This window comes from Coregonus lavaretus (assembly GCF_964263955.1).
Source record: "Coregonus lavaretus genome assembly, contig: HAP1_SCAFFOLD_1891, whole genome shotgun sequence".
NCBI classification, from domain to species: Eukaryota; Metazoa; Chordata; class Actinopteri; order Salmoniformes; family Salmonidae; genus Coregonus; species Coregonus lavaretus.
Genome location: NW_028158327.1, coordinates 1 through 71,160, shown reverse-complemented (window position 1 = coordinate 71,160; position 71,160 = coordinate 1). Strand labels below are relative to the sequence as shown.

Sequence of the window (71,160 nt, the reverse complement as noted above, 5' to 3'; positions counted from 1 at the left end):
ATGATTAGACAGGGCAGGGGTGATGCACCTTTAATGTTTAGACAGGTCAGGGCAGGGGCGATGCACCTTTAATGATTAGACAGGTCAGGGGCAATGCACTTTTAATGATTAGACAGGGCAGGGGCGATGCACCTTTAATGATTAGACAGATCAGGGCAGGGGCAATGCACCTTTAATGATTAGACAGATCAGGGCAGGGGTGATGCACCTTTAATGATAAGACAGGGCAGGGCAGGGGTGATGCACCTTTAATGATTAGACAGATCAGGGCAGGGGTGATGCACCTTTAATGATAAGACAGGGCAGGGCAGGGGTGATGCACCTTTAATGATTAGACAGGGCAGGGCAGGGGCGATGCACCTTTAATGTTTAGACAGGTCAGGGGCAATGCACTTTTAATGATTAGACAGGGCAGGGGCGATGCACCTTTAATGATTAGACAGGGCAGGGGCAATGCACTTTTAATGATTAGACAGGGCAGGGGTGATGTACCTTTAATGGTTAGACAGGGCAGGTCAGGTCAGGGGTGATGCACCTTTAATGGTTAGACAGGGCAGAGCAGGTCAGGGGTGAGGCACCTTTAATGTTTTGACAGGTCAGGTCAGTTCAGGGGTGAGGCACCTTTAATAATTAGACAGGGCAGGGGCAATGCACCTTTAATGATTAGACAGGGCAGGTCAGGTCAGGTCAGGGGTGAGGCACCTTTAATGATTAGACAGGGCAGGGCAGGGGTGATGCACCTTTAATGATAAGACAGGGCAGGGCAGGGGGGATGCACCTTTAATGGTTAGACAGGGCAGGGGCAATGCACCTTTAATGATTAGACAGGGCATGGGCGATGCACCTTTAATGATTAGACAGGGCAGAGCAGGTCAGGGGTGATGCACCTTTAATGATTAGACAGGGAAGGGGCAATGCACCTTTAATGATTAGACAGGGCAGAGCAGGTCAGGGGTGAGGCACCTTTAATGTTTTGACAGGTCAGGTCAGTTCAGGGGTGAGGCACCTTTAATAATTAGACAGGGCAGGGGCAATGCACCTTTAATGATTAGACAGGGCAGGTCAGGTCAGGTCAGGGGTGAGGCACCTTTAATGATTTGACAGGGCAGGGCAGGGGTGATGCACCTTTAATGATAAGACAGGGCAGGGCAGGGGGGATGCACCTTTAATTATTAGACAGGGCAGAGCAGAGCAGGGGCAATGCACCTTTAATGATAAGACAGGCCAGGACAGGGGTGATGCACCTTTAAAGATTAGACAAGGCAGGGGTGATGCACCTTTCATGATTAGACAGGTCAGGGCAGGGGTGATGCACCTTTAACCTTTGACTCTATGCATCAAGAACATGTTTTCAATCCACAAATCCCATGAGCAAATTCCCAAAGCATGTAAAACTGGCAGACAGACAGACAGACAGGCAGACGGGACAGGCAGACAGGACAGACGGCTAGACAGACAGGACAGACAGACAGTTCCTCCACCACCACTGGTTTGCTTTATTTCCAGACTGTAAAAGGATATTGCTCCCCCTTTCCCCTCCCTACCCTCCATTCACTTCCTCCCCCGGCAGTACATGTCACCTAGTACCTCATGCTTACTGAACTGGAGAGACCCTTGGAGGAAATCTGTCTACCTCCTTGTAGAAACCAGACCTACAGCCCGACATGCTAGGAGGCTAGGCTGGGATGTATATCCTTCTATAATGCTGTAGATATAAGACGAATGCTATGGGGCATTGAAATGACCCCCCATATGCCCCCGCTGTATCCTCCTCTCCTCGCCTTCTTGTCATCCTTCCCCTCTCTTTTTCCTTTTCCTGTCTTTCCTCTTACCCCTCTAGACTGTATCGCTCCTAGTCACCTTCTCTTCTGAATAATATTTCAAACAGGCATTCCATGGAACAGTGCAGACAGTTCTGGATGTTTACAGCTCATATTTCTTTCTCTTCACCTTGTGACTTCCTCTCGTTGCCCAGGAAAGATTGGCTTTTCACGTGACTGAGCGCTGGCCTAAATTAGCAACAAGCAAGCGAGGTAGAGACAAGGGAATACTAGTAAAGAGTTTCACCTTCATGAAAGCCAGACCCGCGGCACAGATCTGTCCCATATTTTGGATTATTAAAGAGAGGATAGTATATTATACAGGATTATTAAAGAGAGGTGTGATGCGTGATTTGAAGGAGTCAGGCGCAGGAGGGTAAATCACAGTATACAGAGTTTATTCCGTAATCCAGCGTAACCAGTTCAGTGCGCAAAACAGGCGCACTGGAACAAACATGCACACGGGGAAAATACCCCGGCAATACAAAATACTGAGCTCAACCGAGCTACTAATCCTCACAATGAACAATCACCCACAAGGACAAGGGGGGCAGAGGGAACACTTAAACACATACTAATGAGGGGAATATGAAGCAGGTGTGTGTAATTGACAAGACAAGACAAATGGAATGATGAGATATGGAGAGGCAGTGGCTAGAAGGCCGGTGACGACGAACGCCGAAGCCTACCCGAACAAGAAGGGGAGGCAGCTTCGGAGGAAGTCGTGACAAGAGGATAGTATATTATAGAGGATTATTATAGAGAGGATAGTATATTATACAGGATTATTAAAGATAGGATAGTATATTATACAGGATTATTAAAGAGAGGATAGTATATTATACAGGATTATTATAGAGAGGATAGTATATTATACAGGATTATTAAAGAGAGGATAGTATATTATACAGGATTATTAAAGAGAGGATAGTATATTATACAGGATTATTAAAGAGAGGATAGTATATTATACAGGATTATTATAGAGAGGAGGATTATTAAAGAGAGGATAGTATATTATACATGATTATTAAAGAGAGGATAGTATATTATACTGGATTATTATAGAGAGGATAGTATATTATACAGGATTATTAAAGAGAGGATAGTATATTATACAGGATTATTAAAGAGGATAATATATTCGAGACAATGGTCTGCTTCTTTTTATAGACACTTCATTGTATTAAACATCTTAATAGTGTCCTCCCTTTTGTATCAGATAGACTTAATATGAGACACGTCACAAAAAGCTAAAGAACCAGCTTTACTGTATTTTTGGAGTTTGAATGGGGAAGGTTGAATCAGGTAGGTTTCTAGTGTAACGTACGTGAGTGTTTGTTTTTTTGCCTCCTGCCCAGAGAGCCTTTTGTGGCACAGTCTGTCAGACGCTCACCTCTAGACTGTAGGAGCAGCAGACAGTCAGAGTCCCTGTTGTATCTGTCTTTCTCTTACTGCACTCACTTCTTTCAGCCACTTTCTTCCCCCTCAGTGTCTGTAACATTTCTTAATGAGGAGAGAGATCATTACTAACGTCATAGAAGGCGCACTGTGGCAGTCTGTGGGTTAAAGGGGAGTATTGATTGTTAATAAGGGAACTTGAAGACAGAGTGAATGAATGACACACAGTAGCACTGAATTAAGAACCAATTACAAGGTGAAAGGGTCAGGCAGGTGAAAGGGTCAGGCAGGTGAAAGGGTCAGGCAGGTAGAAAAAAAGCAAAGTGGACTTTTCAGGATAGCTGATATTTACCCAGAACTGTACTTCAGGTTGAGTCCATCTTTCTACAGGCCAAGGCCACACACAGCATGCAGATGTGACGGAGCTAGTAACCTTGTAGAGCAAAATATAAGGTATGTAATTGAAAAAACACAATGCTCATATTTAGGTATAGAGATGGTAGGTGATTGGCTGCTGGCAGTTACTGAGGGAACACGACGACCCCAAAAAACGGACGATTATGTTATGTTGATGCGAGAGTAACTAACTGTACTGTAGCACATTGGGGGCATCTGTTTGTTTGATGGATGATGTCTCTGACCCAACACCCTCACCCCCCTGTCTCGTCCCCCCCAACCCTCAGGCAGACAGGACAGGGGGTAATCAGAGCCTCTCTTGGACCCTGCACGGAGCACGGAGGACCAGGGGAAGGATCATCTGGGTTAAGGATGGGGAAGGAGCTGGGATCGGAACGTGTATTATGATCGGAAATGTCTACTGCCCCGACGCAGTGACCCTGTTTTAGACTCCACGTCTGTCTGTCTGGATGTGTGTCTGTGTCAGGTAGTGTGTAAAGTAGAATAACACCTGTGTGTGTGTGTGTGTGTGTGTGTGTGTGTGTGTGTGTGTGTGTGTGTGTGTGTGTGTGTGTGTGTGTGTGTGTGTGTGTGTGTGTGTGTGTGTGTGTGCGTGCGTGCGTGCGTGCGTGCGTGCGTGCGTGCGTGCGTGCGTGCGTGCGTGCGTGCGTGCGTGCGTGCGTGCATGTGTGTGCGTGTGTGTGTGTGTGTGTGTGTGCGTGTGCGTGTGTGAGTGAAACATGGCTCAGACACACGTTTTATTACATGTTTTGATTGCTAATTACATGCCGGCCTTCTGTCAAGGTCACTCCTATATATCTTCATCGTTGGTACAACCACTTTACCTGGAAAGTCAACACCTACAGCACCCACTGAGTATTCCAGTATCAAGGCTGCATGAAAACAGTTATTTTTTGAAGTGTTAAATCTTGCTCAGGTAAGTTAAGTGTTAATTATTGCTCAAAGTAAATATTGCTCACTGGTCTGTGTGCACCAGGCTGCCTCTAGCAGTGTTATACTGGGATGCTGCCAGACTGATCCGGTAGAGCAGAGTGTTGTCTTAACAGATTGTTCTCTCCATCAACAACAGGTGCAGTTCAGGGATGGGTTTCAGTATCTTGCTGAATCCTTATTACATAGCTCTTTAATGATACAGATCGTTTCTCAGATTGTACTTTCCCCTAGGTAGATGATGAATGTACAATAGGATTACTGACTGTGGTAGAAACATGTCCTAACAATGGGGATCAATGCTGCTGAGGCATATCCTGTGTTTGGGTGGGAATCAGACCTGGGTTCAAATGCTATTTTAAATCAATTCAAAAACGTTATCTGTGATTTATTCATGTTGCCTGCTGCAATTTAACCAGTAGAAAAGTCCCAAAAGCACAAACCGTTTCACTCTGTCACTCTAGGCAAGCTAGAGAAAATGCTCAAAGAATTGTAAAGATTTGAAAAGTATTTGAACCAAGGTCTGGTGGGAATTGTCAAGTCTTGCAGGACTGCAACCGAGCTTGTCTAGCTGAGATTATGTGTACTGAATCTGTTGCCTAGAGAATTCTGAACAAAGTGAATGTTATTTTGAGTCTTTATGAGTAAACTAGGATCTATCACGTTACTTGTATTCAAGGAGTTTGGGATGATTTACATGGTTTACATGGTTCACACGGTTTACACGTTCACATAGTTTACACAGTTGACATGGTTTAAACAGTTCACACAGTTTACACGGTTCACACAGTTTACACGGTTCACACAGTTTACACGGTTCACACAGTTTACACGGTTCACACAGTTTACACGGTTCACACAGTTTACATGGTTCACACAGTTTACACGGTTCACATAGTTTACACGGTTCACACAGTTTACATGGTTCACACAGTTTATATGGTTTACACGGTTCACACAGTTTACATGGTTCACACAGTTTATATGGTTCACACAGTTTATATGGTTTACACGGTTCACACAGTTTACACGGTTCACACAGTTTACACGGTTCACACAGTTTACATGGTTCACACAGTTTACATGGTTCACACAGTTTACATGGTTCACACAGTTTACATGGTTTACATGGTTTACATCTGATGAAAAATAGAGATACACAGACAATAATACCAGTAACAGCAGCTGGAGGAAAACATAATTGCAATGAAATACCACTACCCAAGCCTTTGGCTACGTCTCTTATAATGGACCTTCCTTCATTGTAACTGAAAACGGATTGGGTCCTGTCCAAAGCATAGAAACCAGAGATGGTCTATAATTGTTGTAACTGGCTTTGTAGACTCCTTATACAGGAATTCTACCCTATTCTATGTCCATGCACTGGCTGTTTATCAACTGGTAAATTCCACCGCTCATCACCCTGTCTGTGTAATGCGTTTGTGGTTTGTTTGGCTTGAAGATACAGTTAATTTGTTAGATTCCTGGTCCTCAGGCACATCCTGGGTAAAAAATTGAATCAACAACCCACCAATGGAGCTTTGAGGCTATCCAATAATTGTCAGTACCCATATCTTGGATCCTACCACAGGTATGATTTTGTGTCACATCCAAAGACATACAGTTGAAGTCGGAAGTTTACATACACTTAGGTTGGAGTCATTCAAACTAGTTTTTCAACCACTCCAAAAAATGTATTGTTAACAAACTATAGTTTTGACAAGTCGGTTAGGACATCTACTTTGTGCATGACACAAGTAATTTTTCCTACAATTGTTTACAGACAGATTATTTCACTTATAATTAACTGTATCACAATTCCAGTGGGTCAGAAGTTTACATACACTAAGTTGACTGTGCCTTTAAACAGCTTGGAAAATTCGAGAAAATTATGTCATGGCTTTAGAAGCTTCTGATAGGCTAATGTACATAATTTGAGTCAATTAGAGGTGTACCTGTGGATGTATTTCAAGGCCTACCTTCAAACTCAGTGCCTCTTTGCTTGACATCATGGGAAAATCTAAAGAAATCAGCCAAGACCTCAGAAAAAACATTGTAGACTTCCACAAGTCTGGTTCATCCTTGGGAGCAATTTCCAAACGCCTGAAGGTACCACGTTCATCTGTAAAAACAATAGTACGCAAGTATAAACACCATGGGACCACGCAGCCGTCATACCGCTCAGGAAGGAGACGCCTAGAGATGAACGTACTTTGGTGCGAAAAGTGCAAATCAATCCCAGAACAACAGCAAAGGACCTTGTGAAGATGCTGGAGGAAACAGGTACAAAAGTATCTATATCCACAGTAAAACGAGCCCTATATCGACATAATCTGAAAGGTCGCTCAGCAAGGAAGAAGCCACTGCTCCAAAACCGCCATTGCACTGCACATGGGGACAAAGATCTTACTTTTTGGAGAAATGTCCTCTGGTCTGATGAAACAAAAATAGAACTGTTTGGCCATAATGACCATCGTTATGTTTGGAGGAAAAAGGGGACAGCTTGCAAGCCAAAGAACACCATCCCAACCGTGAAGCATGGGGGTGGCAGCATCATGCTGTGGGGGTGCTTTGCTGCAGGAGGGACTGGTGCACTTCACAAAATAGATGCCATCATAAGGAAGGAAAATTATGTGGATATATTGAAGCAACATCTCAAGACATCAGTCAGGAAGTTAAAGCTTGGTCGCAAATGGGTCTTCCAAATGGACAATGACCCCAAGCATACTTCCAAAGTTGTGGCAAAATGGCTTAAGGACAACAAAGTCAAGGTATTGGAGTGGCCATCACAAAGCCCTGACCTCAATCCTATAGAACATTTGTGGGCAGAACTGAAAAAGCGTGTACGAGCAAGGAGGCCTACAAACCTGACTCAGTTATACCAGCTCTGTCAGGAGGAATGGGCCAAAATTCACCCAACTTATTGTGAGAAGCTTGTGGAAGGCTACTCGAAACGTTTGACCCAAGTTAAACAATTTAAAGGCAATGATACCAAATACTAATTGAGTGTATGTAAACTTCTGACCCACTGGGAATGTGATGAAAGAAATAAAAGCTGAAGTAAATAATTCTCTCTGCTATTATTCTGACATTTCACATTCTTAAAATAAAGTGGTGATCCTAACTGACCTAAGACAGGGATTTTTTTTTCTTTTCGAGCTGTTATGATGATTTTTTTTGTCAGTGACCAATTGTCTGACTTGCACCTACTTGTCAACTGCATGAACTTTACAAAAATCATGTGATCAAAGGTTATGAAGTTTTGACTGCAAGTTTATGCAGTTGCTCTTTACCAACTTCATCCTGCAGCCATGGCCTGCATTGTGGGAGGCTCATAGAGATGGATAGAGGACTCGTCTTTATTTCTGTGCCATTATAGCGTCTGTGACAGCAGGCGCAGTGACAATTAGGCTACAACACATACAAAACCCCACCCACTTGACTACTTTAAAATGGCGGAAGCATGGTGGAAGCCCTCAATGGCGCTGCCCATGATAAAACTGCCTTTTGGCGACTAGAGATCTCTATCATTCTCTATGGGGAGGCTATATTACCAACCAATCATTAGGGAACCAACTTTGCCACGATTCATGTATACAGTGGATATATAGAAATTAATGTGATATTTGATGCTCTCTCTCATTGATTGATTGTACAAAGTAGACACATATGATTTCAGTTTGTGAGTGTTTGAAATGGGGGTTGGAGCCATGTTTATTTCGGCATTATAAAGAAAAAAGTTTACAGTGGGGAAAAAAAGTATTTAGTCAGCCACCAATTGTGCAATTTCTCCCACTTAAAAAGATGAGAGAGGCCTGTAATTTTCATCATAGGTACACGTCAACTATGACAGACAAATTGAGAAAAAATATCCAGAAAATCACATTATAGGATTTTTTATGAATTTATTTGCAAATTATGGTGGAAAATAAGTATTTGGTCACCTACAAACAAGCAAGATTTCTGGCTCTCACAGACCTGTAACTTCTTCTTTAAGAGGCTCCTCTGTCCTCCACTCGTTACCTGTATTAATGGCACCTGTTTGAACTTGTTATCAGTATAAAAGACACCTGTCCACAACCTCAAACAGTCACACTCCAAACTCCACTATGGCAAAGACCAAAGAGCTGTCAAAGGACACCAGAAACAAAATTGTAGACCTGCACCAGGCTGGGAAGACTGAATCTGCAATAGGTAAGCAGCTTGGTTTGAAGAAATCAACTGTGGGAGCAATTATTAGGAAATGGAAGACATACAAGACCACTGATAATCTCCCTCGATCTGGGGCTCCACGCAAGATCTCACCCCGTGGGGTCAAAATGATCACAAGAACGGTGAGCAAAAATCCCAGAACCACACAGGGGGACCTAGTGAATGACCTGCAGAGAGCTGGGACCAAAGTAACAAAGCCTACCATCAGTAACACACTACGCCGCCAGGGACTCAAATCCTGCAGTGCCAGACGTGTCCCCCTGCTTAAGCCAGTACATGTCCAGGCCCGTCTGAAGTTTGCTAGAGTGCATTTGGATGATCCAGAAGAGGATTGGGAGAATGTCATATGGTCAGATGAAACCAAAATAGAACTTTTTGGTAAAAACTCAACTCGTCGTGTTTGGAGGACAAAGAATGCTGAGTTGCATCCAAAGAACACCATACCTACTGTGAAGCATGGGGTGGAAACATCATGCTTTGGGGCTGTTTTTCTGCAAATGGACCAGGACGACTGATCCGTGTAAAGGAAAGAATGAATGGGGCCATGTATCGTGAGATTTTGAGTGAAAACCTCCTTCCATCAGCAAGCGCATTGAAGATGAAACGTGGCTGGGTCTTTCAGCATGACAATGATCCCAAACACACTGCCCGGGCAATGAAGGAGTGGCTTCGTAAGAAGCATTTCAAGGTCCTGGAGTGGCCTAGCCAGTCTCCAGATCTCAACCCCATAGAAAATCTTTGGAGGGAGTTGAAAGTCCGTGTTGCCCAGCGACAGCCCCAAAACATCACTGCTCTAGAGGAGATCTGCATGGAGGAATGGGCCAAAATACCAGCAACAGTGTGTGAAAACCTTGTGAAGACTTACAGAAAACGTTTGACCTGTGTCATTGCCAACAAAGGGTATATAACAAAGTATTGAGGAACTTTTGTTATTGACCAAATACTTATTTTCCACCATAATTTGCAAATAAATTCATTAAAAATCCTACAATGTGATTTTCTGGATTTTCTTTTCTCATTTTGTCTGTCATAGTTGACGTGTACCTATGATGAAAATTACAGGCCTCTCTCATCTTTTTAAATGGGAGAACTTGCACAATTGGTGGCTGACTAAATACTTTTTTTCCCCCACTGTATAAACAATGGAATTACTGACGTGTTGATGTGAGCCTTGCTGTTGGAAAACCACATTAGTGTACGACTTCCAGCTGTCGCAGATGCACCTCCCCCGACTACACTCCTCAACTTTCAGTGCATCTGCTACAGCCGAAATGTGGACACTGATGTGGTTTTCCAACAGCAAGGCTCAGTGCAACATGACAGTGCTTCCATTGTTTATAAACGTTTTTCTTTATAATGTCAAAATAAACATGTCTCCAACCCCCACATCAAACACTCACAAACTGAAATCATATGTGTGTACATTGTACAATCAATTGGTGAGAGACCTGGACGGATTGGCCATCTGGCAATTCTGGAAAATGTAAGAAGGACCATCTTTTATTAGGGTGGGCTGGTCGAAAAAATTAATAAATAATAATAATATATAGAAAACATTAAAAAACTTTTTAAAAGTACACAAACATTTAGACACTAGGCAACTTGTAATATAGCCTATCAAGTCATTAGATTAGCTTTTATAACACATACAGTACCAGTCAAAGGTTTGGACACACCTACTCATTCAAGTTTTTTTTGGACAATTTTCTACAGTGTAGAATAATAGTGAAGACATCAAAACTATGAAATAACACATATGGAATCATGTAGTAATGGCATTCTCTCAACCAGCTTCACCTGGAATGTTTTTCCAACAGTCTTGAAGGAGTTCCCACATATTCTGAGCACTTGTTGGCTGCTTTTCCTTCAATCTGCCGTCCGACTCATCCCAAACCATCTCAATTGGGTTGAGGTCGGGGGATTGTGGAGGCCAGGTCATCTGATGCAGCACTCCATCACTCTCTTTCTTGTTAAAATAGCCCATACACAGCCTGGAGGTGTGTTGGGAATTTTCCCTGTTGAAAAACAAATGACAGTCCCACTTAGCCCAAACCAGATGGGTTTGCCTTGAATTCTAAATAAATCACAGACAGTGTCACCAGCAAAGCACCCCCACACCATAACACCTCCTCCTCCATACTTTACGGTGGAAACTACACATGCGGAGATCATCCGTTCACCCACACCACGTCTCACAAAGACATGGCAGTTTGAACCAAAAATCTCCATTTTGGACTCCAGACCAAAGGACAAATTTCCACCGGTCTAATGTCCATTGCTCATTTTTCTTGGCCCAAGCAGGTCTCTTCTTCTTATTGGTGTCCTTTAGTAGTGGTTTCTTTGCAGCAATTCGACCATGAAGGCCTGATTCACACAGTCCCCTCTGAACAGTTGATGTTGAGATGTGTCTGTGACTTGAACTCTGTGAAGCATTTATTTGGGCTGCAATTTCTGAGGCTGGTAACTCTAATGAACTTATCCTCTGCAGCAGAGGTACATCTGGGTCTTCCATTCCTGTGGCGGTCCTCATTAGAGCCCGTTTCATCACAGCGCTTGATGGTTTTTTGCGACTGCACTTGAAGAAACTTTCAAAGTTCTTGAAATGTTCCGTATTGATGTCTTCACTATTATTCTACAATGTATAAAATAGTAAAAATAAAGAAAAACCCTTGAATGAGTAGGTGTGTCCAAACCTTTGACTGGTACTGTACGTAAGTGTCACGATCGTCGGTGAGAGATGAGGACCAAGGCGCAGCGTTGCAGGCAAACATACTCTTTATTAAGAGACACGAAAAAACAACAAACGATAACGTGACAGTTAACGGTCTAACACAACCCGACTGGAAACAAGAACCCACAAACACAAAAGGAAAAAACAGACAGTTTAAATATGGCTCCCAATCAGAGACAACCATTACCAGCTGACACTCGTTGCCTCTGATTGGGAGTCACTCAGGCCAACATAGAAATACAAACTAGAACTCCCAACATAGCAATAGAATACATAGAATTACACACCCTGGCTCAACATAACAGTGTCCCCAGAGCCAGGGCGTGACAGTACCCCCCCCTAAAGGCGCGGACTCCGACCGCGCCAACTAAATACCACAGGGGAGGGACCGGGTGGGCACTCCGCCTTGGCGGCGGATCCGGCTCCGGGCCTGATCCCCACTCCCTCTCCAACCCCCCAAAGTACCCCTGGTCCGGTCTGGCCCCGCAGGCCGGAGCTGGACTGCACACTGATGGAGCGGATTGCTCTAGCTCCGGCGTAACGCATCTGACCGGTGCCGGACCAGGCACCAGTGGAACAGGCACGGGCCATGCCGGACCGACAACGCACACCACTGGCTTGGTGTGGGGAACAGGCACGGGCCGTGCTGGACTGACGACGCACCCCACTGGCTTGGTGTGGGGAGCAGGAGCGGGCCGGACAGGGCTGACGAAACGCACCACTGACTTGGTGCGGGGAGCAGGAACGGGCCGGACAGGGCTGACGAAACGCACCACTGACTTGGTGCGGGGAGCAGGAACAGGCCGGGCTGAGCTGGCGACGCGCACCGTAGACTTGGTGCGGGGCGCAGGAACGGGCCGAGCCGGGCTGACGAAGCGCACCACTGACTTGGTGCGTGGAGCAGGAACGGGCCGAGCTGGGCTGACGAAACGCACCACTGACTTGGTGCGGGGAGCAGGAGCGGGCCGGACCGGGCTGGCGAAGCGCACCACTGACTTGGTGCGGGGAGCAGGAACGGGCCGAGCCGGGCTGACGAAGCGCACCACTGACTTGGTGCGGGGAGCAGGAACGGGCCGAGCCGGGCTGACGAAGCGCACCACTGACTTGGTGCGGGGAGCAGGAGCGGGCCGGACCGGGCTGACGAAGCGCACCACTGACTTGGTGCGGGGAGCAGGAACGGGCCGAGCCGGGCTGACGAAGCGCACCACTGACTTGGTGTGAGGGACAGGAACAGGCCGGACCGTACTGGGGACACACACCACTGGCCCTATGCAGGGATCAGGAACGGGCCGGACCGGACTGGTAACACACCCCAGTACCTCTCGCCGTGCCTCCACACTTTCCTTCCCCTTTAACACCAGTGGCCCCCGTAACCTGGCGGCCTCCTCTGCCGACCCGCTGGACCGCTCTATCGCGGCCTCCTGCTGCCCCGACGTCCACGTCGTGAGCCCCCCCCTAAAAAATTTATGGGCGGCTCTCCTCTTGGACCAGGCCTCCATGTCTCTAGCCAGACACTCACTCCACTGCTTCAAAGTCCAACCTTTCTGCTCCTCACTTGGCTTGGCCCAGTCGAGACTCTTACTCCACTGCTCCATAGACCAACCTCTCTGCTCTTCACGCTGCTTGGTCCTGTCTTGGTGGGTTCTTCTGTCACGATCGTCGGTGAGAGATGAGGACCAAGGCGCAGCGTTGCAGGCAAACATACTCTTTATTAAGAGACACGAAAAAACAACAAACGATAACGTGACAGTTAACGGTCTAACACAACCCGACTGGAAACAAGAACCCACAAACACAAAAGGAAAAAACAGACAGTTTAAATATGGCTCCCAATCAGAGACAACCATTACCAGCTGACACTCGTTGCCTCTGATTGGGAGTCACTCAGGCCAACATAGAAATACAAACTAGAACTCCCAACATAGCAATAGAATACATAGAATTACACACCCTGGCTCAACATAACAGTGTCCCCAGAGCCAGGGCGTGACAGTAAGGCAATAGCCATCTACTAGACATTTATACAATGCGTTTTATTGAACACAAGTCATCATGTATTACAATAAAGGTCCATTCAGGGACAGTCTGTGTATTTTTAATTGTTTTATCAATGTTTATTCACTTCTTAATCGCAGTCTCTTCAGCCCAGCCAGTGTGTTTATGAGCTGTATTAAGGAGTGACTCTGGTACCTGATTACATTACATTGCTACCGCCCACTGAAGGCTGGAAAGTCCCGCCTATCTCCCGCTTATTTCATTCGCTGAAAGGCCCCTCCCTTCTTGGCAGAAAGATATGCATACGCGCGCGGCACTGAAGAAGAAGCACAACGCTGGAGATCTATCCGCATCCACATAAACTAGTCCCGGCATCGTTCTATGACAAACACAGAAGGCTGTATATTGAATTTAATAGAATCAAACAGACAGAGGAAGAGAGAGAGAGACTGCCTGTTCCATAATGTAGCCATTGGCTGTATTATACAGACAAAACATTAGGGAACTAGCAGTCTCTCTCCTCTCTCTGTTTTATTTTATTGAATTACATGTAGCCTAATATTTAAACAATTAGCTAAGTGGGCAGGGGGGGGGGGGGGGGGGAACACATTAAATATGTAGTTAGGCTGTTATAAGGTATTATATAAGCCTCCCATACTCAACTGGCGGACTACTGTCCAGAACGGCGTCAATACGGACAGCGGGTCCCACCTACAAAAAAAAAAAACGCGCTTCGACCACTGGTATCATATAAACACAAGACATGGAAAACAATTTTAGAATTGCAGGAAATTAACTTTAAAAGAGTAAAACAATTCTCTGCCCCATGCAACATGTGTAGAATTGTGGGAAATTAGCTTTAAAACTGCAAAATGTTCCCTCCGCATTCAGGAGGGGTGTGAACAGTTTGGTGTCACATGCATTGTGAGGTGGCCGTTTATTACGACTTTGATAAATGACCATATCTATCCGGACCTTTGCCACCTAGGAAATTTGTGTGACCGGACCTTCTGAAATAGTACTTGAGTACCGCTGATATAAGCCAATGGTCATGTATAAGGCATTTTTTCAGTGATTTTCTTCTTTGTCTAATATATGTGTTAATTCATTCACAAGTAGAATGGCTAACACTTTATTTTAAGGATCCGTAATACACCATTTATAAGGCATTTATAAATTGTGTGTTCACCATTTATGAATCATTACTCCCATATTAACAAACCATTTACTAATCATTAGTAAAGTATTTTTGCAGTCCCTAATCTAATGTGAGTGTTCTTTATACTTTATAAATGCATTATAAATGCTTTATTATGGACCCTTAAAATAAAGTGTTACCCTAGGATGTTGCTGGGCCCAGTACAGGCAGTGTGGTCCCCTCGTCTTCTGGTCCCAGTGATGCTAGGCTTAGCAGCGCAGACATCTCAGCTGCTGCTGCTGCTGCAGCATTCAAGTGTAGTGGACATAGGGAGAAAACAGAGGGAGATAGAGAGAGACACTGACTCATGTACTGCCAGTTTATTGATATTTTGGCTCTATATTATATATGTAATAGTAATTAACCCTTAGGATACGGGGGGGCATGTATGACAGCCAGGCACTTATAGTTGCAGTAGTTAGGCATTCATACGGTATTATGAGCCAAAGGTAATCTATATGGCATGTAGCCTAGTGGTTAAGAACAGTGAGCCAGTAACCGAGCCAGCAAGGTGAAAAAAATCTGCTGTTCTGCCATAGAGCAAAGCAATTAACCCCCAACAACTGCTCCACGGGCACCTCTCTGATTCAGAGGGGGCTGGTGTGGCTAAAATGCCAGGGCTTAATTTTTGTCCCAGTCCGCCCCTGGTGAGAGAGAGCCTCAAATATCACATTAATTTGTACATATCCACTGTATACATGAATTGAGGCAAAGTTGGTTCCTGTTTCAGTCACGTCTTTGCTCACGTTTGCATGGGTCAAACAAAAACACCCTAATCATTGGATGACAATAGAGCCTTCCACAATGCAAGCCATGGCTGCCAGATGAAGTCGGGGAAGAGCAACTGCAGAAACTTGCAGTCGACTGCAGTCAAAACGTCATGACCTTTGATCACATGATTTTTTATCAAGTTCATGCAGTAGACATGTAGGCATAAATCGGACAATTTTTATCCCCATAATGCAACACACTTTGAAAGGCTGAGATTGACAAAAGTGATCTGCTCGAACACGCCCAAAGACATAGAGAGAAACTGTGATCTATCTTCTGTAAAAAATTACATGACATTCACAATGAACTACAGCAATAGCACAAGCAACAATCTGCGGTGAATTTCAATTAACATTTAAATAAACATTCAAAAATAACCAACATTCTTTAAGCTACTATGTGACTATCGATTATCAGAATATAATTTACATCTTTAAAAAGAGGATAAAAGTTTCCATAAAAGTTTATCTTGTGTTATGCAAAGCATTCATAACGGTTGGGAGTGTTGGCTACTTCAATCCATTTGAGAACATTACCTCCTAGTGGTCACAACTGCAACTGCAACTGCTGTTGTCTACTCTAGTCAAGTCTCTTCTCCGTGCGGGCGAGCAAGAGAGACAATATTGTTTCAAGTATCTGATTGTAACACTGTGACTTAAACTTTCATTAAAATTGTAACAAAGTAACAAGCTCGACGATAAATATTTGGGCTACATCGAATCTTTCCCGCAAATCCTCGTCTGCGATTCTTTCCGGTTCTGTGGCCAATCAGGATGAACAATTACAGAAACTGAACCAATCACAGTGTCGTTTTTGTGCGGATCAGAGTTCAGAGTTCACCACTACTTCCTCTAACCAACAACGGCGTGCAATCGTCATTGAAGCTCATACAGAATCAAGATGGTAAATATTCTAGACTATATTATGAGGTGTTTTATGAGGATTGGTAATATGTAGTGAACGTCCAGGCTATCATACATTACATTTGAGTAGCTATCTATCTATCATAAAATCGCATTATGCGCCTTTGTTGTGGGTATCTAACTAGCTAGCTACGGTAGCTAGTTAGGGTGGTAAGATAGCTTACTTGTTAGCCGCTAGATATCTACTTTGTTGTGCTTTGCACTGTATGTGAAAGGCTAGTTTGATTAACTAGGAAGCTAGGTAGCTAACGTTAGCTGTGAGATGCAGCTGTAATGTGTTTGGTCCTGGATGTTTATTGTCTGAAAGCCGTGGTATAACCAGTTAATTATACTTAGTATTATGATTAATATAATTAAGCAATAAGGCCTGAGGGGGTGTGATATATGGCCAATATACCACGGCTAAGGGCTGTTCTTACGCAACGTGGAGTGCCTGGATACAGCCCTTAGCCGTGGTATATTGGCCATATACCACAAACCCCCGAGATAATTTATTGCTATTATAAACTGATTACCAACGTAATTAGAAGAGTGCAAATAAATGATTTGTCATACCCGTGGTATACAGTCTGATATACCACGGCTTTCAGCCAATCAGCATTCAGGGCTAGAACCACCCAGTTTATAATAGCAATAAGGCACCTCGGGTTTGTGGAAATAGCCAATATACCACAGCTAAAGCCTCGCAGTGTTGCCAACTTAGCGAATTTGTCGCTATATTTAGAGAGTTTTCAGACCCCTCTAGTGACACATTTTCAAAAAAGCGACTAGCGACAAATCTAGCAACTTTTTCTGGTGTTATTGGAGACTTTTGGAGACTCTGACGTGAAAGCACGTATCGTTCTTACTCTTCTCAACGAGCAGCGGGTGCTTCTAGCGACTTTTAGGACAGCCAATAGCTACTTTCCTTACTGAGGAGTTGGCAACACTGAAGCCTCGTTCACATTACCCATAAGTAATTTCAATGGGGATGTCCACAATGGAGTGGAATTTTTCTTCAGTCTAGCCAGAGTCTAGCCAGAGTCCATCAAAGTACAGGAAGGTACCAAACCACAGAAGATGAAAATGTGTGGTTTTCGGTGATGGCTTTATGAGATAGCTAGCAAGTTCTAAACAATTTACTCATTCCTATAAGTGAGTATTTTAATAGTAATGTTAAATAATACACATTGGCTGTTAAGACAATTATATTGTGACTGTTGCCTCCCGTTGAAGTTTATTGTGATGATAATGACATTAGTTTTTTATAATTATTAGGTGGACTAGCTACAATGGTATCTTCAACCTAGCTTAGCTTTTACCTCGCTAGCTAGCTGCTCTGCAGTGCAAGATAGCGTGACTTGCTATAAAGTTAGAAACAAGTTGAGGAAAAAGTAACTAAACAAAACATGTTTTATTATCACCTGAAACAATATATTTGTCCTGTCTAGAATTGAAAAAGTCATATTTTGCAATCTCCCAAAATAAATGCGATCTCTGACGAGAGACAGGCTCTCCATCTTCCATTACAAACACTACACTTGTCCAGTGTTGCCAACTCCTCAGTAAGGAAAGTATCTATTGGCTGATGTAAAAGTCGCTAGAAGTCGCTAAATGACGTCATCACCTAATTTGCATAATTGGCCATGTGCATGTAATTGTGATGGACGCTGTAGGAGAGAGGAATAACGTTGTGGGAGAGACAAAAAGTGAGTAAAAAAACACCCTACATTTACATCCCGCCCTGAATGTAAGCCAGGGCGGGATCAGCCAGCGGCGGCTTCCCGCATGCGCGATTCATTTGCAGTCTGGACGCGGAGGGGTGAACATCTCCTGCTCTGACTGCAGCTGGGAGGGACTGGGCCGCCTGTAAGTGCTTTGGGACGGGGGTGGGGCCCACGGCAGCACCCGCTGCTCGTCAGAGAAGAGTATGAACGATACGTGCTTTCACGTCAGTCTCCAAAAGTCTCCAATAACACCAGAAAAAGTTGCTAAGTTGGCAACACTGTACTTGTCCATTCAGTAGCGGGGCAAGACTCCGTGAAAATGACGTACGGCGTAATGAAATACGTCACAATGTAAACGGACATAAGGGCTGTATCCAGGCACTCCACATTGCGTCCTGCATAAGAACCGCCCTTAGCCGTGGTATACCTCAGGCCTCATTGCTTTAAATGTACACTCATGTTAGGCTTATAACGGCACGTGTGAATTATATCATTTCAGAGTTTACCACTGAATCCCAAACCGTTCCTGAACGGTCTGACTGGCAAGCCCGTGATGGTGAAGCTGAAGTGGGGTATGGAATACAAAGGATACCTGGTGTCTGTGGACAGCTACATGAACATGCAGGTAGGTGTGTGTGTGGACCAGACAGATACATACAGTAAAATATGTGAAAACATCAATGATATGCATAATTCACTACAGCATGCTCTGGAGTCCCTCGTGTACACAGTTGCATCTAGAGAGCGCTTGCCCATCCGAAACTCTAGCTAGGCTGTATGGCTCTGGTTGCATCACTGTGGGCTATTCATTTAGTGTGATTTAAAACCGATGTACAGCATTCATATCAATCTATAACATCTAACAATCTATTGTCTCTGATTTTATAGTTGGCCAACACTGAAGAGTATGTGGATGGAGCATTGGCTGGCCACCTAGGAGAAGTGCTCGTCAGGTAAGTTCAGTGGAATACTATTTTGTTTACTTGCACTTTGCAGAACTCATGATTACACACATTAGCCTGGTCTCCGATCTGTTTGTGCTATCTTGCCAACTCCTATGGTCATGGATTGGAGTGGTGAAGACCGCACAAACAGATATGGGAATAGGCTACACGCATTCAGGGCTTTCAGAAAGTATTCACACCCCTTGACTTTTTCCACATTTTGTTGTGTTACAGCCTGAATTAAACATTTATTAAATTGAGATTGTGTCATTGGCTTACACACAATACCCCATAATGTCAAATTGGAATTATGTTTGTAGACATTTTTACAAATTAATTAAAAATGAAAAGCTGAAATGTCTTGAGTCAATAAGTATTCAACTTATTTGTTATGGCAAGCCTAAATGAGTTCAGGAGTAAACATTTGCTTAACAAGTCACATAATAATAGTGTTTAACATGGTTTTTGGATGAGTACCTCATCTCTGTACCCCACACATACAATTATCTGTAAGGTCCCTCAGTCGATTAGTGAATTTCAACCACAGAGGTTTTCCAATGCCTTGCAAAAAAGGGCACCTATTGGTAGATGGGTAAAAATCAAATAAAAAGCAGACATTGAATGTATTTTTGAGCATAGTGAAGTTATTAATTACACTTTGGGTGGTGTATCCATACACCCAGTCACTACAAAGATAAAGGTGTCCTTCCTTACTCAGTTGCCGGAGAGGAAGGAAACCGCTCAGGGATTTCACCATGAGGCCAATGGTGACTAAAACTGTTACAGAGTTTAAAGGCTGTGATGGGAGAAAACTGAGGATGGATCAACAACATTGAAGTTACTCCACAATACTAACCAAAATGACAGAGTGAAAAGAAGGAAGCCTGTACATAATAAAACTATTCCAAAACATGTGTCCTGTTTGCAATAAGGAACTGAAGTAAAAATGTGACAAATAAATGTACTTAATGTCCTGAATACAAAGCCTTATGTTTGGGGCAAATCCAACACAACACATTACTGAGTACCACTCTTCATATTTTTAAGCATGGTGTTGGCTGCGTCATGTTATGGGTATGCTTGTTATTGACAAGGACTAGGGAGTTTTTTAGGCTAAAATATACGGAATAGAGCCTAGCACAGGAAAAATCCTAGAGGAAAACCTGGTTCAGTCTGCTTTCCAACAGAAACTGGGAGACCAATTCACCTTTCAGCAGGACAATAACCTAAAACACAAGGCCAAATATACACTGGAGTTGCTTACCAAGACGACATTGAATGTTCCTGGGTGGCCTAGTTACAGTTTTGACGTAAATCGTCTTGAAAATCTATGGCAGGGTTCTTCAATTCCGGTCCTGGAGGGCCGAAACACCTCTGTTTTTCATCCTCTCCTTCTAACCAGGGGCTAATTCAGACCTGGGACACCAGGTGAGTGCAATTAACTACCAGGTAGAAATAAAAAACAGAAGTGTTTCGGCCCTCCAGGACCGGAATTGAAGAACCCTGATCTATGGCAAGGCTTAAAATGTCTGTCTAGCAATGATCAACAACCAACTTGACTGAGCTTGAAGAATTTTAAAAATATCCTGGTGGTGTGCAAAGCTCTTAGAGACTTACCCAGAAAGACTCACAGCTGTAATCGCTGCCAAAGGTGATTCTAACATGCATTGACTCCAGGGTGTGAATACTTATGTAAACGAGATATTTCATTTAAAATAAATTAGCAAAAAATTCTCAAAACATGTTTTCACTTCGTCATTATGGTGTATTATGTGTAGAATTCAGGCAGTAACACAACATGTGGAATAAGTCAAGGGGTATGAATACTTTCTGATAGCACTGTATCTCCCTTTAATTGCAGAATTAGCACAATGTTTAATCATTTCCTTTCTGACATACCAGTCCACACCGAGCTAACCGTACACTATCTTTCGCTCCACACAGATGCAACAATGTCTTGTTCATTAGAGGGGTAGAAGAAGAGGAAGAGGATGGTGAAATGAAAGAGGCTTGAAAGAGGCAAGCTTATTTTTTTTCGTTTTGGTGTCTGGTTGCTAATCTTGTTTGCCGATTTGTCCTAATTTTTTATGAAAAATTGATTGTTTTGAAAACATCTGAGAAGCAGTTCTTTTTTATATGATGATGAACCAAGCTGTTGTGCCCCTCTGAGCACAAGGATAATAAAATTGTGCATATTGCACTTTTCAGTAATATCTTGTATGGCATTATTTTGTGGTACATTTACATTTTACATTTACGTCATTTAGCAGACGCTCTTATCCAGAGCCGCTTACAAATTGGTGCATTCACCTTATGGTAACAACTCTGAGCAATTTACATACTTTCTATACATAAATGATCGTATTTAGGCATCAATAACAATATACTAAGGCAAGAATATTTTATTTATTTTATAATCAAAGTATACAGTACATTTAATTATCAATCTAACTGTTATAAAGCATTAGATAATATTGTATAGGCCAAATCAGTGAGTGAATGGAAATGCTCCTTGGTGACTTGGGCTAACTGAAATATTGGCCTAATGTATATAAAAGCTCATTTAAAATCAGTCACTGTGTTATATTGTCTGTGAATACTGATGGTTTAAAATCAGTCACTGTGTTATATTGTCTATGAATACTGATGGTTTAAAATCAGTCACTGTGTTATGTTGTCTGTGAATATTGATGGTTTAAAATCAGTCACTGTGTTATGTTGTCTGTGAATATTGATGGTTTAAAATAATCAGGCAAAGAAGTAGAAGACGTCCTCTTGCTCGCTAGTGGTCAACGCGTGTGTCATGTCCTCCTTCTTCTTGATATCTGATGGCTCCGATCGCGGCATCAGCCTTCTGCCCATCTACAAGCCAGAGAAGAGGATAGATGTAGGCTGGCTCGTTATGCTGTGTATTAAACTCTGTTACAGGTCTGTAATATTAGGTGTCATTGCAAAGGCATTTGGTCCTGGCGAAGCATGTTTCATCAATACACAGTGCAGCAAAGGTAGATACTGTATTCTAGGTTGATTCTCTATGCACACCAGTCTATAAATGCCTTTCCATTGATAAACAGAACGTATTTACTCAAACTTTGTTATAGCAATCGACATGTGTCCTGTTTGATACATTGACTACACTAACCCTCTTCTTGCTGTCGGAGGTGGCCCTCTCCAGAGCCTTCCGGAGTCTCTCCTCCTGGTGGTGTTTCTTCATCAACAGCTTCTCCTCACGCATCCTGAAAGGAGATTAGAGGAAGGGAGCATTATGGTCCCATACCAACGGATCTATTGATCAAGACGGCACAACAGCATCTCTAGCCTTCTTCCTGAGATTGCTGAGGCAGTTTGGGATGATGAATACTCTGGTCAACTTCTACCGCTGGCCGCACAATTGAGAGCATTCATCCTGAATGTGTGGTATGGTGTTGGCAACTATTAATTAATCAATCACATTTATTTTATAAATACCTTTTTACCCCAGAAGTTGTCACAACGGTTGCGTTTACTCAGGCAGACCAATTCTGATGTTTTACCCAATAATTGGCAAAAGAGCTGATCTGATTGGTCAAAATAACAATTAGTATGTGTGTGTGTGGGGGGGGATATAAGAATTGGGCTGCCTGTGTAAACACAGCCAAGAGTGCTTTCCGGTTACTTGTCGGTGTATGACTGCAAAGAGCTGTAAGGGAGGACACATACTTGAGCCTCTTCTCTTTCTCCCTCTGTGTGCGGACGGTGTCAATTTTGTCCGGAGGCAGCGTCTCCAGGCAGTCCATAATGTCCTCCATCCTGCTCTCGATGTTGGCCAGCATATGAAGAGTGCTGATATTGGAGTCCACCTCTCCCACACACACCCTGTGCACTTCCTTCACCTTCTTCTGCAGCACATTGAGCATCACATCCTGTGAGAAAGAAGAGGTGAAATTGACTACAAAATGATTGAATCTCAATTGTATTTCCTTTCACTCCTTGCATCCTCTTTCCTAGTCTCCCTCTCAAACATGCAGTGGATGAAAAGGTCTGGGGAGACTGATTAACCTTTGGATTCCTCTCTGATGCATTTTGAGAAGGAGACCAATTAATCAATCAGCCAATCAAAGCCAAAGGCGTCCATGTAACTTGCTTTTGCAATTTCGTCACTGAGAGCGATGCCGATCATCAAATTGCGCTCATCCATTGGGCCTGCAGCAACGACGTGGACAATAGTACTAACCTGTTTGTCAGCTCTGTACTCTCCGTAGGAGAAGATCCTGGACTTGAGCTCCAGCTCAGAGGACTTCTCCTCCTCCCTCTGGATGGTGTTCTTCAGGATGTCTACCTGCTGCAGCAGGATCCGGATCTCACTGTTCCTGTACATTACACACGGAAATAAACACACACCTGCTGTTAGCAGGCACATTTGCTAGGGATGACACCTGGGTCATGTTCATTAGGCATGAAATTAACTGAATAAAAGGTGGAATTGCCCAAGAGGACCTGGACTCATCGATAAGAAACACTCATTTTCGTTGTTCCGTTTACAAAACATTTTAAAACATTTTCCGTTGCATGCTCTGAGGAACACAGCCCTGTTGAATTCCAAAGGGGATTTGATTCAAATGGGGAGTATAACAGCATACAGTGGGGAAAAAAGTATTTAGTCAGCCACCAATTGTGCAAGTTCTCCCACTTAAAAAGATGAAAGAGGCCTGTAATTTTCATCATAGGTACACGTCAACTATGACAGACAAAATGAGAAAAAATAATCCAGAAAATCACATTGTAGGATTTTTAATGAATTTATTTGCAAATTATGGTGGAAAATAAGTATTTGGTCAATAACAAAAGTTTCTCAATACTTTGTTATATACCCTTTGTTGGCAATGACACAGGTCAAACGTTTTCTGTATTCTTCACAAGGTTTTCACACACTGTTGCTGGTATTTTGGCCCATTCCTCCATGCAGATCTCCTCTAGAGCAGTGATGTTTTGGGGCTGTCGCTGGGCAACACAGACTTTCAACTCCCTCCAAAGATTTTCTATGGGGTTGAGATCTGGAGACTGGCTAGGCCACTCCAGGACCTTGAAATGCTTCTTACGAAGCCACTCCTTCGTTGCCCGGGCGGTGTGTTTGGGATCATTGTCATGCTGAAAGACCCAGCCACGTTTCATCTTCAATGCCCTTGCTGATGGAAGGAGGTTTTCACTCAAAATCTCACGATACATGGCCCCATTCATTCTTTCCTTTACACGGATCAGTCGTCCTGGTCTCTTTGCAGAAAAACAGCCCCAAAGCATGATGTTTCCACCCCCATGCTTCACAGTAGGTATGGTGTTCTTTGGATGCAACTCAGCATTATTTGTCCTCCAAACACGACAAGTTGAGTTTTTACCAAAAAGTTCTATTTTGGTTTCATCTGACCATATGACATTCTCCCAATCCTCTTCTGGATCATCCAAATGCACTCTAGCAAACTTCAGACGGGCCTGGACATGTACTGGCTTAAGCAGGGGGACACGTCTTGCACTGCAGGATTTGAGTCCCTGGCGGCGTAGTGTGTTACTGATGGTAGGCTTTGTTACTTTGGTCCCAGCTCTCTGCAGGTCATCCACTAGGTCCCCCCGTGTGGTTCTGGGATTTTTGCTCACCGTTCTTGTGATCATTTTGACCCCACGGGGTGAGATCTTGCGTGGAGCCCCAGATCGAGGGAGATTATCAGTGGTCTTGTATGTCTTCCATTTCCTAATAATTGCTCCCACAGTTGATTTCTTCAAACCAAGCTGCTTACCTATTGCAGATTCAGTCTTCCCAGCCTGGTGCAGGTCTACAATTTTGTTTCTGGTGTCCTTTGACAGCTCTTTGGTCTTGGCCATAGTGGAGTTTGGAGTGTGACTGTTTGAGGTTGTGGACAGGTGTCTTTTATACTGATAACAAGTTCAAACAGGTGCCATTAATACAGGTAACGAGTGGAGGACAGAGGACCCTCTTAAAGAAGTTGTTACAGGTCTGTGAGAGCCAGAAATCTTGCTTGTTTGTAGGTGACCAAATACTTATTTTCCACCATAATTAGCAAATAAATTCATTAAAAATCCTACAATGTGATTTTCTGGAAAAAATTTCCTCAATTTGTCTGTCATAGTTGACGTGTACCTATGATGAAAATTACAGGCTTCTCTCGTCTTTTTAAGTGGGAGAACTTGCACAATTGGTGGCTGACTAAATACTTTTTTTCCCCACTGTAGATTACGTTCCCTTCCTTACATTCTTTCCTGCGTCTGCTGGATGGTTTTGCGGATCTCATCCATGGCCTCCTCGGTCTCCTGGTAGTTCTGGATGTAGGACAGGTTCTGCTCCTCCAGGTCAGTCAACAAATTCAGCATGTCCCTGGGGTTGGAGTAAAACAACTCTGGCTCCTTGGAGGAGAGGAGCCACAGCAGAAACAACTAAGAAGAAGAGCTAATAACACACGTCTGGTCCCAGTCGGATCGGTTTGTGCTGTCTTGGGGGTCAACCCAAGTAAACCCAGTTTCCTTGTCTTAATTTATGAATAGGGTGTACCCACTTATTAGGGTAGTTAGATACTTTTTTTTTTTTTTTTTGCATTAGGGAGTTTACAAAATGTGCCTCCGGTTTACCCCAATTTTTTTACCACTACCCTGGTTCGTTACATACAGTATGTCTACAAACACACCAATACTCAAGATTGTTAATTAATAAAAACAGGAACGTTTAATCCATACCTCGTCGCTGTCTGAGGTCTCTGCTGTCTCTGGCACCTCGGAGATGGTGGACCCCTGTCTCTCCTGATGGTGAAGGATGCTGCTCACTTTCCCGCTGACAGAGTACAATCAAATACACACACTAGCACTTAACTATTTGCAATTTTACTAATCAATTACATTGATTGATATTAAAATATAATCCACACACGAAAATATATATATATGATCCCCATCCTCTTACCCTTTGCTTTGATGTCTCATCTGTGATTTTTTTGTGACTCTTGAATTTTTTCTGGCATAGGCTGGACCTTTTTGGTTTTCTTCTTGGAATCAGTAAAGTAATACAAAATGTCACACTTCTGTCAATAGATTTAGCCTACTATTGCATATTGCACACATTTTATCATTATGTGACATTTTATCATTCTGAAATAAGTCCAAGGAAAGTATTTAAACTCCCATACCTTTAAACTCCCTTTCCCTCTGCTTGGTTGCTCTCCTCTCCTCCCTCTTGCGCTTCTGTTCCTCGCGCCACTCCATAGGTCCGACGGCGGTGAGAAACGTTTTGTATGTCCGGTACTCCTTTAGGATTTCTTGATACTTTGAGATATCGCTAAAGGGGGATATGTTTGCATTATATGGGATGACATTTACTACCACTGGAAAAAACACGTCGACTCCACCGCACTCTCCAATGGAAATTAATGTGTTCAGCGCGACGGCAGCCCGTTCTCTAAACGTAGCCTAGCTAACGTGCATGCTAGCTCATCCATTCTGAAAAAAAACAACGTGGTTAGATAGTTTTCACTTCTACATTAGTTACAGTAGTGAAATATGTTAAAACCTAACAGCGTTACTGGAGGAGAAAAAACAACTGCTGAAAATATTTAACATTTCTCAACTGTCGGTTTCCTCTGGCAATAACTTTAAATACCCTGTTTCTTCTCAGTCTTATAGCGTCCCTTCGATAGCTCAGTTGGTAGAGCGGAGGACTGTAGTTGGAATTCAAGCTGAAATCCTTAGGTCGCTGGTTCAAATCCGGCTCGAAGGAGACACATTTTGATTTTTCCTTTCTACTATTTTAAATAGTATTGTAGCCTAACGTTACACATGGCCTGTGTATGTAATAAGGTACCTTTTCATCGCCATCATTTGAACTGTTACTTTTTTTATTTCTGCTGTTTTCTCCATTTTCACCATAGTCTCTTTCTCTGCCCTGGAAAGAAAGACAACATAATATACATGTGATGTTTTTATTTATTGTAACATTGTGCATTTACCACGATCTACCTGTGGTGGACCTATCATGAATAAATTAACTAATTACTGTAACCTACTGGTTATTTGTCAAATCAGGTGGCTAGAGATATTCTAAAAGCTAATACAAAATCATGTGTAGGCTAATATGTATTGGTTATAATAATGATAGGCCTACTAACAACTTGACAGCTGCCACTGAGCTCTGGTCGTTTTCCTTAATGAACTTTTCAAAGGCGACCGAGTCGTCCTCCAGATGTTTCTCAGCACGGCTGATCAACTGAAGCGCTATCACTGTGTCCTTCTCCAGCTCCTTGATGGTTTCTTGCTTCACTGTCAGAGAGTACTAGAGAGACATGGATAGAGAGAGAGGCTGGAATTCCTTAAAACCCACTGTAGAGATTGTCTTTCTACATCAGGACATTTTTAAAAATTCATATTGAATTGAAATTGGCTTTGCATGACTACGGCACTGCAGGTTTGATTGAATTCAGCCCCGAGTCTCATTGACACAGGTCAGACATCACACTTAGCCCCACCTTATGTAAAATGTTTGGCTATAATTGTTTTACCTGCAGCATAAACTTTTCTCGCTGTTTAGACAAGTAGTCCCTAATGTTCTCCCTGTCTTGACCGCTACCTGCAGAACGACACGAGATAATCTAGTCAACACTCTCTGTTAAAACATTGATGTATGCTCCTTTATTGTGACTGCTGTCAAAGTCCAATAATTTAAATAAAATACTGATAGATACTCCTATAATAAAATATATAGTAGGCTATACTTTTATTATACGTCTACCTATTATAAAATGATCTTAGTTATAGGACACAGACAGCATGCAAATAAGAATACAACAATGCAAATACACTGCTCAAAAAAATAAAGGGAACACTTAAACAACACAATGTAACTCCAAGTCAATCACACTTCTGTGAAATCAAACTGTCCACTTAGGAAGCAACACTGATTGACAATACATTTCACATGCTGTTGTGCAAATGGAATAGACAACAGGTGGAAATTATAGGCAATTAGCAAGACACCCCCAATAAAGGACTGGTTTTGCAGGTGGTGACCACAGACCACTTCTCAGTTCCTATGCTTCCTGGCTGATGTTTTGGTCACTTTTGAATGCTGGCGGTGCTTTCACTCTAGTGGTAGCATGAGACGGAGTCTACAACCCACACAAGTGGCTCAGGTAGTGCAGCTCATCCAGGATGGCACATCAATGCGAGCTGTGGCAAGAAGGTTTGCTGTGTCTGTCAGCGTAGTGTCCAGAGCATGGAGGCGCTACCAGGAGACAGGCCAGTACATCAGGAGACGTGGAGGAGGCCGTAGGAGGGCAACAACCCAGCAGCAGGACCGCTACCTCCGCCTTTGTGCAAGGAGGAGCAGGAGGAGCACTGCCAGAGCCCTGCAAAATGACCTCCAGCAGGCCACAAATGTGCATGTGTCTGCTCAAACGGTTAGAAACAGACTCCATGAGGGTGGTATGAGGGCCCGACGTCCACAGGTGGGGGTTGTGCTTACAGCCCAACACCGTGCAGGACGTTTGGCATTTGCCAGCGAACACCAAGATTGGCAAATTCGCCACTGGCGCCCTGTGCTCTTCACAGATGAAAGCAGGTTCACACTGAGCACGTGACAGACGTGACAGAGTCTGGAGACGCCGTGGAGAACGTTCTGCTGCCTGCAACATCCTCCAGCATGACCGGTTTGGCGGTGGGTCAGTCATGGTGTGGGGTGGCATTTCTTTGGGGAGCCGCACAGCCCTCCGTGCTCGCCAGAGGTAGCCTGACTGCCATTAGGTACCGAGATGCGATCCTCAGACCCCTTGTGAGACCATATGCTGGTGCGGTTGGCCCTGGGTTCCTCCTAATGCAAGACAATGCTAGACCTCATGTGGCTGGAGTGTGTCAGCAGTTCCTGCAAGAGGAAGGCATTGATGCTATGGACTGGCCCGCCCGTTCCCCAGACCTGAATCCAATTGAGCACATCTGGGACATCATGTCTCGCTCCATCCACCAACGCCACGTTGCACCACAGACTGTCCAGGAGTTGGCGGATGCGTTAGTCCAGGTCTGGGAGGAGATCCCTCAGGAGACCATCCGCCACCTCATCAGGAGCATGCTCAGGCGTTGTAGGGAGGTCATACAGGCACGTGGAGGCCACACACACTACTGAGCCTCATTTTGACTTGTTTTAAGGACATTACATCAAAGTTGGATCAGCCTGTAGTGTGGTTTTCCACTTTAATTTTGAGGGTGACTCCAAATCCAGACCTCCATGGGTTGATAAATTTGATTTCAATTGATAATTTTTGTGTGATTTTGTTGTCAGCACATTCAACTATGTAAAGAAAAAAGTATTTAATAAGATTATTTCATTCATTCAGCTCTAGGATGTGTTATTTTAGTGTTCCCTTTATTTTTTTGAGCAGTGTATATTCATATTTAGATAATACATGCATTTTGATTCTAGACTCCTGTCTGTTATATACAGTACCTTTAGTGACCACGGTGGCCCATGTTGTTTTGTCCCCTCTGCATTTCTCTGGTTCGGGGATGGTGTCCTCCACAGCGCTCCTCATGGGGGCCGAGCGGCACCTGAGACGGGACAGGTAGGTACTCTTCATCTGGGTCGGCAGGCTGCTGAAGAACTTCTTCTCCTGAGTGTGTGAGTGTGTGTGAGTGAGTGAGTGTGTGAGTGTGTGAGTGTGTGAGTGAGTGAGTGAGTGTGTGAGTGAGTGAGTGAGTGAGTGAGTGAGTGAGTGAGTGAGTGAGTGAGTGAGTGAGTGAGTGAGTGAGTGAGTGAGTGAGTGAGTGAGTGAGTGAGTGAGTGAGAGAGAGAGAGAGAATCTCAAAATGGTATTCCTGTAATCACTTGTTAGGCCTACAGGCCTCGATCTGCAGACCCGGCATACTGTGTTAATCATGGCTCAGATTCTATTATATTTTTATTATTTTCTATTATAGTCTAGAGATGGATGCATTAAAGTCCCAGAGGGTATTACAGTAGCCTACGTACTTGTTGTTTGATTACAGAGTCAATCTCTCTCTTTTTGAAGATGTTACGATCCATTGGAAGCACAAACGGGTTGTTGGCTTTTCTGTCGTCATCTGCAAATCAGAGACAAGAAAAACCTGTCTCCATGGCTGGTGTATATTCATTAAACCAGTGGTTCTCCAACCTCTCCTCTGAGATACCCGGCCGTTCCTAGTATTGGATCTATTCCAGAGCTAACACACCTAATTCAACTAGTCAACTAATCATCATGCCTTTGACTAGGGCAATCAAGGTGAGCTTGTTCAGGGCGACAACAATTGTGAAATGTCTGGGTGTCCCCGAGGAGAGTTTTGAGAATCTGCATTAAACAGCTCAACAAATATCCTATCAAAGGATATGCTGTTAACATGATTTTTTAAAATAAATAAATAAATAAAATAAACATTATCATGAAAGTAAGAACAATGACGTTTGCCATGGTTCAATTATTTGCATGCATATGTTAAGATATTACCTGTACTATTTCTTGATTTCAGCCAGAACGCATCCAATGTTGGCTTTGCAGTCTCCTCAAGACTTTCTGTAATAAATGACATGTTTATTTGTTTGTTATTCATAATAATAAACGTTTTAGTCAAAGTAAAATCACCCATAAATTGTATATTTGTCCTCAAATTAAATACCTGCCATCCCACACCTTCTCCTTAAGAGGTATTCAGCATTAGGAGTGTGTTTGGGAGAACTTATCTTCACTGAAAGAACATAAATGGTATCATAACATGTCAACAAATAAAGCTTATATAGAGAAAAATGTGCATCTGTGTAAAAGTAGGCCTACCTTTCTTTATCTCAACAATGCTCCAAGGGGAGCCAAGAGGGGAGTGAATGTCCATTTCCAGTTTGTGTTCAGAATAGGTGTAGAATAATTAATATCTGAGGGAATGCAATAACAAATCATTTGAGTTTGCAGTCAAAAATAGCGACTTCTATAGTCTAAATAATCAATAGCCTACATCTTATATTTTTGCATTTGTTAGAATGAGAATCTGATGTTGCTAATTCAGATCACAGGTTAAGAAACACATGTTCAGTGCAGATTATTGCTGTTTACAGAATAGCTCTAATGCCTGCATTCCCGGTCTTATTTCTGTCCACTTGCCTGAAATGTTTCTCAATAGCTTTCTGGGGTGAAATGTCTAAAGTCTGATTTGTTCCAATCTCTGTGCACATGAGGCTAAAATGAGTGGAATCACGTTTCAAATGTAAACATCTCACGCAAATTTGCGCACTGTAACTATGTAGTTACATTACGAAAAGAATGTCAGGGAAATATTGATTCCATCACTGAAGCACGTGTTCCCTCTTGGTTTCTTTCAACATTTTCGACGTTCAGTATTTAAATCCGTTAGTTTATTTATAGATACATAGGCCTATATAATGTTAGATTATTTACAGATACAATTTTGAAATGTCTACAGAATTGTTTAACTTCAACTCAATCTTCTATCCCCATCATCAATCAACGTTTATTTGTCACGTGCACAGGTAACAGCAGTTGTAAATGAGAACTTGTTCTCAACTGGCTTACCTGGTTAAATAAAGGTTAAATAAATAAACAGTACAGTGAAATGCTTACTTGCACGCTTTTCCTCAACAATACACTAACACTAAGTCCTTGTAGCTCAGTTGGTTCATGGCGCTTGTAACGCCAGGGTAGTGGATTCAATTACAGGGACCACCCATACGTAAAATGTATGCACGCATGACTGTTAAGTCGATTTGGATAAAAGTGTCTAATAAATGGCATAGCCTGTATTATATTATATCAGATTTAAAAAACACAGTTAGTGTATCTCTACAGAAGTAGGCCTTTTTTTCTCTTGAAATGAAATCCAGTGCCAATTTATCAGTGTATATAGATTACCTCCTTCCATGAAAATACACTTATTGTATTGTGATTTATGCTCAATGGGGTGCAATGGTGTAGTTTCTCTCTATGCCACCATGAAATGGCTTGGCACCGCATTGTCTTGTACAGTAGCCTACAGGAATTTATTGATTTGTTCAGTTGCAGTTCTCAGAAAACACATTACATAGCCTCTGTGTTTGACAGTTGGCCCCTAGTGTTTCTTTTGAAGTAGGCCTATATGTTCTTAGTCTGAGTGCCAGTCTTTTCACTAACATTACACTCCTTGCCACTTCCTTGGCATTGCCAAAGAGACTGGCCTTTCAGCAATCTCAAAGTTCCTGCGCTGGATTTACGGCGGAGTTGCTCATTGATAGTTGTAAATAACATTAATATTTTCCATGACAACATGTGGAGCCTCGAAAATAAAATTACAATTTATATCAAATAAAAAAAAAAACATTTAGCTGTTAGCTAGGCAAGTTGTTGTATTTTGAGACTAATACGTTTTGTGGTTGGAATTGCAGTATGTATTTAGTTAGAGAATTTAGATGTGAGTCAGCAACTTTTGATAGACTGGTTAGCAACCGGATACCAACGTGTTCTGTGGAGAAAATGTGAGTTCCAATATTTGCATATTCGTTGTGATAGGAGGATAGCTGTGTGGTTGATCGAATCAGGATCAAATCCTCTGTTCTCATTCCATTAATTAATTCTATATTGTTCATATTTGAAGATGGCAGAAACTAAGACCAGTCCTCTGGAGTGGATTAACTAAAGATACTGGTACCCATGGTAGCTTGTTCTACCACCAACTCCCAAATCCACTTGAGTGAGTGAGTGATAAATATCCAGGTGTTGGAAATTCATTGTAGAATTTCAATGAAAACATTTGAATACATATTTCACTATAACTATTATTCAGTTATTTATTCAGTTCTATAATGTAAAGGGTGCAACCTATTTTGCATAAACATACAGTGTGCACATGTAGGCCTTATGTTGTAAGAATTCCATTTGTTATGAAAAAATCTTCAGTTGCTGGTAACTTCAGTAAAAACACATAATACCTGTGCCTTAGATTGACTGACTGTATTTACTGTTTAGATTATTCAGATGGACATTGTAACTTTAAATCATTATTTACTCTGATTACGTAGTAATTTCTGTGTACAATCAGTTCCCCAAATTACTATTAAACAAAGTATGAATATATAAAATAACTAAGGTAATAATAAGGCATGAAATTGTCATTTATTGAAAAAGTAATTTCATATTGCTTTTGTGAAGAAAGTTTAATACATTAAATCAAGCTCTATCTAGTTTCAGTGACGAATAAGATCTACTGTCTAGCCTCAATCAATGTTATCCGACAACTCCTTGTTCAAAACTAGCATGGAATACACAATAATTATTGAAGCGGCTGGGGTTGCGGAAGGAATAAAACATTTGTCTGAAATACAGGGAGACAAAAAGTATACATTTAGACGGATGATAATGATGATGTCACTCGAGGCGGATGCGTTTCCGTGGTGATGCTGGGGGATCCAATGAGAAGGCAGTAGGAGAGGTGGGGCGGGACTCAGGAAGAAGCTCCATGTTATACTTCTCAATGTATGGCTGAGCCACGTTCCACACCTGAATAATCACATAAAATACACAAACTTGGATATAAGCGTGTGCTAAATCACAATTTTTCATTTATTTAATGAATATAGGCTCAGAGCGATATCTAGTATGACCTCACACTTACCTTCTGGTCTAGAAGAAGACGATGGACCGCCTCAATGTCTGGAGACATGAACCTATCCTTGATCCAGGGCCTGAGAAGAGGAGAGGAAGAGAGGGTGAGGAGAAGAGGGGGAGGCAGAGAGGGTGAGGAGAAGAGGGGGAGGCAGAGAGGGTGAGGAGAAGAGGGGGAGGCAGAGAAGGGGAGCGAATCGGGGGGGAGTTACAGAATGAGGGGAAGAGCAGGCACAGAAAGAAGAGGGTCACTGGATAAATATTAACCAACTTTCTCAATCATTTCAGGGGACTGAGATGTGTGTTGTGTGTGTTACAGTGTGCACACACTGGCCAGATCTGTTTGACTTACTTGACTACGCTGCGTACAAGGTCATAGACCTTCTCCAATGGTGTTGTGGTACGCAGGGGGCGGAGGAACTCAATGCCCTGGCAGGCAGCTAGCAGCTCGATTGCTAGGACTGAAGAGGGGGAGAGGAAATGGGACAGGTTATAGACCAATTGTGGACCCTCAGAATAACACGTCATTCACATAATGACATTTTCTTCCTGATTGGATGAGTATCTTCAACAAGAGTATTATACAAGTTATGATATAGGATCAAATGTAATAAATAAATAAACATTCTTAGTAATGTTCAATGCATAGAAATATACCAAATTAGAGACCGAAAAAGCCAAAAGTTCCTTTTTGACATAGAGGTAAAAAGTATGTTAAAGGCCCAGTGGAGTTGAAAACTTGATTTTCCTGTGTTTTATATATATTTCCACAGTATGAGGTTGGAATAAAACTGTGAAATTGTGAAAATGATGATAATGCCCTTTAGTGTAAGAGCTGTTTGAAAAGACCACCTGAAATTTCAGCCTGTTTTGGTGAGATGGAGTGTTGACCTGCCTGGTGACATCACCAGTTGTTGAACTAGTTAATAGACCAATAAGAAAGACAGTTTCAAACCTCTCTGCCAATAATACTGTAGATCGTTTTCAGTTTCCCCCTCCCCACTCAGACCACTCCTAGACAATCCTAGCAACAGTCTTGCATGAGAAATTGCTCTTTGCTAAGAAGCTATTTTTGTTTATTTATGTCAATTTTAATTGAAAGCAATCACAGTAAGGTACTTCATTGTTCCCCAGAAATGATCTGATTTTGAGATTTAAAAAGACAGCTGCATTGGACCTTTAACGCTGGTTGAGCTCTCTAAATGTGGGCTAGTCTTTAAACGCCCACACCGGTAGAAATCCACTTTTTTGAGCTGAAAGACGATGGCCAGAGTTTACCCATGATGTTGCACAATGATTTAAGTCAACGTGCATTTCATCCCTAGGACAAGAAATTAAGTAGAAATGGTGGCGGCAACTTCCTCGGGGGGGGGGGGGGGGGGGGGGGGTCTTTTAAATATCGCTGACTTCTTGTTTTTCTGTGTTTGCATGAACTCCACTACTGCAGTTGTCTGCATCACCGTGAAGTTACATATTACCCAGAATACACACTGTCAGTAGAAGTAGGACATTTTCACAGTAACTGGGTAAATGTTTCCCAATTCAGACTAAGATGAACAACCCTTCTACAGTACATCAGTTTACATCAGTATACATCAGTTTACATCAGTTTACATCAGTATAGATCAGTATACATCAGTTTACATCATTTACTTCCGTTTGTTTGCTGCTCACTATTTCCATGAAATGCTCAAAAGCAGATAACTTTGAGGTTTGGAATTAGGGATCAATTTAGTACACAGCTCGGGGCAGAAAAACCATTCACCAATGAATTGCAAGCTTGCGCAGACATGCCCCAGCCCAGGCTAGAACCAATTAAATTATTTTCATGTTATTGCCACTTTGTGTATGAACCCAGCCAAACAAATATTTCTATGTGAATTTCACATAAAAAATCTGATAGGTAACTAATTAATATCTAGTATCAAAATATTGCTTCCTTTCAACAGTAACAAATCATCAAAACATGAATATCTATTGTATCAAGTCCAAATCAACGGTTAGTTTCCCACCTTGTTCCACGTGTTCCACGACCCTCAGGGCTTTCCTGGCTGCCCAGCCTCCCATGGACACGTGGTCCTCGGTGGCTGCGCTGGTGGACAGGGAGTCCACTGAAGACGGGTGGCACAGCACCTTGTTCTCTGAAACTACACAAGTGAAACAGGATATATCGATTGGTTTTATGAATTTAGGAGTAACGTTTCAGGACACGTTTCAGCCATCAAGCCTTTGTAGCTTTTGTAGACAAAGGCTTGATGGCTGAAACACGCGCATTGTGAGTGGGTGTGTTTCAATCTAAGTAATACTTTATTTCTCACTGCTAGCCTTCTTTATCACACAGTCGGTTTACTCCTGGGCACCCAAAGACGTAATTACATACGTTAGTAAGAGCTGATCCTTTACTAACCCAGGGAAGCGGCTGTACAGTGTGCGATCATGAATCCAGAGTTGAGCCCTCCCTCGTTGACTAGGAAGGCTGGCAGCTCACTGAGAGACGGGTTACACAGACGCTCAATCCTCCTCTCACTGATGGCCGCCAGCTCATGGACACCTATAGCCAAGAAGTCCAGGGCCTAGAGACATAAAGAGAGAGAGAGAACAATGGAGGAATATGAGTTATATCAAAGCAAATCAAATCAAAGATTATTGGTCGCGTACACAGGGTTAGCAGATGTTATCGCAGCTGGAGCGAAATGTTTATGTTTCTAGCTCCAACAGTGCGGTAATACTTAGCAATACAAAATAATACACACATAATCCAAAAAGAAAAAAATATATATATAATAATTAAGAAATATTAGAATAAGCAATGTCAGAGTCCGGATTATAAATGGGTTTATATACTAATCAAATCAAATCAAATTGTATTGGTCACATACACGTGTTTAGCAGATGTTATTGCGGGTGTAGCGAAATGCTTGTGTTTCTAGCTCCGACAGTGCAGTAATATCTAACAATTTCACAACATATACCCAATACACACAAATCTAAGAAAGGAATTAAGAATATGTACATATATGGACAAGCGATGTTAGAGTGGCATGTACATATACAGTACCAGTCAAAAGTTTGGACACACCAACTCATTCAAGGGTTTTTCTTTATTTTTACTATTTTCTACACTGTAACTTTAGAATAATAGTGAAGACATCAAAACTATTAAATAACACATAGTAACCAAAAAAGTGTTAAACAAATCAAAATATATTTTATATTTGAGATTCTTCAAAGTAGCCACCCTTTGCCTTGATGACAGCTTTGCACACTCTTGGCATTCTCTCAACCAGCTTCATGAGGAATGCTTTTCCAACTTTCTTGAAGGAGTTCCCACATATGCTGAGCACTTGTTGGCTGCTTTTCCTACACTCTGCAGTCCAACTCATCCCAAACCATCTCAATTGGGTTGAGATCGGGTGATTGTGGAGGCCAGCTCATCTGATGCAGCACTCCATCACTCTCCTTCTTGGTCAAATAGCCCTTACACAGCCTGGAGGTGTGTTGGGTCATTGTCCTGTTGAAAAACAAATTATAGTCCCACTAAGCGCAAACCAGATTGGGATGGCGTATCGCTGCAGAATGCTGTGGTAGCCATGCTGGTTAAGTGTGCCTTGAATTCTAAATAAATCACTGACAGTGTCACCAACAAAGCACCCCCACACCATCACATCTCCTCCTCCATGCTTCACGGTGGGAAGCACACATCCGGAGCTCATCTGTTCACCTACTCTGCGTCTCACATAGACACGGCGGTTGGAACCAAAAATCTCAAATTTGGACTCATCAGACCAAAGGACAGGTTTCCACCAGTCTAATGTCCATTGCTAATGTTTCTTGGTCCAAGCAAGTCTCTTCTTCTTATTGGTGTCCTTTAGTAGTGGTTTCTTTGCAGCAATTCGACCATGAAGGCCTGATTCACACAGTCTCCTCTGAACAGTTGATGTTGAGATGTGTCTGTTACTTGAACTCTGTGAAGCATTTATTTGGGCTGCAATCTGAGGCTGGTAACTCTAATGAACTTATCCTCTGAAGCAGAGGTAACTCTGGGTCTTCCTTTCCTGTGGCGGTCCTCATGAGAGCCAGTTTCATCATAGCGGTTGATGGTTTTTGCGATTGCATTTTAAGAAACATTTAAAGTTCTTGACATTTTCCGTATTGACTGACCTTCATGTCTTAAAGTAATGATGGACTGTCATTTCTCTTTGCTTATTTGAGCTGTTCTTGCCATAATATGGAATTGGTCCTTTACCAAAAAGGGCTATCTTCTGAGACACAAATAAATCTATCTCAAAGATGCACTATGCAGAAATCACTCCACCACTTCCTGGTTGCTAAAATTCTAATAGTTCGCCCAATTTCAGTTATGTGACAAAACAAGCAAGTAGAGAATCATTGTACCATCATCATCACTGTACCATCTAAACCGCTGTGAAATATATTTTCCATAACCCAAAATATTGTATTTTTAGCTGTTTGAAGCTGGTGTACAAAACTGAAAGTAAAAGACGCAAAAAAACGAAACTTAAGAACGGGAAGCATAGAAATTGCTCTCTGTCTCCTAAAGCTCTGAACCAAGAGTTTGATATCAGACCATTTCTTACATGAATATTTCACTTTTAATGTTATTGAGCGTTTCTCCTTTGCCAAGATAATCCATCCACCTGACAGGTGTGGCATATCAAGAAGCTGATTAAACAGCATGATCATCACACAGGTGCACCTTGTGCTGGGGACAATAAAAGGCCACTCTAAAATGTGCAGTTTTTTCACACAACACAATGCCACAGATTTGTCAAGTTCTGAGGGAGCGTGCAATTGGGATGCTGACTGCAGGAATGTCCACCAGAGCCGTTGCCAGATAATTGAATGTTCATTTCCTTACCATAAGCCGCCTCCAATGTCGTTTTAGAGAATTTCACAGTACATCCAACCGGCCTCACAACTGCAGACCACGTGTATCCACGCCGGCCCAGGACCTCCACATTCGGCTTCTTCACCTGCGGGATCGTCTGAGACCAGTCACCCGGACAGCTGATGAAACTGAGGAGTATTTCTGTCTCTAATAAAACCCTTTTGTGGAAAAACTCATTCTGATTGGCTGGGCCTGGCTCCCCAGTGGGCTGCACCCCTGCCCAGTCATGTGAAATCCATAGATTAGGGCCTAATGAATTCATTTCAATTGACTGATTTCCTTATATGAACTGTAACTCAGTAAAATCCTTTAAATTGTTGCATATTGCATTTATATTTTCATTTATAAGTTCAGTATAACTTAAGAAATCTGTTCCCAAGTAGAGGCTCGTCACAACATTAGCTCTCTGCGATTCATTACATTTACATTTTACATTTACATCATTTAGCAGACGCTCTTATCCAGAGCGACTTACAAATTGGTGCACGGGGGGGTAAGGGGGGTAGAAGGATTACTTTATCCTATCCCATTGGTATCGAACATGTTAAGACTCCTAGGAGGGGGGGAGATACTGATCATCTATTATTGAGAAGAGAATTGTATTGGATTCACCGTTTGTGCACCATGTCTCCTAAAGGTCTGAATCAAGAGTTTGATATCAGACCATTTCTTATATGAATATGTGGAACAGGTTGAGAGCTTCAAGTTCCTTGGTGTCCACATCACCAACGAACTATCATGGTCCAAACACACCAAGACAGTCGTGAAGAGGGCACGACAAAGCCTATTCCCCCTCAGGAGACTGAAAAGATTTGGCATGGGTCCTCAGATCCTCAAAAAAATCTACAGCTGCACCATCGAGAGCATCTTGACTGGTTGCATCACCTCTATACCAGGCGGTGTCAGAGGAAGGCCCTCAAAATTGTCAAAGACTCCAGCCACCCTAGTCATAGACTGTTCTCCCTGCTACCGCACGGCAAGCGGTACCGGAGTGCCAAGTCTAGGTCCAAAAGACTTCTCAACAGCTTTTACCCCCAAGCCATAAGACTCCTGAACAGCTAACCATGGCTACCCGGACTATTTGCACTGCCCCCCCACCCCATCCTTTTTACGCTGCTGCTACTCTGTTAATTATTTATGCATAGTCACTTTAACTATACCCACATGTACATATTACTTCAACTATCTCAACTAGCCGGTGCCCCCGCACATTGACTCTGCACCGGTACCCCCCTGTATATATAGCCTCCCTACTGTTATTTTATCTTACTTCTGCTCTTTTTTTCTCTACACTTTTTTTGTTGTTGTTTTATTTTTACTTTTTTGTTAAAATAAATGCACTGTTGGTTAAGGGCTGTAAGTAAGCATTTCACTGTAATGTCTGCACCTGTTGTATTCGGCGCATGTGACCAATGAAATTTGATTTGATTTGATTTGATTTGATGTCACGTTGATTTGTCCTGCCATCCAGGTCTCCACTTGGTCATTTTGTACATGTACTGTATATTAGATTATATAACTACTACATGTACCCATCTCATTGATATAAAATTATTAGAGATACACAAATTGTTTTTGAAATGGTTCACTGGAATTATATCTACGGCCACCGCGCCTCCTGCGAGTAATGGTCATATGGGCGGGTATTCCAACAGTTTCCAACGTAATCTTTTTTAACTTGAAACTATTTGTATGTATATAATCCTTAATGACCATATGTACCTCTGTGATTAATTATGATTGATTGTGCACAAAAGTGAATTGAATGGTTTCCACACCCACCATGCGTCATGTACGTAATAGTCATGTGAGGTGAAATGTGTATATTTTAGGATGTGAGCACTCAGTTTGTTTGCTTGACCTGACGAAGATCCGTTTCAGATCAAAACGTTGTCAATAAAGCGGTGAGTTGGGAGCTTTAACAGTGTACATTAACAGCTTTAACAGTGTGCTGGTCAATTTGCAGTCTACAAATGATTTGTAATTATGTTCCGGCCCCTCCAACCATCCAATCTAGTTGATGATCCTTGGGTTTATACTGTATATTTTATCATCTCACTTAGTTCTAAATCTCAGGAAAACTCAGAATACTCAGTCCACCAGAAGCCTTTGATACCTTTGCTGGGTATTCTCCATGGAAGTTTCCTCCTGAGATGGTCTCTCCTCTCTCTGCAAACACCATCTGATTCAGACATTAAGGATAAAACTGGCAATGAAGGTAGAAATTGTCAAATTTGGTTAGAGGAATACACACACCACACACAGTGAAGGATACAGGGTTGTCGGTGGCGCTGTTGATCTCTGTGTTGATGATTTTCTGGGTAAAATCTATTGTGTCGTTCACAATACCGTGGACCTGTGGACGAAGAGAAAAGGCCAGGCTGAGTTTAGTCCTGACCTGGAGGGGATTCTCTGTGAACTAAATATAAAACTCTGTGACCTCTGACCCCTATGTTAAGTCACCTGAGGACAGCAGCGCATGGTGTAGGCATCCTGGACTCTGTCACAGAACCGATGGCTCTCTGTAGAGGAAGAAGAACAACAAGATGACTTTATTGTCCAATGATTACTATATCCCAACTCCTCCAAAAGACACGCACGCACGAATGGACACACTCAGGCACACACACACACACACACACACAGATTAGAGAGGTTGGAGCAGAGGGTCAGCCATAGTACAGCAACCTGATCCATTCACTCACCTGCGATCTCCGAGGGGTGGTGGTCTGAGTCCAGTAGGGCGCGGAACCTCATGGCCACTTCTATCTGTCCTGGATGGGGCCGCAGGGCGTGGATATCTAGAATGATGGAGGACTGAGTTAGCATAGCGTAGCTAAATCAGTCTCAATCACGATGTTTTACATCAGTTGTTGTGGCCACAGGGTGTGGATATCTAGAATGATGGAGGACTGAGTTAGCATAGCGTAGCTAAATCAGTCTTAACGGGCCTTCTCACCGCTGTCGAAGGCCTTGGAGGTCCCCTTCAGCACCTCCAGGGTGATAGCAGCGATGATGTCCGCCTGCCTGGCGATGGCCTGGGCTCTCTCCACTGCCTCTGCCCCCAGAGACGTGATCATCTGGGTCCCATTGATTAACGCCAGGCCCTATGGGCAGGGGAGAGAGATGGCTTTTAACCCAATCCCCACATACATCCCCTTGGAAACCAGGGTCAGCCGAACAATTGTGGTCCAGAGAGTTGAGCTGAAGAAGAGTTGATCCAACACAGCCCAGAGACAAGCCAAACATAGGAGTCTCATCCCATCGAACAACCTCTCTCAAGGACTGGAGTTAAAAAACCTTTGTTGTGGAAAATCAGAGAACCTGATTAAAGTTGGTTTGTTGTAAATGGTACACAGATACACTGTGTGAACTCAAATCAACCCTCCATAGAGTGACAGAGAACAACAACAGAGTGATTTCCCTTTACCTCCTTGGGCTTCAGTGATATTGGCTTGAGTCCATGAGCCTCCAGTACCTGGGCAGAGAGATGAAAGGGGGAAAAGAGGGGGAAAACAAATGTAAAAGGTCAAGCGTCATAGAAACACAAAACATTCTCATCTGACCTCTCAGTAGTCAGTCTACCACCATTTTTGATCACAATGTCAACATTGTCACTGGGGATATTGTGCAATGTCCCAATCATCCAGACCCATTGAGAGGTTACAGTGATATCAGTTTGTTAGTTATACAGCTACACGCTGTCATTATAAATAAGAATTTGTTCTGAATCGCCTGGTTACATAAAGGTGAAATAGAACATGAAGTAAATGCAGTGATATGGCTTACGTATTTGGCGTCGGCCCATCCACTCTTGGGTGACCACATCTTGCCTTCTCCCATCAGCCCCAGAGCCAGGTGGGAGAGGGGGGCCAGGTCTCCGCTGGCACCAACTGTTCCCTTCTCAGGGACGAAGGACAGGCAGGACGCTATGAGGAGAAGACAATCAGAGATGTGATAGATAGACCCCACTCAACGTCTCTCTGTTTCTGTTTGTTTAACGTTGATGTTGTTGTTTTTTCAATGAAAGAATCTACAAAGATTCCTCTCTGAAGTGGCCCATTCAATGGAAGTAATGGAACCAAAATAACAAACGGAACCAAAAGAACCAACACATTGGATGGTCAGTTATCATGGTCAAGTCATATTGATAAAGTTGTTGTGAAGATGGGGAGAGGTACACTATATACACAAAAGCCAATTAGGGGTGCGCACGGGGACCACGCCTCATTGTTTAGCTTGTTCCAAGGTGCAGTGGAATTTACTGGATTCATGGAAAACGTTGGTGCATTTAGGCCCTACTGTCTGTCCATAGACCTACACTATATATACAAAAGTATGTGGACACCCCTTCAAATGAGTGGATTTGGCAATTTCAGCCACACCCGTTGCTGACAGGTGTATAACATCGAGCACACAGTCATGCAATCTCCATAGACAAACATTGGCAGTAGAATGGCCTTACTGAAGAGCTCAGTGACTTTCAACGTGGCACCGTCATAGGATGCCACCTTTCCAACAAGTCAGTTCGTCAAATTTCTGCCTTACTAGAGGTGCCCCGGTCAACTGTAAGTGCTGTTATTGTGAAGTGGAAACGTCTAGGAGCAACAACGACACATCCGCAAAGTGGTAGGGCACACAAGTTCACAGAACGGGACCTCCGAGTGCTGAAGCACGTAGCGTGTAAAATGTGTCTGTCCTCGGCTGGAACACTCACTACCGAGTTCCAAACTGCCTCTGGAAGCAAGGTCAGCACAAGAACTGTTCGTCGGGAGCTTCATGAAATAGGTTTCCATGACCGAGCAGCCGCACACAAGCCTAAGATAACCATGCACAATGCCAAGCGTCGGCTGGATTGGTTTAAAGCTCGCCACCATTGGACTCTGGAGCAGTGGAAACGTGTTCTCTAGAGTGATAAATCACGCGTCACCATCTGGCAGTCCGACGGACGAATCTGGGTTTGGTGGATGCCAAGAGAACGCTACCTGCCCGAATGCATAGTGCCAACTGTAAAGTTTGGTGGAGGAGGAATAATGGTCTGGGGCTGTTTTTCATGGTTCGGGCTAGGCCCCTTAGTTCCAGTGAAGGGAAATATTTACGTTACGGCATATGATGACATTCTAGATGATTCTGTGCTTCCAACTTTGTGGCAACAGTTTGGGGAAGGCCCTTTCCTGTTTCAGCATGATAATGCCCCTGTGCACAAAGCGAGGGCCATATAGAAATGGTTTGCCGAGATCGGTGTGGAAGAACTTGTCTGGCCCTGAACTCCATCGAACACCTTTGGGATGAATTGGAACGCCGACTGCGAGCCAGGCCTACTCGCCCAACATCAGTGGCCAACCTCACTAATGCTCTTGTGGCTGAATGGAAGCAAGTTCCCGCAGCAATGTTCCAACATCTAGTGGAAAGCCTTCCCAGAAGAGTGGAGGATGTTATAGCAGCAAAGGTGGGACCAACTCCACATTAATGCCCATGATTTTGGAATTAGATGTTCGACGAGCAGGTGTCCACATACTTTTGGTCATGTAGTGTATGTCTGTTATAAAAATATGTTCTGCCGTTTTTGACACAAAGATCAACTGTACTTGTTGTTCAGGCTCTGATCTTGTCCCATCTTGATTACTGTCCGGTAATATGGTCAGTTTCAGCCAAGAAAGACCTAGCAAAGCTGCAGCTGGCTCAAAACAAAGCAGCACGCCTTGCCCTTAACTGCACACACAGAACTAACATCAACAACATGCATGATAGTCTTTCATGGTTGAGGGTTGAGGAGAAATTGACTACTTCTCTTCTAGTCTTTTAAAGAAACATTTGTGTGCTGAAAATGCCTAACCACCAGACACGCCACTATGGGTTTCTTCCCGGTACCCAAAAACAGATTTAATGCATCGCTCAGTTATCTATAGAGAGCCATGTCATCGTGGAATGCTCTGCCACCAGAGGTTACAAAGGCAAAAAGCAAGTTTAGCTTTAAAAAACAGATAAAAACATATTGTATCACAGCGCCTCTCCTCTTTCTAAAGATCTACTTTAATTGTACTGTATATAAGAATATGAATAGGTATATATGAATAGTGTTTAAATAGTATTTTGGTAGTCTCTTGGTGTCTTTCCTATATTTTACATTTTAGTCATTTAGCAGACGCTCTTATCCAGAGCGACTTACAGTTAGTGAGTGCATACATCGAACCCACAACCCTGGCGTTGCAAGCGCCATGCTCTACCAACTGAGCTACAGGATAACTCTTATTTTTATTATTTTATTTTAAATGTAATGTTATATCTTATATTGTTCTTGTCTATAACTGTTCTGTACTTTGTCATGTATTTGTACGTTTTATGTGGACCCCAGGAAGAGTAGCTGCTGCATGTGTAGTAGCTAACGGGGATCCTAATACACTAAACTAAACTAAACTAAACTAAATGGAACCAAAATAACTAATGGAATCAATGGAACCAACTGAACCAATGGAACCAAAATAACTAAAGGATCCAACAGAACCAATAGCACCAATGGAATCAATGGAATGTAGGTTATCCCTGAGGTAAAGCTGAGGTGAAAGCCAGGGTTAAGGAGTTTACCATTGAAGGCCTGAATCATTCTGTGCAGGGTTTCCAGGGAGATTCCACTGTATCCTTTAGCCAGGACATTGATCCTCAGAGCCAACAACATCCTGGTCCTCTCTGGGCTCAGTGGGTTGCCCACACCTAAACACCAGAGTGTAATGGGGAAGTTTAAAATCATTGAGATCCATGGTATAGTATGGGCCCCAAAACAAGACCAGTGAATATAAAAGCGAATATATAAGAATGGATATATTCATAGCGAATATACAAGAATGAAAAAAAAGACAGACTTTGCATGAATTGAAATCAAGTTTTTTTTTAGGTTTCATGCTTTCGTAATGGAAAACATGGGCCAGTTAGATATTAGTACCTGTAGCTCGGTTATACATTAGGTCACTAACCTGCAGAGTGTGATCGCACCAGATTTTCCTGTAGCTCCCTATGGGAATACAACACATGGACACATAGTAAGCAAACAATGCACCAATCTTATCAGACAATATTCAGAGAAAAAAGAGAGAGTACTGTACTTGAGCTTGTGGACAGGAATGACAGTCCGGGCAAATTTACCAAATCCTGTAGTGATTCCATAGACAACTAGAGAGAGCGAAAGACAGTTGCATGTAGGTCAATTCTCTGATGACAGTGAACAATTTGTTGCACTCTCACACCCAGGAAAGCTTTAATCAGGTGTTTACCATCACAGTCTATTGAATATTATGTTAAAATTAGTGCAAGGCTCATTATATAGGGGTGGATTGTCAACAGCATGGTTCAGATTATATGCTATTCTATAATCATATGTGTGTTATACTGTTATTCAGTGTTATATGTTTCCTCTTCCATTATCCTTCTTCTGTTATGGGTAAATTAATCGTTCCATACTCATCATGGCAGGATTCTAACTTGGATTCTAAGGATTCTAACTTGGATTCTAACTTGGATTCTAACTTGGATTCTAACTTGGATTCTAAGGATTCTAACTTGGATTTTAACTTGGATTCTAAGGATTCTAACTAGGATTCTAACTTGGATTCTAAGGATTCTAACTTGGATTCTAACTAGGATTCTAAGGATTCTAACTTGGATTCTAAGGATTCTAACTTGGATTCTAACTTAGATTCTAAGGATTCTAACTTGGATTCTAACTAGGATTCTAAGGATTCTAACTTGGATTCTAACTTGGATTCTAACTTGGATTCTAAGGATTCTAACTAGGATTCTAAGGATTCTAACTTGGATTCTAACTAGGATTCTAAGGATTCTAACTTGGATTCTAACTAGGATTCTCAGGATTCTAGCTTGGATTCTAACTAGGATTCTAAGGATTCTAACTTGATTCTCTCACCTTTGTTCTCCTTGACGATGGTGTCCAGAAGCTCTCTGGATTTCACAACTCCGTTCTCTGCCTCTGAGGTCAGCTGAAAGGTTAGGTACAGGAGGAAAGGAGAGGACAGGAGGAGGAGGAGGATTGGGTAACGATAGGATCAGCTCGTCATGAAGAACAAAGGTGAGAGAATCAAGTTAGACTCCTTAGAATCCTAGACCACAAGCTTGTTGATCATCACCTTAAAATATGTTTTTGGTGATCAACTGTTTATTCATTTTTGTTGAAACAGTTACAAAAGGACAAATACAAACAACTATTTGGCCTACATTTTTCCAAGAAATGCCCCAAAATGAATAATACTTTTAAAAAATATACAATCAGGAAAAAATATTAAAGAAATAATGACCTTGATCTTGTACAGACCCCTTCCTAAATTCACCAGGTCTGTCGAAGTCAGGCTGTTGCCGTCTAAGAAAAGGTACTGGAGAGAAGAAAGCATGTGTTGCTTATGAACTGATTTGATATTAATAAAATAACATGTAAGGCAGTGTTATATGCCAGTAATACTCACATTGTCTGATTCTCTATATGCAGCTGTCCTGTTTGATAATGGTCAAGGATATGGACCAGAAATTATGCTATGTTAACCCCCAAATGACTACAGCATGGAGTCTCAATCAATAACCTAAGTAGGCTACTATGACATATTTTGCCATGTGCATAATGACCACCTATCTTCCATTTATGACTAGCTAATATGAGATTTATAAAAAAATTATGACACACATTTGTAGTCAAATTATACTCATAATCAAAATACTTTTCTGGGTAATACATTCCATTCCAACATTGACATGCGAGCAGGTGACACAATAAGGATACAGGTGTGAAACTCCAGGCTGGTATGGAACGAAGTCTGTAGACATGGTATCCCCTTCGATGGCTACAAATAGATGATATGAATCAATACACTTCATATTAATAGACATTCTACCAAAAAAACACACACGCTTTCTATTGCGCGTGCACATCCTATTCTATTGTAGACCATGCCATGTTTCCTGAAGTTTTCCAAGTGAGAAAACAAGTTGTTCTATTCCATTCATCTACCTTTTAAGTGGTACAAAGTAAAATAAATGGAATATAGATGAATTACCAATTTCGACGAAGTCATTGTCCTCGAGGACATCCTCTATGGTGTCATCGCCGTCCAACAGCCCCTGTCCCTGGCACCTCCTAGCGACAAACCGAATGTCTTTCACCGCCTTGATGCCCCCGTTGTCGGGCTTGTTCTTGGTGTAGCGTTTGAGCGCCTCGTAGCCCAGCCATTGGATGGTGTAGGTGGGGTCCCGACAGGGAACAGCCAGCCACTCGTCCCGAATGTGAACTGTATAGCGAGGCATGGCGCGTCAGTTAGGATTAGGTTAGCCTACTGTAGTAAAATGACTCTCGAGCGTCGTTCGCCATCCAAGGTACCAGGTTCAGGAGGCAAAAAGGCAACAGCCAATCAGGGGTGCGCACGGGGACCACGCCTCATTGTTTAGCTTGTTCCAAGGTGCAGTGGAATTTACTGGATTCATGGAAAACGTTGGTGCATTTAGGCCCTACTGTCTGTCCATAGACCTACACTATATATACAAAAGTATGTGGACACCCCTTCAAATTAGTGGATTCGGCTATTTCAGCCACACCTGTTGCTGACAGGTGTATAATATCGAACACACAGTCATGCACTCTCCATAGACAAACATTGGCACTAGAATGGCCTTACTGAAAAGCTAAGTGAGCCAATTGTGCGCCGCCTCATGGGTCTCCTAGTCATGGCCGGCTGCGACACAGCCTGGGATCGAACCCAGGCCTCTAGCACTATGCAGTGCCTTAGACCACTGCGCCACTCGGGAGGCCCCCAGTGAAGGGAAATATTAACGCTACAGCAGGAATTCAGCATACAATGACATTCTAGACGATTCTGTGCTTCCAACTTTATGGCAACAGTTTGGGAAGGCCCTTTCCTGTTTCAGCATGACAATGCCCCCGTGCACAAGCGAGGTCCATACAGAAATGGTTTGTCGGTGTGGAAGAACTTGACTGGCCTGCACAGAGCCCTGACCTCAACCCCATCGAACACCTTTGGGATAAATTGGAACGCCGACTTTGAGCCAGGCTTAATCGCCCAACATCAGTGTCCGACCTCACTAGTGCTCTTGCGGCTGAATGGAAGCAAGTCCCCGCAGCGATGTTAGAACATCTAGTGGAAAGCCTTCCCAGAAGAGTGGAGGCTGTTATAGCAGCAAAGGGGGGGACCAACTCCATATTAATGCCCATGATTTTGGAATGAGATGTGAGCGACGAGCATGTGTCCACATACTTTTGGTCATGTAGTGTATCTCACTGGGCACAGACGTCAATTCAAGTCGATTCCACATTGGTTCAACGTCATTTTGTTGAAATGACATAGAAACTACATTGATTCAACCAGTGTGTGCCCAGTGGGATGGTGTTGTCAATGCTAAAGGCTATGTGTAATAATAAAACCACCATGTTCATTCTAACAACAGGCCAATTGAAATTTTAGGCATTGCAGCCATTTTCTCTCTTTTTTTGTGCCTAATTGACACCTATTGATTTTTAAATCATGTTCTTAAATTGACATCTCCTGGCTGGATGAGGATTATCTCATTACTATTCCAGTTCTTTACACAATTTGTTATGTCTTTGACTCCAAACCCCATTAACCAGTAGTTTGATATCTAAATAAATAACTTGTTAAAAGTGTTCAATGGGCTTGCTTTCATGTATTAAATCGATGTTTGGCACAGAGGTCGAATAGACATTTGCCCTCATGCACCCAGTCTGGTCTAGGCCAGTTCCAAAATCAATGTACCTGCACTGACAATTACACACCATGACACACACAACCTTGAGCAGTGGGTAATGTGTTTTAGAGAGTCCCTTTTGATATCAACGTAAATGTAATTAAACTGTTATAAGAAGGACTATGTAATGTAAAGAGTTACCTAGAATAATTATACACTAGATCATATCCGATTTTGGCTCAATAACTCTCTCTCTCTCTCTCTCTCTCTCTCTCTCTTGCTCTCTCACACCCACACCCTGTGCCTTTGGTGCGCAACAAGAGTACAGCCCTATAAAACGGACCTCCTAGGGGTACTTTAGAATAAGCCATGACTATGACTATGCTCTATACTGTATGTTCTATACTCTATGTTCTATGACTATGTACCGCTACAGAGGGTAGTGTGTACGGCCCAGTACATCACTGGGGCCGAGCTCCCTGCCATCCAGGATCTCTATACCAGGCGGTGTCAGAGGGTAGTGTGTACGGCCCAGTACATCACTGGGGCCGAGCTCCCTGCCATCCAGGATCTCTATACCAGGCGGTGTCAGAGGAAGGCCCTAAAAACACCCCAGCCACCCAAGTCATAGACTTGGCAAGCAGTACCGATGCACCAAGTCTGTAACCAACAGGAACCTGAACAGCTTCTGCCCCCAAGCCATAAGATTGCTAAAATGGTTAGTTAATTAGTTAAGCTACCCGGACTATCTGCATTGACCGTTTTTTGACTCATCACACACGCTGCAGCTACTGTTTTTGCCTAGTCACTTTATCCCTACCTATATGTACATATTATCTCAATCACCTCGTACCCCTGCACATCGACTTAGTACTGATACCCCTGTAGCTCAGTTGGTAGAGCATGGCGCTTGCAATGCCAGGGTTGTGGGTTTGTTTCCCACGGGGGGCCAGGGGGGGCCAGTATGAAAAATGTATGCACTCACAAACCCTAAGTTGCTCTGGAGAAGAGCGTCTGCTAAATGACAAAAAAAAAATATATATATATATATATATAGTTATCTTTACTCATTGTGTTACTTATTTATTCCTTGTGTTATTATTTTTCTATTATTTCTCTGCATTGTTGGGAAGGGCCCGTAAGCATTTCACTAGGCAGGTTTCCATTGAACAGGGTTTATTAGACAAAAGCAATGTCGCAAAAAAAGATGAAAGCGACATGTGTAATGGAAACGGCAGATATAGGACACACTTTCTAAAGATGGACAACATGTTTATCTGTTCGACAGGGGTGGATTTTTATTTTGTTGAACTTTCTTTATTGCGACAGATTATGATGTAAATGATGTTTTTCGAATAAATTATGATTCCCAAATCATTTTGAAGGTACGCTGGGGCACATGATGTCACCGCTTACAAGTCTTTTTGCTATATCATCCACTAATACAGGACTATTAAAGGCCCAGTGCACTACCTTTGTAAGAATTTTTATGTTTTCATTTGATTAATATTTATTTTTTATTCTGATTTTTCAGGGGGTGTTGCAGCACCCTCAGCACCCATACATCTTGCGGCTATGTATACCTGAAACATGAAACAGATAGGTGGGAGAGCATACAGGCTGGCCAATTTATTCATGTGCAATTTGCCTAAATGGGTAATGTAAACACTTCAACCACTACATTTTTATTGGACACTGTTGGTTTTTACAGCTGTTTTTATCGACACAAGATAGTTAAATGGAAACGCACCCTAGCAAGCAATCATCACATCTATTTTCTATCCGAACTTTCTAAATGTCCACAGAAAAATAACTGAACAAGTTAATGGAAACATAGCTTTTGTTTACGAAACATGTGACAAATACAATTGTATTTTATTTTATTTGATGTCAGCTTAACTGGAGAGTAGTTGGAGTTATGATATTACCATGGTGTTATAATTGAGAGCAATGTTTGCCATCGGCCGGTAGAGAGAGAGAGATAGAGAGAGATAGAGAGAGATAGATAGAGAGAGAGAGAGAGAGAGAGAGAGAGAGAGAGAGAGAGAGAGAGAGAGAGAGAGAGAGAGAGAGAGAGCCCTTAAATTGAATTGAATTGAATTGACAGAGAGAGAGAGAGAGAGAGAGAGAGAGAGAGAGAGAGAGAGAGAGAGAGAGAGAGAGAGAGAGAGAGAAAAGCGTGTTTACATAGATGGCAAAACGCCTGGGGAATCGTAGGGAAGAGGAAGCCAGCCGGGTCTCTGTCTGCCTGCTCCAACTTCCTGCTCAGAAAAAGAAGCCAGGATCCTATTTCAGTCCAGCAGAGCTGTGTAGCCTAGCTAGACGGCAGTCAGTCAGCATGGAAAAACAAGGGGTCATACCAATTTCATCATAAACGTTTTCAAGGAGAGGAAGGAACGGCAAACGAGATCGCAGGTAATGTGAAAACAAGTTAATGTGTTTATTGTTAGGTTATTATGGTTTTTCATTGTTTCTTTGATAGTGAAAAGGCAACATGGATTTTGAATGTGAGTGGATGAATTAGGTAAACTGATCTCTATTATTGTAGATTATATATTTTGTATGAGTAGGCTACAGAATGACAGGTTGTTTTGTTTCTAATCTATACCAAAGTTCAACACACATTTAAATTTTAAAATTTTAGTCATTTAGCAGACGCTCTTATCCAGAGCGACTTACAGTTAGAGTGCATAAAAAAAAATTTATCAGAAAAAAAACGTTGTAAACAATGTCACTAAATCTATATGTATTGTTGCTGTTTATTCATATGGTTTACTGTAAACTCAGTGTAACAGAGGAATAGAATAGGATCCGCAGCAAGAGAGTTTCTAGTTTGTCTGGTCAGTAGTAGCCTACGCAACATTTCTACGAGCTTCCGGTTTGAATCTGTCTGGTAGTGAACGTCAGTGGGGCAGAAAAACTAATGGACAGTCGTGGAAAGTTTGCCTATTTCAACTCCGTATAATCTATCTCCCTTGTGAATGATGTTTTAGTCATACTATTCTATTCTAAAGTAAGAGAACGAGACAGACTGTTAGATAAATAGATAATCAAAAAGAAGCGCTACCTAGATTCAACTCAAAAGACAGTTTGGGCTTTCTGAAGCTGGCCGTATGTAAAGATTATGGGGCTCACTCGCGATGGGTGGTTGGATTTTCCAGCGAGCGACGGGCTGTGAATTTGAACAGGAAGAGAGCAGATTTAGTCATGGTTAAGTTGTCTCCACACACAGCACCTAATCACATTAGGCGTTTCCGTTCCCCAAAACACTGGATGGCTTTGTGTGAACTCTTACTAACCAGGAAGATCATGGTTCATATTACAAGGTGACAAATGTTTTCGCACAAAACTGTGTTTTAATGATTGCTGAGGTGACGTGGAAAGTTGAACTTAATTAACACTGAACATAGAATGCCCTATCAAAACAGTAATGTGTTTTGTCTCAGTATATGTCCAAGGGGTGGAGTGTGAGAGGGACATTTTGACTTGATCTCATGACCCAGGCAGGCAGTGAGTCGTAAGTGGAACAGGATTGGGGAAATGCGCCCTGTAGTGTGGGATCCCCCTCTCCCTACCAATGTGTCATTGAGAGTAGAATAGGAGGAAGTCCTGACTTTGACAGTTTTGTGGTTTCACATGACAGATAGAAAACTCTAGGGATACTTTGTGCCAGAAATGTGTTCTGACAATGTGTGTGTATGTTTGTACGTGTGTGTGTACTATGTACGCGTGTGTCCGTACGTATGTGTGTACGTGTGTATGTATTACGTACGTGTATGTGTGCGTGTGTGATATATGTATGTATGTTTGATAAGGCATTCACTGATCAGGGTCAATAACTTTTCACTTTCCTCATTGAGTTTGTCTGTGTCTCATATTAAACCAGAGCCAGAGAACAGTTTCCAAGGTTATTCCCTCTGAAGTGCACTACTTTAGACAAGACTAGTCAGCCTGTGTGTTAGTGTGTAGACTGTGATCTACCAGGCAAGACAGGAGCTCATAGGACTTCACATTCCTCCATTAAACGACAAAACCCACCCTCGCTCTCTCACTCGGGCCAGTCGTACTTCCTGTAGCCTCAGCCAGGTTGGACCGCAGCATACTTCTGGCTTGAGCTGTTGTTCCTACTTTTATATTTCCCTCTGTCCTCTGTTACTTTACACTACACATGCTCGTCTGCACTGTTCTAGTCCACACTAGGACTTGTCTTTACACTACAAATATTGTCGTTAAACATCACGGTGTAGGCTACTACAGTGTCATACTGGGTATACAATACAATACATTTTGATTGATCCATTACAGAAACATTGTCTATTGTATGTCGACACCATACAACACAGGCATGAGGCTGGGAACAGCACAGGGTCACCCTCCGGTGGCTGGCCTGTTCTCCATCCTCTAGGCTGCCGCCTGCCCATGGACAGTACCATAACCCTGGTTCAGTGGTGGAAAAAGTACCCCATTTTAAAAGTAAAGATACCTTAATAGAAAATAACTCAAGTAAAAGTGAAAGTCACCCAGTAAAATACTACTTGAGTAAAAGTAAAAAAAAGTAATTGGTTTTAAATATACCTAAGTATCAAAAGTCAATGTAATTGCTCAAATATAACATTATAAATCATTTCAAATTCCTTATATTAAGCAAACCAGATGGCACGATTTTCTTGTTTATCTTAATTTACGGTTAGCCAGCGGCACATTCCAACACTCAGACATCATCTATAAACGAAGCATTTGTGTTTAGTGAGTCCGTAGCGATGACCAGGGATGTTCTCTTGATAAGTGTGTGAATATGACAATTTTCCTGTCCTGCTAAGCATTCAAAATGTAACGAGTACTTCTGGGTGTCAGGGCAAATGTATGGAGTAAAAAGTACGTTATGTTCTTTAGGAATCTAGTGAAGTAAAAGTATTCAAAAATATAAAATAGTAAAGTAAAGTAAAGATACAAAAAATAACTACTTAAGTAGTACTTTAAAGTATTTTTACTTAAGTACTTTACACCACTGCCCTGGTTCCATGTTGATGCCATCAATGGGTTATGTCCCTCTAGGTATGGACAGTGCCATCACGTTGTGGCAGTTCCTGTTGCAGCTGTTGTTGGACCAGAGTCATAAGCATCTGATCTGCTGGACGTCCACTGACGGGGAGTTCAAACTGCTCAAGTCTGAGGAGGTGGCCAAGCTATGGGGGCTCCGCAAGAACAAGACTAATATGAACTACGACAAGCTGAGCAGAGCTCTGAGATACTACTATGACAAGGTATTACATTTACACTACACAAACAGTACACTACCACTACTCACACACTGACTACAGTAAGACTACACAGACAGACAGACTACTACACATAAAGAACAAGACTAATATGAACTACGACAAGCTGAGCAGAGCCCTGAGATACTACTATGACAAGGTACAGGCCTTTTGTTTGTTTGACATTTGGTTTGATGTTACCTCTCTCAAAAGGTACAAGCACTCTTGTATTAGAATACTCCCACGCACAATTATCTCTGCACTGTTTATTTGACATTTCGGTCGATGTGATATTTCTCAAATGGTAACTCAAATAGTTTGTTGTTCTTCTTTTTCAACCAAAGTTCCCCACTGGCAGATAGTTCCACCTCCTCTTCTTTCACCTAACAAACAGCACCGCCTGTAGAAAATGATGCATCGCACACACACACACACACTGTAGGATTTCAGACATTTTGTAATCATTTCAATCAATTCATTTTTCTATGAATGGAATGTTGACATCGAAATGGCTGGGTCAACATTGATCATTTAGAGTGCTGTTATTCATTGACAATAGAAATTAAAATGTATGTTGTCTCATCTTGTTATCAGCTCATAAATGTGTATTAAAGCTTTTGTTTGTAATTATATGCATGGATAGAATATTAGGGAATTCACAAAAAAACAACATTTTAAGGTTCAACCTGCACACTAATCTCATAATGTGTTCCAGAACATCATCAAGAAGGTGATCGGCCAGAAGTTTGTCTACAAGTTTGTCTCGTTCCCGGAGATCTTAAAGATGGACCCAGCAGCTGTAGAGATGGGCTTGACGTCCGGCCGGGTGACACTCCACGAGAACCAGGACATCCAGGACCTGGACGTAGAGGAGGAGGAGGAGGAGGAGGAGCAGGAGGTGCAGCAGCAGAGGAGGGCCCTGGGGGCAGCGTTGGGGGCGGCTGTGGCGGCCCAGCAGGCTGTGTGTCATAACAACTACCTCCGCTCTGGCCTCTACTCCTCCTTCAGCATCAGCTCCCTCCATCCACCTCCAGAGGAGCTGCTCCGGGCCCTGAGGGAGAGACAGCAGGACTCCCCCCGCTCCGGAGTCATCCGCTTTGGGACGGGTACCACCGACAGGACTCCACCCTCACCGTCCCTCATCAAGCCTGAGCCTTCATCACAATCCTTCAGCACCCACAGGCCATTAAAACCCTCCCCTCTCCACCATCACACCCACCACCAGCGCCACTCTCCGTCCTCCTCCCCCCACAGCCATAACCCCCAGCCAGGGCCAGGCCGAGGAGGCTGGAGCCCAGAGGCTGAAGAGGAGGAGTGGGGGGAGGACTCTGACCAGGGAGCCCAGCCTCTGAACCTCTCTTCTGGGCACAGAGAGAGAGAGCGGGCCCTGCAGCCTCCGGAGAAGAGGACCAGTGGTGGTAGTAGGGTTAGTGGTAGTAGTCATGGAGACAGTTGTCATGGACTCCCACCTAAAACCAAGAAGCCCAAAGCCCTAGAGATCTCCGCCCCCTCCCTGCTCCTGACAGGAAGTGATATCGGCTCGATAGCCCTCAATAGCCCCGCCCTGCCGTCTGGATCCCTCACCCCCGCCTTCTTCACTGCACAGGTATGATGAACTATACTGCTACTTGACATGATACAGCATGCAGTGCCAGTGAATACTTAACACTAGCGTCATCTGGCACTTAATAAACCCTATTCAAAACATAAAAAGTCGGGTAAACTGAGTTTACATGATGAGTTTATCTTCTACTACATCACTGATTTCACTCCATATCAGGTTGTTGTTGTTGGGGAAGACTTGCCCCTCACATCTCACTCATGAGTGATGCTAGCTGATCTTCTCTAAGATAGAGAAGAACAGTGTTGCAGTGATTTTTGTGTCCTTCCCATCTGTTCTGAGGCCTGCCTGGCCATGGGGAGATGGAGGCTGGAGTCTATCCAGAGTTCCAGACCATGACATCAGTGTCCCAAAGCCCAGCTAGAGCACCAAGGCACTGCAGTGCCACAGGCCTAGACCGCTCAGCCACATCTGACGCAGTCTGGCAGGGGAAACACTTCTAGATGATATGGGCCCTTCTACAGTACTATGTTAAAATACAGATTTTTCAGCGTGTATTTTAGTTAGTGTTTTCTTTGTCACGTAAAACGGATGGAAAAATAAGGAAAGTTAAAAATCATGAGGCTTCGCTGAACCACATTTTCATCATCAGAAAGAAGACATTGACTTCTCCACAGACAGAGGTACAGCTTATACAGAAACAACAGCTGAAACACTGTTTATAGCGGTGCAAAGTAAGATCAGAGGAAAAACAAGAGATTTACACAAATCCTGTCCTAGTCAGAGAGCGAGAGAGGGGTATGGGGGGGGGGGGGGCTAAGTGATGCCATATGCTCCAATCATTCCATTAATAGTAAAGGAAAAGGCAGGCAGACCAGGCATGCAGGGCCGGGTCCCTCCACAACACTGGCTTACGTCTCCATTTGGAGTTGACAAGGGAGAGAGGGGGGGGAGAGACGGAGGGGGAGATACATTTATTTCATATGATGCTCTCCCTCCCTCACCCCACTACCTCACCCATGTATTGAAAGGAGGAACCAGACTTCCTTCTTGTTTGTGCTGTTCATAATAACACCAAGTTGAGAGTAATGGCCATTTTGTATTTCAGGATGTTTTCACATTGACCTTGTGATTCATACTTTCAAAATGTACTAACCTCAAGTGAAGAGTTTTTATTTCAGTGGTCATTGCAGTTATTATCACTGATACAAAACTCGCATACTCTTTACTCTCCCCCCCCTTTTCCTTCTCCCTCCCTAGACTCCATCTGGCCTGCTGCTGGCCCATAGCCCTCTGTTATCAGGCATTCACTTCTGGAGCAGCCTGAGTTCCGTAGCTCCTCTGAGCCCGGCCCGGCTTCCAGGACACGGTTCACCGTTTCAGGTAAAAACTGGAGGGAGGGAGGGAGTGAAAGACAGGAGAAGTGCTGAATGGACTGTGTTTTTTTGTTTACTCCTCAAGATGGGTAGTTGAGGAGGGAGTTCAGGGAGGGAGAGAAAGAGGAATGGAGGGAGAGAGAGAGGGAGGAGGGAGTGAAGGAGAGACAGATCGGGTTAAAGAACAGAGAAGTGCTGAATGGACAGTGTTTTTTTGGTTTGATCGCCGGAGCCTGTTTGTTTCCCCTGAGGATGGAGTTCTTAGAAAGACTGTTGAATTCCACTCAGCTGTAATGATGAGCATAGGGCAGGGGAAGCCCACACTTGCTTTCCGTTGACATTTCCCACCTGGCAGAATAATGTATGCTAATGTATGTCAGGTAGAATAAATGTTAGCATTTCTCTCCCGTTCTCCAACCCCCTGACCTGCCCAGGTAATATTGACAAAACTTTTTTCACATCCATCACAATCAATTTGATCTTAAGTACACTTACCTGTAATTCTACATTCCAGGTCATTTTAAGATGTTCTATAAAATGGGGCACTTAGTGCGTGTATGAATTGGACACCAAGATGACAAGTCTTTGTTACTGAGTGACTGTGACTGCAATAACAGACACCGACCTGACATTAGGAGAAGCTCTTTCGTCTCCAAGTCAGTATACCTCCAGTTTCAGCGTTAGCATAGGCAGAGAGGGAGAGGATATCCTGTGAATACTTCCTGTTTGAGCCCAGGGGAGCCGAGCCAGTCTGAACAGAACAGGCTGGACTGGTTTCTGAGAGGGCTGATCCTGGGCAGGCATCCCAAATGGCACCCTATTCCATATATTAGTGCACTACCTTTGACCAGAACCTTATGGGCCCTGGTCAAAAGTAGTGTGTTATGTAGGGAATAGGGTGCGATTTGGGACGCAGACCTGCTCCTCATTTGTGCAGCTATCTAGCCCTTCTCCTCCCCTCCCAGCATCACACACACACACACACAGCTAAGCAGCCTCTTTGTGTACAATGCATAGTTCACTCACTTCACCCTCTATAGAACCTGTTGTGGTGGTAGAAACACTCAGGAGGGAGAGAGGGAAGAGGCACAGTGCATAGAACAGGAAACCAGGATTACAGTTCCTGTGGTGATAGGGGCAGACCTGGGGTGTATTCATTAGTCAGATTCTGTTGCAAAAATGTTTTGGCGGTTGCAAAACATTTTGCAATGGGAACTGTTTCCTCCAAACTGAAAACGTTTTTTCAACGAAAACAACAGTTTCTATTGGACAACCTCAGGTAGGTCCCTCCCCATTTCTTTCCATTTGCTTCCTAAAGTAAAGGCTAAATGGTGTCCGTTGCAAAACGTTTTGCAACAGACAAAACGTTTTACAACGGAATCCGACTAATGAATACACCCCTACGCCAAGGCTTCTGTGAGGTGGAAACATCGTGAATTTGTTGCAAGGATTGAAACACCATGGGGCAGCATTATATACAGCGTGCAGGACTCTTCTTTCTTCATTCACTGTTATGTTTGCCCAGCACTAGTTTTAGAAAGTTCAGGAGCATTGGCTGAACCTCCACACCTCTCTCTCTCGCTGTCTCTGTCCACAGTTCCCCAGCCTAATGAATGGACACCTCCCCCTGCCAAACCTGGATGGGTCCCCCTCACCCCTGCTCCTGTCCCCTGCCAATCACAAGTCCTGATTCAGGCTCTCAAAACCCAAACCAGCCCGTTGGTTCTACTTCCACCATCTTCATCAAGCATCTCTTCATTAGGACTTCCTATCAACCTTCAAAACCCAGCCCACCCCACCCCACCCCACCCCACCTCACCTCATCTCTATAAGTATGATTGTTTTTGTGATTTTCATTACAGAATGTGAAACGTTGTTTTCATTGTATGATATTGAATTGTATTGTAGCACCGTCTGTGCCTTTTGAAAATGCAAGACTATTGCCATGTCCCCCCCCCCCCAAAAAAAAACAAAATCCATGAAGACGAGATTCCAAAATCAATGAAAAAGCTTTGTAACACTTTGTAATGTTGTTTGTTTTATACTGGAGCTGACCTATACAGTATATATTCTGTATAATGTTATATTGGTGAAAAGTCTTGTTTTGAATAAAACTGAAGCATTAAATGCTGTAACGCTGCCTTCTGGTCTTCATAATAGACAGTTATACAGTAGAGGTCTGAAGCACGTAATTTATTGTGTGTGTGTGTGTGTGTGTGTGTGTGTGTGTGTGTGTGTGTGTGTGTGTGTGTACACACACTAGAGGAAGAGAGGGAACAGTAGCCTAGCAACAGACCAGACATTTACATATCATTCATCTTCAGTTTAATTTTCTTTCTCTAAAAAATCTGAAATATGAGGAGGGCATCCCCTACGTCATACCACACTAATAATAACAATTATCCACAAATAAAGTTAAAGTAATAATATCATACAAAATATCTGGTATGTAACACTGTTCAATAGACTCACTACTGTGATCACTAGGAGAGCTGGACCATTGTTTTCGAAGTGTCTCAGAGCAGGAGTGCTGATCTGGGATCAGGTCCTCTCAGTCCATGTCATCTTATTCATAGTCGCTCCTCGCAGCTGCTTGAGCGCGCAGAGCGGCGCACCCAGAGGCTTATTCATTATGATCTGGAAGGCACAACTGATCCCAGATCAGCATTTCTACTCTTGAGATGCTTCATGAATTTGGGCCTTGAATAGATTAGGAATGGTGCTTTCTGAAATGGCACCCTATTCCCTACATAGTGTACAACTTTTGACCAGAACCCCATAGACTGGTCTAAAGTAGTTTTCTGGGTCGTTCCTGGGTCTTTTGTGTCCCTTTGATATTTTAAGTAGAAGTTGTGCACCAATATTGAATTTTAAATGCCTGTTAAATTAAATGAAATTACATTTAATATAGACCACATGGAAAAATTAATACATCTATTTTTTTTTACACGAATAAAGACTTGCTAGAGTGCCAAAATGTCCCTCTGTGCATCCTCTGTGACTTCTTGTTAGATTTAAACCCACTTACCCCAACATTTCTCAAAGTTTTCACCATCATTTTAAAGCCCTAGTTATTTTGTTGCTTTGACAGTCATTTCTGAAGATTATCATTTATTTCATGTGATTAGTGATTCATTTTAAGGTAAAAAAATAAATAAACGACCTGTCACTCATTTAAGGTCAACCCTGTTACATGCACTGAACTCCATTTTCTGGTGGAAAACTAAGCGGGGTCGAGCGTAACACGTCAACCCTGTTGTTACCCATAGATAAACATTTCTAGCCTGTCTTAACAATTAAATATTTTTTTGTGAAGCTTGCATTCAATTGCCCCCCTGTTGCACACCACAAGCTTCCATTCCCCCTGTCACAAGGGGTTTAAGGCTGATTTAAGATGAAATCATCAACCCTGTTAAGGTCAACCCTGTTACTTTATTTGGCACTTAATAGGCAATTACTAAAGTATTTTTTGAGATAGGGTTAAACATTTTATTAAGTTGAACATGTGCTCTTCATTACAGGATGTAAAAATTAGGTGAAATAAAATGTTTTTTTTAAATAAGTTACACTACCCAAAAGGGACTCATTTCCTGGAATGATATATAAGGAATAGGGTGCCATTACAGATGCAACCGGGGAGTTCAGTAACTGTATGTGTGCTTCTTTACCCACACAGAGCAAGCAACCAACACAATAATGATAAAAGCAATCCAAAACAAGGAACCATTTTACAGTTGGTTGTTTGAAGGAAGGATGGGAATGAACGGCAGAATAGAAACATAACTGTTGGTAATTCACACTTCTTCAGTCTATTTGGCCTGGTTTGACAGTGAGATTTTACCTCCGTTCACATACCCTTCACAACAGACACAGGAAGCTTGGTGCAATAGAGAGGACCAGAAAAGAGGAAACTGTCATCATGTGGTGGTAGTGGCCATGTTCCAGGTTGCCTGCATTGCAGTCCTGTTGCACAGATAATCAGATTGTTACATTTACATTTTACTCATTTAGCAGACGCTCTTATCCAGAGCGACTTACAGGAGCAATTAGGGTTAAGTGCCTTGCTCAAGGGCACATCGACAGATTTGTCACCTAGTCGGCTCGGGGATTAGAACCAGCGACCTTTTGTTTATTGGCACAACGCTCTAAACCACTAAGCTACCTGCTAGATTTACTGCAATTACATTTAAAAAAAGACTACTTCCTCATTTGTAGAAGATCTATGACCAATTCGATCTGTATCACATCTCTGCAAATGAGAAAGTAGCATTTAATATTGCAGGAACCCCCATCAATATGACTTAGTAATCTAATAACCTGAGCAACTCATCTGCAATGTAGGTGACCTGGAACATGGCCAATGCCTCTTGGTGTTCTGAAGAATAAAAATAAGTCCGATTTTTTGACATCTTCCTGTAATGCCCATATCATAAATTCTACATAGCGAAGTCTTTGTCTTACTGATTTTGTTCATTCATTGGTCATGAGTCATGACAAGAGACCACAGCATGCTGGAATGATCCGGAATCATCCAGACGGTCCCAATTGTTTCCCCATCGTCTTCTCTCTGGATCTAACCAGTAGGTGTTTGTAAATCTTGGTTGGGCGCAATAGGGTAGAAGCTCTCCTACTACATTCCATATACCTACTAACAACTATGCGAACCATTTTCACCAAGCCGATCACTGCTCTCATATCTTCTATCAAAATGGAGGTACAGTCTTTCAGGTTGGCAGCAGGTGGATATGGGATATGGTCACCATAGAGATATAACAATCTCTATGATAGTCACCATCCACCAGGGCTGTACTGGCCTCTACAGTATCTTGTGATATGAATTGAATGGTCCAGAAATATGGAGGTTGGTGTTTGAATACAGCACCACGCACGGCAACAGAAAAGAGAAAATCCCAAAACGTCAGACTCTGCTACAGCAAAGATCTATCTGTCTGTCACACAGTGTGTTGAGGTGGAAGTAATGGAAATGAATGGACAAAACCACAAAAGAAAATTAAAATGTCACCACTTCCAAATAATAAAACATCTATACACATTGCATGTTTTCTTTTTAAAGTGACTGAGCCAGTTAGAATCTTCTAGACAGTAGTTGGATTTGTAGCAGCAAATTCTCTCTTATCCCCAATAAATATAAATGTATAAACGTCTCTATTTTTTGCCAGTTTCACATTAGCCCGGGCCCCCATGGGCCAAACCGTACTGTAGATGGGGGCCCCTGGCAGAAAGTGGGGACACACAGAGGGCTGAGGGGTTGTCCTCCTACCCCCCCGTGGCCCCTTGTAGACAACCATCTCAGGGACTGAAACACCTCTGTCTGTATAACTGTTCATGTAGGTAGGACATCCTCCTCTGTTGAACACACCACCGTTCAGAGTTTCTAGAAGAGCATGCTTTGCCTTCTGTTCTTGCCGTTGCCTGAGGGTAGCAAAAACAATTGAAAAGTAGAAATTAATCATTACAAAAGACTACTATTGTGTTATGCTAAACCAGTATCGTTGTACAGTGCTAAGTCAACTGACTAGTATGTTAATAAAGTAGGTAAATGGAGACTATTTAGAGGCCCTATAAAATACCTTTTCAGGGGCCGGTGTGTTTTTGAGTGTTAGTTTGAGGTTTTAGTTAAACCTCACCTTTTTATCCCCCTGAGGGACTCCACTAACCTGGCTCAGGATAGTTAGAGTTCCTATAACCTGGATCTCTCTGCAGCTGAACCTCCTTCAGTGTAAATATGGATATGCCTGTAATGCACACACACACACACAACACAACACAACACAACACACACACACACACACACACACACACACACACACACACACACACACACGGGTCAGAAATAGAGAAAGTTCAAAAGTGAAAGAAAGATAAGAAACACACCACCCAGAACACTTAGATTTCCATATCCAGAACACTTAGATTTCCATATCCAGAACACTTAGATTTCCATATCCAGAACACTTAGATTTCCATATCCAGAACACTTAGATTTCCATATCCAGAACACTTAGATTTCCATATCCAGAACACTTAGATTTCCATATCCAGAACACTTAGATTTCCATACCCAGAACACTTAGATTTCCATACCCAGAACACTTAGATTTCCATACCCAGAACACATAGATTTCCATACCCAGAACACTTAGATTTCCATATCCAGAACACTTAGATTTCCATACCCAGAACACTTAGATTCCATACCCAGAACACTTAGATTTCCATACCCAGAACACTTAGATTTCCATACCCAGAACACTTAGATTTCCATACCCAGAACACTTAGATTTCCATATCCAGAACACTTAGATTCCATACCCAGAACACTTAGATTTCCATATCCAGAAGACTTAGAGCTCTCTCTTTGTATCTGTGTGTGTATCACTCACTCTCTGGCAGTGTGTGTGCGCTTGTCCCCAGGCTCCTGAAGTAGGGCTGTCTCATCGACTCATCTGCAGACATCCTCTTCTTGGACTCGTACTGAGAAAGCAACGACAGATAAACAGTTTGTGTGTGTTTGTGTGTGCGTGCGTGTTCTTGGACAGGGAAGCCATGACAGAGAAACATCAACTCTGCAAATCAATTCCTGCCTCCAGGAAGCTAAATAACTAAGCTATATTAAATATGCCACAATACAACTCCAGGAAGCTAGATAAATACATTATATTAGTTCTGCAGCACTGTACTATACACGTCTTCCTTCTGGTGAAGTTATTATGGGTGTGTTAAAGCCATATGTGCACAAGGTTTTCCTTTTCAATTCTCTCAGTTTTGTCCAAGTACACTGTCCCAATGTAACAACAACATGTTGCACATTTTTCAGATACAGGTGTTGGAACAGTGGTGCAACGCATAAGGGGATTGTTTATTCAATGAGTTAATGTGTTTGTATCTGTAGTGGGACTCACTTTGAGAAATGACAGCAGCAGTTCAATGCCATCAATATCCAACCTGAGAAAAAAGGAGCACACACAGAGAGGAGAGGGAGAGGGAGAGGGAAGGGAGAGGGAGAGAGAGAGAGAGAGAGAGAGAGAGAGAGAGAGAGAGAGAGAGAGAGAGAGAGAGAGAGAGAGAGAGAGAGAGAGAGAGAGAGAGAGAGAGAGAGAGAGAGAGAAAGGGAGAGAGAGAGAGAGAGAGAGAGAGAGAGAGAGGAGAGAGAGAGAGAGAGAGAGAGAGAGAGAAAAGAGAGTGAGAAAAAGAGAGTGAGAGAGTGAGGGAAAGAGAGAGAGAGGGAAAGAGAGAGAGAGAGAGAGAGAGAGAGAGAAAAGAGAGAGAGAAAAAGAGAGTGAGAGAGTGAGGGAAAGAGAGAGAGAGGGAAAGAGAGAGAGAGAGAGAGAGAGGGAAAGAGAGAGAGAGAGAGAGAGAGGAGAGAGAGAGGGAGAGAGAGAGGAGACAGACAGAGAGAGAGAGAGACAGAGAGACAGCGAAAGAGAGAGAGAGAGACAGAGAGACAGCGAAAGAGAGAGAGAGAATGAGAGAGAAGAGCGAAAGAGAGAGGAGGGAAGAGAGGGGGGGAGAGAGAGAGGGAAAGAGGGGGGGGGAGAGAGAGGAGGGAAAGAGAGAGGGGGAGATGCGAGAGAGAGAGGAGGGAAAGAGAGCGAGAGAGAGAGGTGTTAGATGAATGGGAGTGACTCATGGTGGTGTAGTGAACTCTAGGAAAGAAGCAGAGTAACTATTCCACAGGATTTCCTCCGCAGGAAGGGAGGCGTGCGCACACACACACACACTCTTAGAAACACAGCACAAAAGCACAGCACACACATTAGAAAACTTTATATTTACGAAACCCTTTTTGAAAGCAGAAAAGCCAGTAATACCACTTCAGTAAAAGGCAACACCCAGGGATTCCACATGTTCATTTACCTTGACACTAGCTGATAAGGGACACGTTGCCGTGTGGGAATCTGTAAGTCTCTTCGGAAAGGCGTCTGCTAAATGACCATGTCTCAAATCAAAGTTCGTCAGATGTTTTCAGACCCTACAGTAGTCTACTGGTGTCCTACTCTTCGAGGTCTGAAAACATCTGACTAACTTTTAATTATGAGTAAATGTCCCTTTAATGTGATGTCACCACTCCAACAGGTCCAAGCCCAGGCATGCAGCCCTTACATACCTGGGAGCATGGTTGATGAGGGGCTGTGTCTTGTACTTGGGAAACTTGTAGGACTTGAACTCCTCCATGGAGGAGATGCCAGGCCAGCTGTCCTCTGAGGGTGTGCCTATTGGAAGGGAGGGGGGGAGAGTGCATTCACAGGAGCATTAGCATTAGCATAGCAGCTGACTGCCTACAAAGATGTAGATTAAAAGTAGACTTCGATTAACTTTACTTTTTCCAGAGGGAATTTTATGCGTGGTGCCGTGGCATATACAAGCAAATTCAAATGACACACACACATTTAAAACACACAAAACACAATTAAAACACACAAAACAGTGCACAACATTCAATTACATTACAGAGAGCAAATAGATGTAATATCACCATGTTGTGTTGTTTTCCCGCCACTAGGTGGCAGCACTCACCCAGCAGTCTGAAGATGAGGTGCAGTTCGTCCTCCACAGTAGAGCCAGGGAACAGAGGCCTCCCGGCAGCCATCTCATAGAATATACAGCCTACACCCCTGGGGTTGAAAAGATTAGGTTAGGGGTCAAATAGAGTCAATACATGTCTTTATGGGGGGAGTCTATCCGCATCTTTCCACTTAACTTTCCTGCCCTCCACTGTAAATTAGATGCATGGCTATTCTCATTATTCAAGGAAACATAAAGACCGCCAGAGTGTGGTAGATACAGAGATCGATTTAGGGGTCAGGATGGCTTTCAGTTTTGTATATATATTCAGATTAGATGATCATGGCTCCTGATAACCCATGCTCAAGAAATGCTCATGGTTCTACTTTGGTTCTCTCATGGTCCTACGTTGGTTCTCTCATGGTTCTACATCACCTCAGCCCACTCACCACATGTCTATCTGTGTGGAGTACTCCGAGGATCCCAGTAGGACATCAGGAGGTCGGTACCAGAGCGTCACCACCTCGTTGGAGTACGTCTTAGTGGGAACTGACTTGGCCCGGGCCAGACCTGGAACAAAATAACAATGTGTTACACAATAGAACATTACTGTCTTTACTGAATAGACCGGCTCAATGTCAGCAATCATGCCGAACTGAGCCAAGCTGTCCTGTACTGTGCTGGCCTGGTTCTGCCTCCACCATAGTTGCTGGAACCAGACCACGTGAAAAGTAAATATCGGAGCCAGCTCAGTGTGGTTCAGGTCGGAACGATCGTGTGAAGAGGGTATTTGAGGAACAACCAGGGTTATCAACCCCCAGAACCCAGGGCAGAATGAGAACATGTCTCTTACCGAAGTCGGCCAGTTTGAGTTCTCCTCGTTCGTTGATGAGCAGGTTCTGAGGCTTCAGATCTCTGTGTAGAACCTTCCGTTTGTGACAGTAGGCCAGACCTCGCAGGATCTGGAACAAGAAGATCTGAGACAAAACAACAAAGATGTCAGACCTCTTCTGGTAGTCAGGACACTTCTGTGGAAATATAATCATATAGTATAATCAGCTAAATAATAATTATCTTAAGCTACTGTGTGTGAGTAGGAATAAAGGCTTATTAGTTTCCCTAATATCTCATTAGATTAGAATAACTATTTTTCCAGAGAGAACTTCATTTGTGGTGTGAAGCCAAAATCACATGGAGACACCCGTCAACGGCGTGAAATTCGCGTGTGAGAGTAGTGAGCGTCAATTCACATACACTGCGCAGCGTATGCCAACATAATTGGGATGAAAATCCCTAATAAACAGTTGTATCTGTTCGCTTTTCAGCCCCTGGGAGGTATTGTTGGGAGTTCCTTTTGACCTTAGATTCTCCTAAGGGAGCCACCGTACCTGGACTAAACAGTTGTTGATTTGCTAGCTTATGAGGATGTTGTTTCTAATAAACCCGAGCCATTTATAAACAACCACATCTCGTTCTTTCTACATAAAACAGTATTCTCTCTTGAAATCAGAGTCCTCCAGTTTTCCAGCCGTAGCCTGCCTAGACTATATGATGGAAATCAACACCAGTAGGTTGCAATTGTTTTCAAATATATAGCCTATTTGACGGATTAGTTTACAGCCCAATATATTTTAAACTTATCCGCTTACTTTACCAGCATTGCTCCGTGTAGAAGCGAGAAAAATAGACTTTCTAATTTGACATGCTATGACGCCGTAGATGCTCGCGGCCCGTCTGTTTTCTCTCATTCACTCATATAATGCTTGTTCACGCGCTTAAAATTACGCTTTCGTTTTAATTGAGCCCGATACGTTCAAATTATTGAGTTGATATTCCACTAGTCACCAGCAGGGGGCAGATGTTTTCTACCACAGGAGGAGCCTTGCTTCTCTATAGAGATACGGAGGCCTGGCAGGCAGCTTGTAGACACTCCACTCACCTTGACGTTCTGCATGCTCAGGATGTTCCCACAGTCGTCCATGTACTGCTTTAGGTCCTTGTCCTACAGGTGAGTGGAGAGGAAGGGGCAGACATTCAGTCAAAACTGGAAGGGGCAGACATTCAGTCAAAACTGGAAGGGGCAGACATTCAGTCAAAACTGGAAGGGTCAGACATTCAGTCAAAACTGGAAGGGGCAGACATTCAGTCAAAACTGGAAGGGGCAGACATTCAGTCAAAACAGGAAGGGGCAGACATTCAGTCAAAACAGGAAGGGGCAGACATTCAGTCAATACTGGAAGGGGCAGACATTCAGTCAAAACTGGAAGGGGCAGACATTCAGTCAAAACTGGAAGGGGCAGACATTCAGTCAAAACTGGAAGGGGCAGACATTCAGTCAAAACAGGAAGGGGCAGACATTCAGTCAAAACAGGAAGGGGCAGACATTCAGTCAAAACAGGAAGGGGCAGACATTCAGTCAAAACAGGAAGGAGCAGACATTCAGGCAATACAGGAAGGGGCAGACATTCAGTCAAAACTGGAAGGGGCAGACATTCAGTCAAAACTGGAAGGGGAAGACATTCAGTCAAAACAGGAAGGGGCAGACATTCAGTCAAAACTGGAAGGGGCAGACATTCAGTCAAAACAGGAAGGGGCAGACATTCAGTCAAAACAGGAAGGGGCAGACATTCAGTCAAAACTGGAAGGGGCAGACATTCAGTCAAAACTGGAAGGGGCAGACATTCAGTCAAAACTGGAAGGGGAAGACATTCAGTCAAAACAGGAAGGGGCAGACATTCAGTCAAACTGGAAGGGGCAGACATTCATTCAAACAGGAAGGGGCACAGAATACGGCAGCAATACAAAACACCACAACACAGCATCCACTAGATAGAACCTGCAATTTGTTTTTTATATGGACTTAAAAATACTTTAAGAATGAACCAACAGTACAGAAAAAAATAAGATACAATTGTATTTTTGTCAAACTACCCCTTTAATTTCACATTCTATTATCTAGTCTTTCCACCATAGGCTATAAGTTGTAACAGAAGGGAATGTTTTTGTGTCTCTCACCAGGTACTCAAAGACTAGCGTCAGGGACTTGTCTGTGTGGATGATGTCGTGCAGCGTCACTATGTTGGCGTGTTTCAGGTCCTTCAGTAAGGACACCTCTCTGATGGCGGTGCAGGGTGCTCCCTCCTCATGCTCCAGTCTGATCTCCTTCAGAGCCACCAGGTTGTCTGTCAGTTTACTCCTTCCTTTAAACACTGTAGCATACGTTCCCTGGAGGGAGAGAGGGGGGAGAGGAGAGAGGGGGGATGAGAGGAGAGAGGGATGAGAGAGGGGGGATGAGAGAGAGGGTGTCTGTCAGTTTACTCCTTCCCTTAAATACCGAAGCATGTCTCCTGGAGGGAGAGAGGGATGAGATGATGTTTCTACATGTTTGCTTTGGCATTGTTTGTGGTTACATTCTCCATGGCAATAAAGTATTCTGAATTGAATTGAAATGAATTGAGAATCAAATAAAAATAGAGAGAGAGAGAGAGAGAGAGAGAGGGAGAGAGGGATAGAGAGAGAGAGAGAGAGAGAGAGAGAGAGAGAGGGATAGAGAGAGACAGGGAGAGTGATGGGGGAGAGAGAGAGAGGGATAGAGAGAGATGGGGGAGAGAGAGAGGGAGAGAGGGATAGAGAGAGACAGGGAGAGCGGTGGGGGAGAGAGAGAGAGGGATAGAGAGAGATGGGGGAGAGAGAGAGGGATAGAGAGAGAGGGATGGAGAGAGAGGGATAGAGAGAGGTGGGGGAGAGAGAGAGAGCAAGATGGGACAGAGAGATGGGGGGAGAGAGAGAGATGGGGAGAGAAAGGGATAGAGAGAGATGGGAGAGAGAGGGAGAGAGAGAGAGAGGGATAGAGAGAGAGGGATACAGAGGAGTGAAGGAGAGAAAGAGGGAGAGAGAGAGATGGGAGAGAGGGATAGAGAGAGATGGGGAAGGGATAGAGAGAGATGGGGAGAGAGGGATAGAGAGAGATGGGGGAGGGGTAGAGAGATGGGGAGAGAGAGGGAGAGAGAGATGGGGAGAGAGAGGGATAGAGAGAGATGGGGAGGGAGATGGGGGATAGAGAGAGAGGGATAGAGAGAGATGGGGAGAGAGGGATGGAGAGAGAGGGATAGAGAGAGGTGGGGGAGAGAGAGAGAGCAAGATGGGACAGAGAGATGGGGGAGAGAGAGAGAGGGATAGAGAGAGATGGGGAGAGAAAGGGATAGAGAGAGATGGGGAGAGAGAGAGCAAGATGGGACAGAGAGATGGGGGAGAGAGAGAGAGGGATAGAGAGAGATGGGAGAGAGAGGGAGAGAGAGAGAGAGGGATAGAGAGAGAGGGATACAGAGGAGTGAAGGAGAGAAAGAGGGAGAGAGAGAGATGGGAGAGAGGGATAGAGAGAGATGGGGAAGGGATAGAGAGAGATGGGGAGAGAGGGATAGAGAGAGATGGGGGAGGGGTAGAGAGATGGGGAGAGAGAGGGATAGAGAGATGGGGAGAGAGAGGAATAGAAAGATGGGGAGAGAGGGATAGAGAGATGGGGGAGGGATAGAGAGAGATGGGGAGAGAGAGGGATAGAGAGATGGGGGAGGGATAGAGAGAGAGGGAGATAGAGAGAGGGATAGAGATGGGGAGAGAGAGAGATAGATGGGGGAGGGATAGAGAGGAGTGAAGGAGAGAAAGAAAAGGCGCGTGAGAGAGAGGAGTGAAGTAATAACAGATCCTAATACAGACTAATTATTATTTAATGATTGTGCATGTTTGAGATTACATTTACATTTTAGTCATTTAGCAGACGCTCTTATCCAGAGCAACTTACAGTTAGTGGGTGCATACATTTTTATACTGGCCCCCGGTGGGAAACGAACCCACAACCCTGGCGTTGCAAGCGCCATGCTCTACCAACTGAGCTACAGGGGACTACAGATCAACTACATTACATTTGGACTGCGCAGAATCACTGATCTACAAATCACCTTGCATCCAAAATAACTACCCATTATGTGATCAAGAAAATGAGTGATTCTGTGCATCGCCTTGCTCAAACTGATCCCCTCTAAAAAAACACACAGATAATCAGCTAAGAGGTGAGGGGTCAAGGTCTCAATGACCAGGTTAAGGTAGAATGACTGACTGAGTGTTTAATAAATCAATGGCCATGAGAAAACA

General features: G+C 43.2%; 5 protein-coding genes across 7 annotated transcripts; 2 read left to right on the top strand and 3 right to left on the bottom strand.

Annotated features, from left to right (window-relative positions):
* The first annotated feature begins 16,315 nt into the window (after positions 1-16,315).
* LOC311124123 (small nuclear ribonucleoprotein F-like) lies at positions 16,316-21,259 on the top strand. Its single transcript, XM_084198332.1, has 4 exons — positions 16,316-16,378; positions 18,604-18,729; positions 18,993-19,057; positions 20,993-21,259. Exons 1-4 carry the CDS (start codon positions 16,376-16,378, stop codon positions 21,060-21,062), a joined length of 264 nt encoding a protein of 87 aa, XP_084054458.1. The 5' UTR covers positions 16,316-16,375; the 3' UTR covers positions 21,063-21,259.
* An 83-nt stretch (positions 21,260-21,342) lies between these two features.
* On the bottom strand, positions 21,343-31,136 carry LOC311124118 (cilia- and flagella-associated protein 100-like). 2 transcript variants are annotated; one of them, XM_084198326.1, is made up of 16 exons: positions 30,856-31,136; positions 30,701-30,769; positions 30,532-30,597; positions 30,039-30,130; positions 29,517-29,679; positions 27,580-27,647; positions 27,190-27,353; positions 26,886-26,966; positions 26,215-26,363; positions 25,992-26,073; positions 25,769-25,862; positions 25,290-25,441; positions 23,262-23,397; positions 22,748-22,950; positions 22,191-22,284; positions 21,343-21,910 (listed from the first exon to the last, which is right to left on the bottom strand). In XM_084198326.1, exons 1-16 carry the CDS (start codon positions 30,908-30,910, stop codon positions 21,797-21,799), a joined length of 1,782 nt encoding a protein of 593 aa, XP_084054452.1. In that variant the 5' UTR covers positions 30,911-31,136; the 3' UTR covers positions 21,343-21,796. The 2 variants fall into 2 exon arrangements, with proteins under 2 accessions (XP_084054452.1, XP_084054453.1); XM_084198327.1 differs by having other exon boundaries at positions 25,992-26,070.
* A 2,282-nt stretch (positions 31,137-33,418) lies between these two features.
* Positions 33,419-47,935, bottom strand: LOC311124122 (histidine ammonia-lyase-like). Its single transcript, XM_084198331.1, has 20 exons — positions 47,632-47,935; positions 47,358-47,418; positions 47,047-47,074; positions 46,882-46,956; positions 46,494-46,566; positions 45,676-45,742; positions 45,547-45,584; positions 45,161-45,286; positions 42,365-42,504; positions 42,006-42,053; positions 41,535-41,682; positions 41,281-41,376; positions 41,039-41,097; positions 40,851-40,931; positions 40,692-40,757; positions 36,074-36,239; positions 35,679-35,813; positions 34,019-34,127; positions 33,677-33,746; positions 33,419-33,561 (listed from the first exon to the last, which is right to left on the bottom strand). The coding sequence occupies exons 1-20, from the start codon at positions 47,876-47,878 to the stop codon at positions 33,430-33,432; spliced, it is 1,965 nt and encodes a 654-aa protein (XP_084054457.1). The 5' UTR covers positions 47,879-47,935; the 3' UTR covers positions 33,419-33,429.
* A 3,649-nt stretch (positions 47,936-51,584) lies between these two features.
* LOC311124121 (ETS domain-containing protein Elk-3-like) lies at positions 51,585-59,625 on the top strand. 2 transcript variants are annotated; one of them, XM_084198329.1, is made up of 5 exons: positions 51,585-51,706; positions 54,347-54,555; positions 55,265-56,155; positions 57,371-57,493; positions 59,084-59,625. In XM_084198329.1, the coding sequence occupies exons 2-5, from the start codon at positions 54,349-54,351 to the stop codon at positions 59,174-59,176; spliced, it is 1,314 nt and encodes a 437-aa protein (XP_084054455.1). In that variant the 5' UTR covers positions 51,585-51,706; positions 54,347-54,348; the 3' UTR covers positions 59,177-59,625. The 2 variants fall into 2 exon arrangements, with proteins under 2 accessions (XP_084054455.1, XP_084054456.1); XM_084198330.1 differs by lacking the exons at positions 51,585-51,706; positions 54,347-54,555 and adding an exon at positions 54,584-54,709.
* Positions 59,626-60,957: 1,332 nt separating this feature from the next.
* On the bottom strand, positions 60,958-69,237 carry LOC311124119 (cyclin-dependent kinase 17-like; the record flags this gene model as incomplete). Its single annotated transcript, XM_084198328.1, has 10 exons — positions 60,958-62,919; positions 63,165-63,242; positions 63,891-63,981; positions 64,410-64,452; positions 65,615-65,720; positions 66,025-66,122; positions 66,462-66,582; positions 66,866-66,989; positions 67,952-68,014; positions 69,028-69,237. Coding segments are annotated over 10 exons (972 nt in total), but the record flags the coding sequence as incomplete, so codon positions are not given.
* Between the last annotated feature and the right edge of the window lie 1,923 nt (positions 69,238-71,160).

Coding starts and splice junctions, on each gene's coding strand:
- LOC311124123 (XM_084198332.1), top strand. Junction 18,730..18,992: donor ACAGCTACATGAACATGCAG/GTAGGTGTGTGT, acceptor CTGATTTTATAG/TTGGCCAACACTGAAGAGTA. Junction 19,058..20,992: donor CTAGGAGAAGTGCTCGTCAG/GTAAGTTCAGTG, acceptor CGCTCCACACAG/ATGCAACAATGTCTTGTTCA.
- LOC311124118 (XM_084198326.1), bottom strand. CDS start 30,910: ATGGACATTCACTCCCCTCTTGGCTCCCCTTGGAGCATTGTTGAGATA. Junction 30,770..30,855: donor CATTGTTGAGATAAAGAAAG/GTAGGCCTACTT, acceptor ATGTTCTTTCAG/TGAAGATAAGTTCTCCCAAA. Junction 26,967..27,189: donor TCAGTGGCAGCTGTCAAGTT/GTTAGTAGGCCT, acceptor CTTTCTTTCCAG/GGCAGAGAAAGAGACTATGG.
- LOC311124122 (XM_084198331.1), bottom strand. CDS start 47,878: ATGCCTCGCTATACAGTTCACATTCGGGACGAGTGGCTGGCTGTTCCC. Junction 45,585..45,675: donor ATTCCTGTCCACAAGCTCAA/GTACAGTACTCT, acceptor GTATTCCCATAG/GGAGCTACAGGAAAATCTGG. Junction 33,562..33,676: donor GTCTTCTTCTAGACCAGAAG/GTAAGTGTGAGG, acceptor GTGATTATTCAG/GTGTGGAACGTGGCTCAGCC.
- LOC311124121 (XM_084198329.1), top strand. CDS start 54,349: ATGGACAGTGCCATCACGTTGTGGCAGTTCCTGTTGCAGCTGTTGTTG. Junction 54,556..55,264: donor TGAGATACTACTATGACAAG/GTATTACATTTA, acceptor AATGTGTTCCAG/AACATCATCAAGAAGGTGAT. Junction 57,494..59,083: donor GACACGGTTCACCGTTTCAG/GTAAAAACTGGA, acceptor CTCTGTCCACAG/TTCCCCAGCCTAATGAATGG.